We start from the raw sequence: 72,089 nt of genomic DNA on the forward strand, positions 1-72,089 counted from the left end.
CAAGGTAGGAGGATTACTTGAGCCTAGGAGTTAGAGACCAGCCTGGGCAACATGGAGAAAACCCATCTCTACAAAAAAACGCAACTATTAGTCAGGTCTGGTGGCATGCATGTGTGGTCCCAGCTACCCGAGAGACTGAGGTGGGAGAATTGCTTGAGCCTGGGAGTTCGAGGCTGTAGTGAGCTGTGATTGTGCCACTGCACTACACCTCTGGGTAACAGAGCAAGGCCCGATCTCAAAACAAACAAACAAACAAAACACAAACATTAAACGTAGGATTAACCATACCGTCATGACTATGGTGTATTATTAAATATGTGCATTTTTTTTTTTTTTTTGAGACGGAGTCTCGCTCTGTAGCCCAGGCTGGAGTGCAGTGGCCGGATCTCAGCTCACTGCAAGCTCCGCCTCCCGGGTTTACGCCATTCTCCTGCCTCAGCCTCCCGAGTAGCTGGGACTACAGGCGCCCGCCACCTCGCCCGGCTAGTTTTTTTTTTTATATTTTTTAGTAGAGACGGGGTTTCACAGTGTTCGCCAGGATGGTCTCGATCTCCTGACCTCGTGATCCGCCCGTCTGGGCCTCCCAAAGTGCTGGGATTACAGGCTTGAGCCACCGCGCCCGGCCATATGTGTATATTTTATATATAAAGTCTATTCTTAATTGTCTACACTAATGGAGACAGAGTTACAAACTTAATTGGAATAGGTCTTAGAAATTATCTAGCCGGCTAATAACTATTATTATTAATGTCTATTGTTCGTTAAGCATTTACTATATCCCAGGTCTTGGGCTAAGCACTGTATATACATATTTCATTTAATGATGGAAACAACCTCATACAGTAGATAGTATTATTATTTCTGCTTTACTGATTAAAAAACATGCCCCATGATATTATATAACTTACCTTGGGTGGCAGAGATAATTTAAATATTTTTATATCTGACTTTGATTACAGTAGATTTATCTTTCCAATAAATTTCATCCAAGCTAAAACGAAAATCATTTATATGTTTAGAAAATAGAAATTGGCCGGGCGCAGTGGCTCAAGCCTGTAATCCTAGCACTTTGGGAGGCCGAGACAGGCAGATCACGAGGTCAGGAGATCGAGACCATCCTGGCTAACACGGTGAAACCCCATCTCTACTGAAATATACAAAAAAAAACTAGCCGGCCGAGGTGGCAGGCGCCTGTAGTCCCAGCTACTCGGGAGGCTGAGGCAGGAGAATGGCGTAAACCTGGGAGGCGGAGCTTGCAGTGAGCCAAGATCTGGCCACTGCACTCCAGCCTGGGCGACAGAGCGAGACTCCGTCTCAAAAAAAAAAAAGAAAAAGAAAATAGAAATTGATGATGGCAAAAAGTGGCCCAGAAGCGGTTGCAGCCAGCTGGAAGTTAAAATTAGCTTCAAGTTATGCATTTGTCCTTTTAGAGAATGCTATTGAATACTTAGCATGTGTAACACACTCTTCTGGGTTATGTGGGTGGATATGGGAGGCATGAAATTATTTAGGACAAGGTTCCTTCCCTCAAAGAACTAAACATCTAATAATGGTATTATGCCCTGATTTCAAATAATAACAATACAAGATAGAGAATGTTGGCCCATGAGGAAAAAAACAGATGAAGTGCCCAGGTTCTGATGAGGGAAATATCACTTACAGCTGGAGGAATTAGGGGCTCTTCAGAGAAAAGGGCGCTTAAGGGGCCTTGGAGTATGCAGAGTTTGGCTTGGAGGCGATAGGGGCAGGGGACGAAGGGGAGCCCTTGTGACAGGGAGAAGAACATCAGCATGTGCAAAGCCAGCCTGACACAGTCACCCAGCGCTTCAGTCACTCTCTTCCCAGCACTGCCACTTCTGACCCCACAGATAGCGTTTACCGCAGGAGTGCAAGGCCAGCTGCCACACCCGCACACTGATTTGTCTTTTCCTCCGTCTCTGATCTCTCTCTGTCTCCTGGTTCTCTCCCAGTAGCTCATACACATGTTCAGATTTTCTCCATCTTAAAAAAAAAAAAAAAAATTCTGCCATAATTTTGTATCTCTTTATGGATATTTGTTTTTTTCTATTACAGTCTTCAAAAGCAAGTCTGTTTGTGGTCTCCATGCTCTTACCCTGTATTCTCTCCTCATCCCAATGAAATTCAACTCTTTTACTAGGTGCCCTCACTCTACCCTACCGGGCACCCCACCTTCTACCCCGTGCACCTCAAGAGAGAGAACCACTTGCCAGGATGATCGATGAGCTCCTCATTGCCAACTCCCATGGACACGGCCTGGCTGGCAGGTGACATGGCTGCTCACATTCTTTTTAATGAAAACTTGATTTTTTCTCCCCCGCTTCTGGCCTCGAGCCTGCTGTCCTTCGCTGGCGCTTTCTATGTACAAGTTTAGAGTGGTATCTCTAACCTTGGTATTCAGCCTGTGTTTAGTCTCAGTGCATACTCAGTCCTCGAGTGAGGACTGAATTTACTGAATCTGGTGGATTCAACCACTATCTCTGTTCAGATAAGTGCAAGAGAGCTCTAACAAGGACTCCCAAATCTGTGCTTCCTGAACTCCCTTTATGCACCAGGTCTCTGGTGCCTAAATGCTCATACTCTCTCCTGAGCTACCAGACCAGACATCTCCACCTACACAGGCCAAACTTGCCATGCTCAAATGGAGCAGATCCACTGTTCCCTTATTCCTTAATCTAGATTTCTACTGAGTTCCCCATCTATATTAGTGGTACCGTTCTTCACCCATGTGTCCAGGATGAAAATCTAGTCCCTCTTCCCTATATCCCATTGGCGTCTTGTTAAAGCTATGTCTTAAAGCTCTCTGGGAGCTGTTCTTTCTTCTCCACTCTCACTGCTATCCCACCTGAGCATCTCCTACTTGGACTATCCTGAGTCTCCTATATCTTCCCATCTTCTGCATCTTTTCCTTCAAATTCATCTTCCCCTGTGCCGTAGGAGTAAATTTCACAATCATCACCAGCTATATTACTCTGCTGCTTACGATGCTCCATCACATCGGGAGCAAAGACCACAACCCTTAAAAGGACATTTAAGGCCCTGGGTGCTGGCTCAGCCTCCCCTCCCTTCATTCACCCATAGCCACCCACATTCTAGTCATACCCGACTACTTACAGTTCCCCTCTCAAGCCTTTTGCATGCCCTTTTTGTGGTTCTTTCTGGCTGGGATGTCCTTGACTCCTGCTCACCTGAAAAACTAATACTCCCCTTGAAAACTAAGACATTCCTGACACCTCCAAGAAGAGCTGGGGATCTCAGACTGTGAGGAGCCCCTAGGGGGTCAGACTCAGACTCATTTTTTAATAGCCAGGGTTGGTACAGAGAGGCCTTAGTAGATACTGTTTTAGTTGGAACTGCTATGACAAATTACCATAGACTGGGAGGCTGAAACAGCAAACACATGTTTCTCACTCTACAATTTTAGAGGCTTGGAATGACCTGAATATGGATCCTTCCCAGCCTCAAGAGGTCCAAGATCAAGGGACAGACAGATCTGGTGTCTGGTGAGGGCTGCTTCATGGTTTGCAGATGGCTATTTCTCTTTGTATCCTCACATGGTAGAGAGGAGAGAATGAGAGACAAAGGAAAAGAGAGAGAGAGGACCCTCTTGTGTCTCTTCTTAGAAGAGCACTAATCCCGTTCATGAGGGCGCTAACCTAATCACCTCCCACAGATCCCACCTCCTAATACCATTGCATTGGGAGTTAAGATTTCAACCTATGAATCTTATGGACACACACAATCAGTCCATAACAGATGCTACAGGAAAAATGAAGAGTTAACAATCTCAAACTTCTACCTAATGCTTTAAGGATTTAAGCAGCAAGGCTCCATGAGGAGTTTTGTTTTGTTGTGTTTTGTTTTTAATTAATTCAAAGAATCATCTGATAAAATACATGATCAGTGATAGTAAAGTGTGGTTTTCACAGGATCTTAAACTTACTTTTTCTCTTGTTAGGTTTCTTACTGGAGCTTGGCATAAGGGAAGTGAATTCACTCTGGGTGGGAACAAGAAAGCCATTTAGGAGCCCTGCCATCCCCCGTGCAGCCTCTCTGATCTCTGATAGCAGCTCAAGGAGTTGGCTCCCCGCAACTCTCCCCTCTACCCCCTAATATTAGAAATGAAGCTGAGATGGAAATTATTTCCTTTTTTGAAATCTCACTTCTGTAGGTGATCTGCCACCTTGCAAAGAGATCTCTATTGTTACACAACATCATTAATGATAGTAGCCTTGTGGAGGATTAAATTGTTATCGATCTTTCATTTTTAAAAACGCTTTAGATTTGCAACATAGAATAGTAAATTTGTGACATTATAGAAACCAAATAAAAGATTAGTGTGATTAAATGAAAACCACCACCAATTAATTTAATCTAGACTAAAAACTGCAAAATGGTTACTAATACTTATCATAATTACAATATCATTAAGGCGCCTTTTTGGGTTGTTTTTGTTTCTTTGTAAATGGGATTTAAGTAACATACCCTATGAAATAATAAATCTAACTGCGTGACTACCAGGTGCAAGAATTCTATTTGTGTGGCATGAACAGGGCTGCTAATCCCTCACTCGTTCTTTTCTGTTTGGCAGCTAAACATTTCCTGGTGTGCCCTGTAATAACAGGCAGCTGTCCTGTCAGCTCCACTGAAAAATGAGATAATAAGGCAGGCGAATGATGTCCTTTATGTCCCGAATCTACTACTTCCTGCAGTTTTCTTCTCAAATGCTTTAAGTAACAAGGATCTGTGCAATTTTCACACTGTTTCTTCTTCTCAAAAAGTTTGTCCAAATTCTTGGTGAATGTCATTTCCCTTTGGGACATTTGGTGGAAAAAAAGGCAGCCTGCTTCATTGCACCAGGACAGAAGGCTTCCAAAAAGCCTCTGAATGGGGTTTGTAAATGAAAATCCCTCCTCAAAAGCAACTGAGGTGATCGGAACTGTAGCTAGGGCCTGGAGGGATGGGTTTGGCTCTCATAGAAGACAACTGTTGTGGACCTTTCTGTTGTGCCACTGGAATAACTGGCCGTTTTTTCAGAAGCTGCAGTAAGAGCAACAATATCCGGCAAGTGTTGAAAAAGGGCTGCCTGGCTGGGAAAATGGCGCCAGGTGGGAAGGATCTGCTCAACCCGGAGAGCTTGGGGCAATGTACAATGTGTTTAAGTTTGAGGGATCTTGAAGGTCACCTGTGTCTCTGCCACATTTTACCAAAAAAGGAAGTTGAGGCTCACGCTGGGGGGCAATCTTGGCTTGAACCCAGGCATCCCAATGGCCAGTCTAGTGTTGATGCCTTTGCTTAAGAAAGGGGTGCATTTTACAATCTGTGCTGACCCAAGACTGATAACACAGTGGATCCCCCTGCTCTAAATCCTGTTCCTAATGTTAAAGATACTTGGTGTTCAGAGAACATACATGATAGAAATGGATTTTCAAGGACTCATTCAAAAATCATTCGTGAATCACTCAGTAGGCAGGGGTTAGAGAGACAAATAAGTCAATTGATTTTGCTGTTCAAAGTAGTCTCTCAGGAGGTGGCAATAACCAGAGAGACACGTTCCAGACAGCCTAGACACGGGGGCGGTGTGTTTGTGTAGCAGGAGGGGCTTGCAGTCTGAATCAGTAAACTCCTCTTAAACAACCCAAGAGAAAAATACTTGCTTCACTTCATCAACTTAGTCTAACTATACAGACTCCACTTTTCCTCGGGAAGGAGGATCCTGTTTCTGTGACAAAGTTAGATTCTTTTTTCTTACCCTTTGCTGGGATTAGCCTTAAAAACAGCTGCAGGACAGGGACTGCCCCGGGGGCTGGAGACACTGTGCCTGCTGTTTGCCACAGGCTCTGGGAGGCCTGTGCAGCCACCTGGGCTTAGAGGGTGAAGACAGTGGCTGTCCCGAGCGGGGCTTTGTCTGGCCTGGCCCCGGGCAGGATTCAGGCAGGTCTGCAGGGGAGGCGCCCTGCAGAGCCGCTCACAACCCCATCATAATTTAATAAAGAGCTGAAGAGAAAAGAGGAATTTAATAAAGAGCTGAAGAAATTCACTTTCCAGGCAATACTTTGCCTCCCCCAACTTTGTAAGACTGCAGTCAAGGTAAGATCTATATAATATTGAGAGGCTATTGTAGTTTGGTAGCACTCTGCCCTACCTTTACCATGGGAATAAAGCACCCTTTTATTCACTCACTACTTCCTTTCTCCATCCTTCTCCCCTTCCCGACCCAAAGTTTTCTTTCCTCTCCATTCCTGTTCTCAGGAAATAATTCTTTTTTTTTTTTTTTTTTTTTTGAGACAGAGTCTTGCTCTGTTGCCCAGGCTGGAGTGCAGTGGCATGATCTCGGCTCACTGCAAGCTCCGCCTCCCGGGTTCACACCATTCTCCTGCCTCAGCCTCTTCCCAAGTAGCTGGGACTACAGGTGCCCACCACCACACCTGGCTAATTTTTTTGCATTTTTAGTAGAGACGGGGTTTCACCATGTTGGCCAGGATGGTCTCGATCTCCTGACCTCGTGATCCGCCCGCCTCAGCCTCCCAAAGTGCTGGGATTACAGGCATGAGCCACCACACCCGGCCCACTCAGGAAAGAATTCTATACCTAGTATTTGTTAAGCTCTAATGGCATGTTCAAGCACTGGTTCAATTGCTCTACAAGTATTAACTCATTGAATCCTTATAACAACCCAATAAAGTGTTTCTATTGCTATCCAAAGTCACACAACTGGCAAGTAGAAGGAATTAGGGTTCAAATCCAGGAAATCTGGCTTCAAAGTTTCTTTCTATAACTCTTTTGGGAGTAGATGATCGATTCGTCCAAAAAATATGCTGTCCAATACAGTAGTCACTAGTCACATGCAGCTATTGAAAGTCGCATCTAAATTAATTAAAATTAAGCAAATTGTACAGTCAGCTGCTCAGTCACACTGATTACATTTCAATAATCCAGCAGCCACAAGTGGCTGCCAGCTACTGTATTGGACAGCACAGGTAAAGAACATCTCCAGCATCGCACAAGGCCTGAATGGACAACACTGCCCTAGACAATCCCCTACTTCCTATAATTTTATTCTGTTTAATAAAGGCCAAGAATGATAACAAAAACAAACAATAAAAACTCATGATCTTTTAAAAGTATAGTAATGAAATGTAACTTTTGAAGATTTTTAAAGTAATATAGATAGACTGAAAAAAAAGTTCTTCCTGGAAAGATGTTTCTAATGTTTCCAATGGGGGGAAAAAACCCCAAAGACCACAGCAGTATGTGATGTGGAATGTCATTTTTGTTAAAAACAACAACAACAACACACAGACACACACACACACACATGCACACACAGAGAAACATCTAGAAGGATAACCACACATTGTTAACCATGGTTATACTTCTCGTGAAGTAGATGCCAGGGAAATGATGTGTAGCTTTAGGAGTAGATTTCCTTTTATATTTGTTTAAATTTTTAAATAACATTTATGACTTGCTTTGATAATAGAAAAAAAATCTAAAAAGTAAAATTCATCCAATGAAAAAAGATAGGAAATGTGCTTTGTAAAATATTCTGATTTGGTGTTTGGATGATAAGATCTCCGTAGTCATAATTTTTAAAGTGCTATCCCATCCTGAGGACATTTGCATTTTTCGAGAAGACAAATTCTTTTAAGTTTAAGTCACAAGACAGAAGTTGTGAGGAGAGAATTTCAGGTGGCAGGAACCCGAGCAGGACCCGGAAGAGAACTGGGAACCTTCCTCATGCCTGAGATGCCACCACAGAGCCTGCCGCTTTGTCCTCCCTGATCCAGCCACACCTGTGTGTCCCTATGACATCCGGGACAGCTGTCAGAGGCTCCTTCAGCTTGTACTGGGAAATGCAAGGTACAGAGAGCTGGGAGAGTGACAGGCAGATTGGGGTACAGTCAGTACAGCGGCGGGGTGTGGGGTGAAGTCCCGGGCTTGGGACTTCAGATCCAGCAACACAGAGCTCATGGCTCCTGCTCAGGCCCTCACTGCTCTTAGCCACCCTTTCTTGTCGTCCCTTCACATCCTGAGCCAATCAAGACAGCAGGAGGACTGAGTCTTGGAGGTCAACCATTGCCCTCACTTCCCTAGCTGAGTACCTGGCCTCTTCTTTGTCTCTATTTACCCTCCTGCATTTTCTTCAGGTTTGTTTTTTTTTTTTTTTTTTTTTTTTTTTTCATAAAGAAAATCCCAGTTGGGTGCAGTGGCTCATGCCTGTAATCCCAGCACTTTGGGAGGCCGAGGCAGGCGGATCACTTGAGGCCAGGAGTTCAAGAATGGCCCAGCCAACATGGTGAAACCCTGTCTCCACTAAAAATACAAAAATTAGCCGAGTGTAGTGACACGTGCCTGCAATCCCAGCTAGGAGGTGGCAGTGAGCCGAGAGCACGCCACTGTGCCACTGCACTCCAGCCTGGGAGACAGAGTGAGACTCTGTCTCAAAGAAAAAAAAAATTAAAAAAAAAGAAAATCCCAATACACACACACACACACACACACACACATTTTAACACTTGCTAAAAATATTTGCAAAAACAATTTTTAAAAAGAAGAAGAAGAAAATCTGCCCTGTGATATGTTCCAACATTCCAAATTCATCTATACCAGCTGACTTTGGGGGCAAGCACAAGTGGGTGTTCTCCGGTTCATTCGTCCCTCCAGAGCTGGGCTGGTTCTCCTGTTCTCCCACATAGAGCAGTGGCTGGGTTTTTCTGCCTCACAGCAATGGGGCAAATGTGACTTCTCAGACAGAACTGTTAAGAGGATGTGTTAAAAAGGCAGGTCATCTGTAAACAAGTGGAGAATGGGAGAATGGTGCACATGTCTGGGGCCGGGGGGAGGGGCTGAGAAAAGGCCTGCTAGAGACCACCCGCCAGAGCTGATGTGGTCCTGATGGCCCCCTGGGGGCAGACGACGCTTTCCCCCTCTTCTTTCCCCACCAGAATGGGCAGACTGCCCGAGCAGTCAGCTGAGGAAGACAAGAGAGTGCTGTCGGCACATACGACAGGCGGGGGCGTTTAGGGGGCAGAAAGCAGAAGAGAGTGCCGGTCACTTGCACGTCCTTTCAACATGAAGCACATTTGTGGTTTATAGCTTCTGTCGAGGGATTGAAAGGCCTGAGGTTCAAACCCTCATGTCTCAAGGGGAAAGAAAAGGACTCTTATTAAGAAAACGTTTCTAGCAGCTCATCTTGAAGGATGCACTGGTGAGGCCCTAACTCTTGACCCCTGTGTGAGAAAGCGTGTCAGTAAGTAGAAAACCGGAAGGCAGATGACCCCAGTCCCCAGCTACAAATTCCTCCCTGGGCTCAGCCACACAAACCGCTGTGCTTGGAGCTGCAGAGGCACTGGGAAGGCCCCGAGGGAGGCTGGGCTGAGAGCGCCCCTCAGCAGGGGGAGGCCTCACTGAGAGGCCTTTCAGCTCTTTTCTGTGAGAAACGTGTGTCTGAGATGCGGTGTTCAGAATATGTGGCATTTACGAGTCTGGGGAGCAGTGAATGATGCAGAGGGAGCCTTCTTTTTATCCCATGAATTTAAATGCAAAGAAAAGAAATTCGCAACACTTAGCTGAAAAGAAAAATACAGGAGAAAGGGACTCTGTGTCACGGTGAAATGCTTTCCTTTCAGAAAAGCAAAACTTTTAGCTGACCTTTGCGCTAACAATTTTAAGACGCGACCTATCTGGTACTACTGCTTAAAAATAAACACAGGATTCCTGTTGTAGGCTGTGTCTCCTAAGGATGACGAAGAAGATTTACCAGGCTTCTATAGGAGCAGTTGTGTCCGGGTGTCATTGGATTGATTCTTGCCAGGCCATTGTCAGGTTGCAATTCCAGTCAGAATAGTTTTTCAAGGGATAGAAACAGTTCATACTAAGTGCCAAAGAAAGGTTTCCCTCTGTTGGTGACCAAATTAAACTCTCTTGACCAGGCACGGTGGCTCACGCCTGTAATCCCAGCACTTTGGGAGGCCGAGGCTGGTGGATCACTTGAGGTCAGGAGTTTGAGACCAGCCTGGGCAACATGGCGAAACCCTGTCTCTACTAAAAACACAAAAATTAGCTGGGCGTGGTGGTGGGTGCCCATAATCCCAGCTACTCAGGAGGCTGAGGCAGGAGAATCGCTTGAACCCAGGAGGTGGAGGTTGCAGTGAGCCCAGATCGCGCCAATGCACTCCAGCCTGGGCGACAGAGCGAGACTCTGTCTCAAAATAAATAAATCAATAAACCCCCTCCAGTTTGCCAGAGTGGGATGAACAGCGCCCTCTGGAAACCTCCATCAACGCATTTCTGCCCTGAGCCAAACCTCCTGCTCAGGATTCCACCTGGGAAGTCTAAGTGGAAACATTTTAGTGAAATTAGTCCTTACTTAGGTGCCTCTTTTAAGTGTGTTGCATTCACATCCGGAATCTGTTGAAGAGGACAGAAAACACAGTTCAGACAGAAAAAGCAGTTCAGACAGAATTACTACAGAGCTGCTTTTATCTCTGCTACCGGAACAGCACATCCAATCCTAAACGGGCCATCCCATTGGTGGCTTGTCAGTGAGAATTTTGGACCATGCCTTCTAAAAAGGTTAAGAAGTAAAGATTTTAAAAAATGTTGCCAAGTATTTTCATTGTAATTCTTTGCAGCAGTCATGCAAGGGGCCCCTGTGAGCATTTCTTAAGAATGGTGTTAGGCTGAGCAAGTCACTGGGTGGAGATCCAGCACAGTCTGTTCTTGTTATTCAGGTAGTTAGGTTCTGTAGAGTCTCTGCGAATGCTGAATTAGAAAGTAGGGAACTATTACTTCTGGGAAAATACAGGGTTAGGTTCTTCAAGCCTCTGGTCAAACATTTTCATCAATGGATCAATACGTAATCTTGTTTTGTGTGTGTTTCTGTTTGGAGACACTTTTATTTATTTATTTATTTATTTATTTTTGAAACAGAGTTTCGCTCTCGTACCCCAGGCTGGAGTGCAATGGCGTGATCTTGGCTCACTGCAACCTCCGCTTCCTGGGTTCAAGTGATTCTCCTGCATGAGTCTCCTGAGTAGCTGGGATTATAGGTGCCCGCCACCATGCCTGGCTAATTTTTGTATTTTTAGTAGAGACTAAAAATACATTTTGGCCAGGCTGGTCATGAACTCCTGACCTCAGGTGATCCAACCCCCTCGGCCTTCCAAAGTGCTGGGATTACAAGCATGAGCCACTGCACCCAGCCCACCTTATTTAATATATATTGTTGATTCATTAATGTTGAACTCATGGTCAATAGCACTATAACTCATGCTTGACTTAAGCTTCTCTAACACACATACTTTGTATTTCCTACATAGGCCAGACAGCATTGCAGCCACACACTGTAGTGGGGGCCATTTTATACAGTGAAATTAACAAGAAGCACAAATATGGGAAAAATGTGACACTATGTAGACCTAGAAAAGGACACTTGTTAGAATAGGAGCTGAAACAAGAAGGCAGAGTGTTGCCTTGTTCAACCTCATCTTGGAACATTCCTATTGGGCAACTCACTTTTTTTTCACAGTGCACGTCCAGGAATGATGGAAAAATCCCTGCCAAGTATTGGTTTTGCAGTTACCAATACATCTGAGCAAGTAGGCGAATTCACAAATATGAAATCTATGAATAATGAAGATTGACTATGTATCCCTCAGAGTTAAGGGTCTATCAGCCCTGTTCCTGTTCCATAATATTTCCCTGACAGTTCTAAATTCATCATTGTTACCTTGCCTATAAAAAGGCAACAACCTCTAGGAAGGGAAACAAATTATGTTATTTTAATCATTGGTATCTTATTATGGATTTACTTATCAGCCTCTTTGCTGAGAAGGCCTTCTAGATCTAAATCTTTCTAAAGGGTATATAGAAAGATATACCCTTTCTGTATCTGAAGGCTGATATAGAAAACGGTAGTGTTTGGAGTTGTGGCCTAGAGTTGGTAGAGAACTAACTGTACACATGAAGATGGGAAACTAAGAAGGCATTATTATATTAGAATGTATCTTCATTCCCCCTGAAAGATGGTGGGACACTAAAGACCACCTTCCTATGGCCAGAACACCCACCACCCCATCCAGTTCCCTTCCTCCCCTCCTCCACCCCCAGGCAATTGCCAGAATTCGATTGCACTTCAGTATCTTGTCCTCAGTCAGCCAGACATTCTAGCTAAATGCCACTGGTTTGCTCACTTCTGAAAACACTTCCTGCTTATCCTGGGGGCTGAAAACATCTATTCTGAGACCAGGTTTACTCCGTGTAATGATCCCTGAGATGTTAACTCATTCAAGTCAATTTGATGCAACGTCCTTTCACACTAGGCAAAAACCTAAGGCCCCAGTGCTGAGTCAGTTGGATCTGAGTGGACAGGGAGAGAGTGGATGAGGGACCTCATCTTACCTGGTAACCTGTACTCTGAATTCTGTGTCCTCACTAGTGAGGCCTGAGTGCCTGTCTACATCCCTGTCTCCATGTTTGACCAGAATTTTATGAACTGTAGATTCCTTGGCCTTAGGCTAGACTTCCTGACTTCTATCGCTGACTTGTGACTGACCTCTGCCCCCAGAATTCTCCGTGGTCCGGTCCTCATTTTCCAGTTTCCTGACCTCTTGCTTGGGTTGATCTGTAGTGGCCACAGGCTTTGTAACTCTCAGCTTGCCTGCTCAGTGACTTCCTAATGATGCTAAGTCCTGCTGGTGTCATACCCTGCCCCCCAGGGTGATGCCGCAGTGGTTCAAGTCTCTACCTGGGAAGGGATCTGGATTCTACGCCCACCACAGGGCATTCTGCCAGATATGTTAAATCAAGGAAGAGCCAAGACTTGGGAAATAGCCTTGCTTCCTATTTTCAGTCTGTCATTGGCTTACTAGGAACTGCTGAGCAGGAAATCTGCATCGAGGGTGTTACATTTTCTTCTGTGTCAATGATAATCATACATTGTTAATGCCAGAAAAGACAATTTCTTCATGTCAGAGACAGAAAACTGAGTCCCAGAAGGGTGAAGAAATTTGCCCAAAGTCATGCAGCTATTAAATAATGATTGGGACTAAGAAGCCAGCACACCTGATCCAATTCTAAACACGGGTCCATTATATTATGTGGTGGGTCATTTTAGCTGAATGGGGCACATAAGAAAAGAAAGATTGCACATCTTATAATTATCTGAGTTCAAGTGCAGATAATAGAAACCACTTTAGATACTTCAGGCAGAAAGGGATTTCAGAAGGGTTCTAGGTGCCTACAACATTGCTGGAAGGGCTGGAAAAACAGACCATAGGTGGGCCTCTGTGAATGGCTTCTAGAAAGACACGATAGAATTGGCCTGTGTAGGGGACTGCCTTCTCCATCTTATTCTGAGGACTCAGAGAGCTGCTATTCCAGCCACTGGGTCCAGGTCCCCTGCCTTGACTGTGATCTGGAGATTAGAAAGCCATTCCCAGAACTGTAGGCCCTAGAACTGCACTACAACAATCTGCAAAGCAGAGTCTTGTGTGTCACTTCTCTCTGCCTACATCTGTCTCAAAATCAAGTCTCTGGCCAATGAAGCTTATTGATGCAACCTAAATCATATCAGGAATGCTATCTACACAAAAGCCTGGGATATCTGGACTTGAGTTTTTCAGGTAATCCAACACAGAAAGGAAACACACCAGGAGGCTGGAATGGACTTTTGAGTGAGCGAATCTACAGCGTTCTTGCCCCACAATACCTCAGTTTCCTTGTCTCTAATGGAAAAACTGATTTTACCTACTTCATAGAGTTGTTATAAACAATTAGTAGTTTATATTGTAAGTAAAACACTGTTCCTGGGACATCATGAATACTCAATAGGTAGTAGTTATTATTTTTAAACCTTCAGCCATGAACTTTATGCAGGTTTCACAGTCCACTTATATTGAACTTGTTTTCAGTTCATTTTTCTGTGTAATAAACCTAAGCTTTCAATCTTTTTTTTTTAGACAGGATTTCACTGTCGCTCACACTAGAGTGCAGTGGCGCAATCTTAGCTCGCTGCAATCTCCACCTCTCAGGCTCAAGCTCAGGTGATCCTCCCCACTCATCTTCCTGAGTAGCTGGGACTACAGGCGCATGCCACCATAGCTAATTTTTGTATTTTTGGTAGAGATGGGGTTTCATCATGTTGCTCAGGCTGGTCTTGAACTCCTGAGCTCAAGTGATCCACCTGCCTCTGCCTCCCAGAATTCTGGGATTACAGACATGAGCCACAGCACCTGACCACTTTCAATCTTCTTTAGCCTTGTGAATTTACTAGGTGTGGCTGATTTTGTAAAATTGTTTGACTAAAACAAATAAGTTTTTCTTAAAATAGGGTTTGGATTCTTACCCAATTGAAATAAATTTTTAGTAATTATCTTAACTCTTCATTTTACTAGGAGGAAACTGAGACCCAGAGAGGTGAGAGGACTTGATCAAAATAAAATCATTAACTTATTTTACAGCCAGGATTAGGAATAGCCTAACACTCCTTCTAATATGATTAACCAAAGATACTAATGTTGAGTGTTGAATCTTCAATTTTACAAATACTACTGAAAATCGTAGTGAGTTCCAATTTTCAAAAATCACTCTGTTTTTGCAAATATATACAGATTGGGAAAAATATTCATTATGCTAAAAGAAAAAACACAATAAAGATTGTCTTAAGCAACAGTCGACATTCTATGTAAGTATTAAATGTTAGAGGAACTCCTTTTAACATAAAAAATGAGACGAGGACATCTTCTATCATCATTGTAATTTGTTGTTGTAGAAGTCCAAGCTAATTCATAGAGATAAGAAAAAGAAATTACGTGTGACTGTCAGTAGGAAGCAAACCAAATTATCATGGTTTGCACATCTTTAGTGTTATACATAATGTGTAATTGTCTACCAAGAAAATCCAAAAGAATCAATTGAAAAATTATAGTATTAGATACACGTAGTAAGAATCCAGTTATATGGCCAGTTACAAAATAAACATTTAAAGTTAACTGCTTTCTTTTATCTCAGTAATGATGAGTTAGAAATTATAATACAAAAATAAGATCCTATCCTCAGTATCAACACAAATCATAAAATATCTAGAAGTAAGTTAGCAATGAACACTGGGCCCTGGAAACAAACAGACAAAAAAAGATATAGCTTAGCAAGAAATGTACTCGACCTACAATAAGAAAATAACAGTGTTTTACAAAGGGACAGAGTGGAGGCTTGAATAAATGAAAAACATACTTTAGCCCTTAGAGAAAAAAACTAATAATGTAAAGATGTCAATTCTCCCTAAAGTAATATATTCCTTTAATGCTTCTCCAATAAAAATCCAAAAGAAGAGTCTACAGGGATTTTGGCATGATTCTAAAATTCATCTAGAAGATTATTTATGTAACTGAAAACTCACAAAACAATACAACATTTTATTTATGGACAGATATATATGAAGTTAAAGTTTTAACACATGGCCTGGAAGCTTCCATGCCAAGTTCATGTTGGTGGTTACTTCCAGGGTGGGAGGAAGGGGAGTGAGTGAGAAAACCAAGCCTAAGGGACTTTGAATCAATCTGTTATATTTTATTTCTTTTCTAAGAAACATTTCTGAAGCAACTATGTTAAAATATTAACATTTAACAATATGCAGTAGGTGGTATCAAAGTATTCTCTGTGATTTTCTGTTTTTATTTTATTCTTTTCAAAAAGAAGACTGAAGGGGATGAGATGACTACACTGCAGATATTTTGACTACTCCATGATGAATATAGTAGTTTTTGCATGCAAATAAGTGTATGACACTAAGAAACAAACAAACGAAACAAACTAGAAACAGATAGAGGGGGAGGAGTTATTTTAAATCAGTGAGGGAATGAACAAAGGTCCCTACTGATGTTCACATCATCATACATCAATTTTTTTTCCAGAGAGGTTTTAAAAAAAGGAAATAAAATTGAGCAAGAAGGAAATATCATTGTACATTTATCAGATTTCAGGTGGAGAAGGTCAAAATCTCTGAACCCAAATATAAAGTTACTCTTTATAAAACAGGATATCAAATCCTTGAAGTAGGACAAGAAACAGGTACATTTGAACTTTGTGAGCAAGAATGAATTTTGTATAATCTTTTGGGGGAATTAATATTTTAATATCTTTAATGTTAATATGCCTTGGCCTAATAATTCCATTAGTAATTTATCTTAAAGTAGTAATCAGAGATGTACACAAAATGTTATGTGTAAGATCTTTGTTTGTATATAACTTAAAATACAGAGTTATATACAATAACAAATACTGGAAAAACAATCTAACTGTCCAATACTAAGAAATTGGCTAAACAAATTATGGCATTTAGGTTATACTATTTTGTGCCTTAAAAATTCATGTTGTAAGGTCATACGTGGTGACTCACACCTATAATCCCAATATTTGGGAGGCCAAAGCGGGCAGATCACTTGAGCCCAGAAGTTTGAGACCAGCCTGGGAAACATGGTGAAAATTACAAAAATTAGCCGGGGGTGGTGGCACACACCTGTAGTCCCAGATACTCAGGAGGCTGAGGTGGGAGGATCACTTGAGCCTGGAAGGTTGAGGCTGCAGTGAGATGTGATTTTGTCACAGCACTCCAGCCTGGGCATAGGGGATTCTATCTAAAATAATTAATTAGTTAATTAAAAGTCATATTGTAGAACAATTTGCAAAAACAGTATTGCAAACATGTTCATGACATTGATATAATTAAAATACAGATTACAAATTTGTTTTTCTGTGTGATCACAATTTTGTTTTTAAAGTGTTTATAGTATTTTTAGTCTGATAAGCTACATGACATAATATTAATAGTAATTGTTTCTAGTTGGTGGGGTTATGGATTATTTTTAAATGTTCTTCTAAATGATTTTATGAATTTTTTACATTTTCTGTCATAAAAATGTGTGTGTGTTTTTTTTTCTTAAGTAGATCATATCCAATCTCATACAAGTGTTAATTAACTAAAAAATTTCTTAGACTTCAGGCTACAATTGCAAATGCTAATTAATAAACTTAGTTCACCTCTTTGGGGTTATGGCCATGGTTGAGAAAACTCCTTTGGGATTCTTTGATATATTCAGACTCCTCTAACGTGTCTGTAGCCTCCTGCCTCCCACTCTTCATTCCTGATTTTCAGACCTACAGCACTTTGCAAAAGGCATTCTTCACCAAAGTGTGTCTTCTTGCCATCCAACACATCGATGATTCACTGCCTTCATGGAGAATTATTGCACTCACACAGCAAACAGAGCAAGTTCTCTTAGATTTTTCAGCAGCGCCCGAACAGCACCTGCACTTAGCAGTTTATGTGCAGTAACTCCTGGAATCCTAAAAACACTCATGCAAGGTAAGTTTTCTTTATTTTACAGATGAGGAACCTGAGGGTTAGCAAAGCAAGAACTGTAATCTCAGAGTAACCAGGATGTTGAGCTTTGCAACCATAACTGTCTGACTTCAACATCTGTGTTGCTTCCTTTTCATCACGTGGCATCCAGGGGACCATTTATGTGGTACCATGGCAGCTGGTCAAATGATTGTTGCTCCAGAATCTATCAATTTAGTGAATAGGCTGGGGAATTAGACCAATAAACTGACAAAATGAGTGACATGTAGACAAAGCAAGTGACTGAATAACAAAGGTTTTCCCTTTCGACAATGTTGTCCAATGTGCTTCCTATGTTAATGCATGGCCTTACCATGCATTCGGTTGTGCAAACCAGGGATCTAGGAGACGATCTCATCACCTCCCATCCCTCAGCCTGCATGTCCGGTCTATCACCCACCAATTTTACCTGCTAGATATCTCTCACATCATCCACATCACCAAAGAAGTTCAAATTGCCATCATCTCAGCTGGGCATGATGGCTCACGCCTGTAATCCCAACACTTTGGGAGGCTGAGATGGGTGAATCACTTGAGGTCAGGAGTTCGAGAACAGCCTGGCCAACATGGTGAAATGCTGTCTCTACTAAAACTACAAAAATTAGCTGGACATTATGCTTGTGTGTTGTCTCCTCAGGGTTTTCATCTTTCTGGCCAATGCACTCAGAAATACGGTTCTGAGAATGAAGTAATGTGAAGTCATAGTCACATATTCATGCTAGAGTATATAAAAGAGCAAATGACTGATGTGCATGAACAGGCAGCCCCTCTAAAGGAGATGGCTGAGGGAAGTCTCAGATGGGCGCACAGCTGTCTGAGCAGGGCTGCCTTGTTGGAAGGATGAGAGGGAAGAACACTTACTTCAAGCCCACAAGGAGGAAAAGGTGAGGTTTTTCTCTGAGTTGCACAGTTACCCAGCAAAATCAGTGTTTCCACCCCACTGGGTCTCAGGTCCCGGGATGGCCCAGGAGGTAAGCCTATGGGGTCTTGAACCCAGATGCCCACCAAACATTGCTTCTGGTTGAATAAATGCTCTGTCTCACAGATATGCTCTCCTGCTACATTTTTATTTTTTAAAGACAGTCTCTCACTCTGTTGCTCAGGCTGGAGTCCAGTGGCACAATCACAGCTGATGGCAACTGATATGGTTTGGCTGTGTCCCCACCCAAATCTCATCTGAATTGTAACTCCCGTAATTTCCATGTGTCATGGGAGGAATCCGGTGGGAGGTAATTGAATCATGGGGGCAGACCTTTCCTGTGCTGTTCTCACGGTAGAGAATTAAGTCTCACCAGATCTGATGGCTTTAAAAATGGGAGTTTCTCTGCACATGCTCTCTTTTCCTGCAACCATCCACGTAAGATGTGACTTGCTCCTCTTTGCTTTCTGCCATGATTGTGAGGCATCCCCAGTCATGTGGAACTATAAGTGCAATAAACCTCTTTCTTTTGTAAATTGCCCAGTCTCAGGTATGTCTTTATTAGCAGTGTGAAAGCGGACTAATACAGCAACCTTAAACTCCAGGGCTAAAGCGATCCTCCCACCTCAGCCTCCAGAGAAGCTAGGACTACAGGCACCTTCCACCATACCTGGTAATTTTTTTAAAAAACTTTTTATAGAGATAGGGTCTTCCTACTTTGCCCAGGCTGGTCGAGAACTCCTAGCCTCAAACAATCCTTCTGCCCTGACCTCCCAAAACACTGAGGTTATAGGCATTGAGCCACTGTGCCCATCCCGTCCTGCTAATTTTAAGACAGATGTCAATGCTGTTAAGACCAATAAAATACATTTAAAGTATTATTGAATTTAGAGAGTTTTTTGGTCTTATATGTATTTCAATTAAAGTTTTAAAAATACATAATTATTATCATGTTGGAGGGATCTAACAATTCCTTGAAGTAATGAAGGACTATTTACTGTCACCAGAAAGTGCAAGGAGTCATTGATCTAGATGTCATGATTCAAAGATTAAAGCTTCTTTCTCAATATCTGTCCTAATTAATTGATCAGAGGCAATTTCACCCTGCAGAAAAATGACACCAAGCAGTCTTCAGGTGTAATAACAAACAATAGCAACTTTTTATTGAATGCTTACCATGTACTGAGCACTGTGCTTTATATAAACTATCCTATTTAATCTTCATGATAGTGCTGTGAGGTATTATCATTCATTTTGCAGATGAAGACACTGAAGCTGAAGTTACTTGCCCAAGGTCAAGCTGTTAGAGTCATTAATGGAGCTAGGATATAATAAGCCTAAATCTCATATTTCGTTTTCCTTTTTTTGTTTCTTTGAGATGAAGTCTCACTCTGTTGCCCAGGCTGGAGTGCAGTGGCACAATCTTGGCTTACTGCAAACTCTGCCTCCCAGGATCAAGTGATTCTCCTGCCTCAGCCCCCCAAGCAGCTGTGAATACAGACGTGCACCACCACACCTGCCTAATTTTTGTATTTTTAGTACGGATGGGGTTTCACCATGTTGGCCAGGCTGGTCTTGAACTCCTGACCTCAAGTGATCCACTCACCTCGGCCTCCGAAAGTGCTGGAATTATAGGTGTGAGCTATCGTGCACAGTCCTAAATTTCACATTTCTAACTGCCGTGTTTTATCCAGTCAACCAGGCACTGTGCTGGGGTGAGTAGTTCAGGTCTCTGTCTTGATAGAACTGACAAATGAGTGGGAAAAACAGTCAGTTAATGAGCACGCAAATAAATATGTGCAAATTATGATCAATGTTGGGAAGGAAGGAAGTTGGGTGCTAAGATAGAACATGATGAGAGTTCCTATGTTACACAGGGTTACACAGGCAATTCTTTCCTGAGGAGGTGACCTCCATGCCTCTTGAAGGAATTGCACTTTAAAATATTTTTGGAAAAGAGTAAACATATCACATCTTTTTCTTTGACCAAAGGTACTCACTTGGAAGTTAAGGGAATGGTGTGAAACCATACCCTATGGGGAAGCAAACTGGTTTTGAATCTCAACCTCATTATCTCATTAAACATAACTCACACTCTTCCTACTTACAGACTCTTGGATCCAACCATACTGGTTTGTTCACTGTCCTCCAAATGCTCTGAGTCTGCCTCCTCTTAGCTGTCCATGATTTCTTTCCTCTACCTCCCACTCCTCAATGTTCTCCTCCTTCTCTCATGTCCTTCTTCAAGTTCAAGTCCTTCTTCCACAGGGAAGCTTTCCCTGATGACCCTGAACCACAAAGATATCCTCCTTCATGACCTCATATTTATCCATCCACACACCAACCCACCTACCCATCAACCCACCTACCCATCAACTCATCCATCCATCATCCATCCATCCATCCATCCATCCATCCATCCATCCATCCACCCACCCACTCATCTGTTAGTCAGTGTTCTCCAAAGAAACAGAACATATATTTTATGTTCTAAGCCTATATAAACCTATTGAGCCCTTACATAAACATATGAATATCAAGCCCTAAAATCTAGAAACAAGCTGTGAAAATGCTTTGTGATGAGCTGTTTCATATCACAAAATGGGACCTGAGTTTTGATTCAACAGATTCCAAACCCTTTTTTTGTAGAATATAAAAAGTGACATTTCTGAGCCTATTGAGCCTTTACATATATATACACACACACACGTGTGTATAAATTATAATAAACATCCTCATAAATCTCTTTATATTAAATAATATAATTTAGTATGTAATATTATATATTATATATGAGAGAGAGAGAGGGAGATTATAAGGAATTGGCTCAGGTGGTTATGGAGGCAGGCAAGTCCCAAGACCTGCTGAGTGAGTTGACAGCCTTGAGAACCAGGAAGAGCAAATAGCTCAGTTTGAGTCTGAGGACAGTAAAAATGGTGACGTCCCAATTTGAAGGCAGTCAGGCTGAAGAATTCTCTCTCAGCCTTTCTGTTCTATTCAGGACTTCAACTGAATGGATAAGGCCCACCCACATTAGAGAGAGTAATCTACATAGTCTACCGATTTAAATGTTAATCTCATCCAAAACACCTTCACAGACACACCCAGGGCAATATTTGACCAAGTATCTGGGCACTCCATGGCCCAGTCAAATTGACACATAAGATTAACCATCACACCATCCATCCATCTAATGTATTTGTATTCAATACTAGGTACAAAGTGCTGCTACTTCACTACACTTACTGTCTTTGTTAGTCTAAGTCCTCTAGAGGCAGACACCAAGATGGAATTAAACATGCAAGATTTTATTAGGGAACATGCTCATGTAACAGAAAGTGAGGAGGGATCTGGAAAAGGCGGAGAAAGCCATTGACTGCAATGCAAATCCAATCTTCCAGTGAAGGAGAGAGGGTGGGCAGAAGCATTCTAGACCCCTGTCCAGTCTAAGGGCAGTTTGGCAAGGTCCCTGGAGGGCCTTTGAGCCCAATTTGCTGTCAGAGGAGCCCTGCATTTTCCAGGAAAGGATCTGCCTTAGCACATCAATTTCAGGGAGGAGCTGCTGGGGCCCTTAATCAATGATATTCTCTGAGGTTGGAGGTTTGTGAGGAGCTTTCTCATGGTCACCACGGTCCACTCCTTTGCTACACAGACGTACTTCTCCATGTAGATTTTGGGAGCAACTCTTCCATGATTCCCTTTGACTGAGGGGACAGTCCTTACCAATGACGAATGAGGATTGCAGTATATACACCTGGCAGCCTCACCCTTCTGGTAGGATACCGCCATCCACCCAGCAGTTATCAGTTGCCAGTAAGCCTGTACTCCAGCTGCCCACAATGGTCTCCTTCTCATGAATGCACCCTGTATTGGACTTATGCTCTTTCCTGGCTCACTGTCCCATTCCCCTCCCTGACTCCCTGGGATCACTTCCTGAATCAATCACTTGTACTCATTCTGTCTTGGGATGTGCTTCTGGGGGAACCCAGGCTAATATAATAAGGAAACCTCTAATAATATGGTTTGGAAATAGTTGCTCTTCTCTAAGGATATACTTAGGCTTTAATTTCACTATTCACTGAGGATCGTTCTTAATACCAAGTACCACACAGAATACTTAATAGGCCATTTGAGAGGCTCCTTAAATTATACAAGTTCTTTTGTATTCACCGTCCTCAGTTACTTGGGGGAAACTCTTCAAACTGTGTTTTTCCTCTGCTCTCACACCACCACCAACAACAACAACACAGAAGAAAGCTTCTGTGACCAAAGGCATGGGGGTTTTCCCCACACACCAAGTGGCAGACATTGATGCTGGAAGTAGCATCAGATCTCACAGAGTGAGAGCTCAGTCCCCAAAACTGCCCCTACTCTGCCACCTCCAGACACCAGTCGCAAGTCCAGGCCTCCAGAACTTCTGACTGACTGACTTCAAGTTGAGGTTCTCACGATTCCCTCTTTGGGTTTGATTAATTTGCTGGAGTGGCTCACAGAACCCAGGGAAACATGTTTACTGCTTTATTATAAAGAATATTACAAAGGATACAGATGAAGAGATGCATAGGGTAAGGTATGGGGAAAGGGCCACAGAGCTGTTATCCTGTACTAGAGCCCCCCACCCTCCAGGAACCTCCCTGAGTTCAGCTATCCTGAAGCTTTCCAATTCCTCCTGGCTCTTTATGGAGACTTCATTACATAGGCATGATTGACAACCATGTAGAAATGTGATTGGACAAAAAGCACATTATCTAAATCCAGCAAGGCCTGTGTGTTCAGGCTTTGCTTGGCCTCTCTGTGCAGCCTTCCTTCCTCTAGGGTATGGGGCAGGAGCCCTCCGGAATGAGGGGTTTCTGACCTACAGTCACTTTCGAGTCCTGCCTTAGGCAGATGAAAGGAGGACGGGGAAGGTCGGAGAGAGAGATGCTGTTCCCTGAGACCGGCTGCTGAGGCCTACAGCACCCCAACATTATAACCAAAGACTATGGGGGTTATGATCCAGAAACCATGGATGAAAGCATATATATATATATATATCATGGCTATGTAGAAAATTGTTACAGGCTGGGCACAGTGGCTCACGCCTGTAATCCCAGCATTTTAGGAGGCCGAGGTAGGCGGATCACTTGAAGTTGGGAGTTTGAGACCAACGTGGCCAACATGGTGAAACCTAGTCTCTACTAAAAATACAAATCAGCTGGGTATGGTGGCGTGCACCTGCAATCCCAGCTACTCAGGAGTCTGAGGCAGGAGAATTTCCTGAAACCCGGAGACCAAGGTTGCAGTGAACTGAGATCACACTACTGTACTCCAGCCTGGGCAACAGAGTAAGACTCATCTCAAAAAAAAAAAAAAAAAAAAATTGTTACATTTAAATCATGTGATCTCAGTCTTTGAAAAGCAGGCAATACTTTGTACAGTAATTCAGTCCTTATACAGTTTTTTTTTAAACTGCCAAGAAATTTTATGTTAAATAGCATAGATTCAACGTCAGCTTTGGATTTGTATAGATGAAGGGGAAGGGTTGTTTATGATCCACATGCGTCTGAGTTTTAATGATACTGATAATTCATAAATACCCTGGTAATTTTCAAGTATATAACCAGATTGACATGAATTAAAGTTACAGATCACATGGTGTTAACAAGTCCTGGGATGACTGATTCCTTGAAGAGGATGGACCATGGGAATGTCCGGCTTTCAGGAAAGAAGTAAGACTGCCTGGATGTCTGTGATCACAGTGAAAAGGTGAGACTGGGAAAGTAGAGGTTTCTCTTTCATTGCATTGACAATGCAAGAGGCACTTTTGAACTTTTAGACTTGTAATGAAACCTTCATTTTGATATCACATTAGTACCTGCTAGGACTGATCACTAGATATGCTATTTCTGCCTTTTGAGTACACAGTAAAATTGTAATTCTTGGCCCTGTCCCACTTCTTGGGTTGGGGTCATGGGACCAGTTCAAGATCAAGCTGTTAATGACTGATTTGAGACAGTCCAGAGCTCTTTTTGCCCACTGTCATCATTCCAGATAGTGGGTGCTTGATCATCCTGGCTTTCAAGATAACCCATGACAGACATACAGCCCTGCAATGGATGTGTAGCACAAGCAAGAAACAAACCTTTATCACTTTAAGCCACTAAAATTTGGGATTTGTTATTCCAAAATAGCATTGACTATCTTGATTGAGATACTCTTTGGGGAGGCTACTGAGGAGACTGCTGTCCAGTAAGTCCCCTACCCCCTCTAGGAATTCTCTATAAGGCACGATGCTTACTTTCCACATCGTTTTCTGAGAGTACTTATGGAGAGAGTCTTCCTCACTCTTACTGTTTTTAAGATGGTCAATTCAAAATTAGGATTTGGTAAAGCAAGCTTCAAACCACATCCAGTTTTAATGACCAAGTTCCATGAAACATTTAAGATTGTTCTAGAAAATTCAACCTCATTTAGTCCGGAATGACATTTACTAACATGGCTGCTGCACTAGTTACAAAAAAAAAAAAGAAAAAATTAAATCATGAAACATTGCTGAACAGTTATTAAATAGTACCTAGTCCCTAATGGCAAATTCATTTTCATTTAATAACAAGTTATTGTGGCATGTAATGAAAAATAGAGTGGCATGCAAAATAAGCTGGCCTCTGTTTTCATTGACATTGTGCCAGTTTCTTGGGCGCAGAATTACAATACTATCCATCTTCATAAAGCACTCTTTAGAAGGCATTATTAAACAGCAGGAAGGAATGGCAGATGACAGCTTCATTAGTCATGACTAGGTAATCCTGGCCAATTTCTCCTGGGAATTATTAACACATTCCTAAACACCCTTTGGTTGATGGCATCCAGAAGAGAAGAGGAGGAGATTAGTTGTAAAGTCTTGGACATTATCCAAATCTGGCTACAACTTTCTTTAAGTCACAGAGCAGTCACTCTTCCCCAAGGCTCTCTGTCATGCTTCTGGGGAATGGGGCCTTCTGAGCAACTATGGACCAAGGCCTCAAAATTCTTGCCCATTGCTGAATACCCAATGAAAAGAAAAAAATCTACACCGCATCTGCCTGGTACAAATTTAGGCTATTCTATTTGATAAATGGATTAGTCCCAAACTCATTCTTGTCTGGTTAGTGAATAGGAGCTCCAGGAGAGTGTCTTTGGGAGCCCAGTAAGTGTGTAATAAACACACTGGAATCTGACATATTCCTGTGAATCCCTGTAGCCAGGTGTCCTAAGTTAGCTAAGGATTTACGAAATCCCCCAGAGCTTGGGCACAGCCTGTGAGATTTAAAAAGATAGTTGCTGTCAACCAAGATTTTCCTAGAGTTTTTGTAACCTTCTCTCTTTTTTTTTTTCTTTCTTTTTTTTGAGATGGAGTCTCTCTCTGTTGTCCAGGCTGGAGTGCAGTGGTGCGATCTCAGCTCACTGTAAGGGAGGAGACCACCCCTCATATTGTCTTATGCCCAATTTCTGCCTCCAAAGAAAGAAAAAGTAAAAACTAAAAGGCAGAAATGAAATCCACAGGCAGACAGCCCGGCACCGCACCCTGGGCCTGGTAGTTAAAGATCGACCCCTGACCTAACCGGTTATGTTATCTATAGATTACAGACATTGTATAGAAAAGCACTGTGAAAATCCCTATCCTGTTTTGTTCTGATCTAACTACCGGTGCATGTAGCCCCCAGTCACGTACCTGCTGCTTGCTCAATCGATCACTCTCTCACACGCACCCCCTTAGAGTTGTGAGCCCTTAAAAGGGACAGGAATTGCTCACTCGGGGAGCTCGGCTCTTGAGACAGGAGTCTTGCCGATGCCCCTGACCGAATAAACCCCTTCCTTCTTTAACTCGGTGTCTGAGGAGTTTCGTCTGCAGCTCATACTGCTACAACTGCAACCTCTGCCTCCTGGGTTCTAGTGATTTTCCTGCCTCAGCCTCCTGTGTAGCTGGGATTATGGGAACATGCCACCACGCCTGGCTAACTTTTGTGTTTTTAGGAGAGATGGGGTTTCACCATGTTGGCCAGGGTGGTCTCAAACTCCTGACCTCAGGTGATCCACGCACCTTGGTCTCCCAAACTGCTGGGATTATAGACATGAGCCACTGTGCCCAACCTCTGTGACTTTCTTTAATGACACTACCTTTCTGTTTCTTAGTAAGTCAGCTGGATGGGGTATTGAAGATGGCTGGCAGAGAAATGGTTTACTCTGCACATCAACAGTTTTAATTGTGGGTTAAAAACAGTGAGTAACTGTTTTTGAAACGCTTTGGGTGCTTCATGGTGTAGCAAAAGGGCTTAAGAATTAGAATGAGACTCGAGCTCAAATCATTGCCCTGCAACTTACTGGCTGTGGAGCTGTGGGCAAATTAATTAAGGCCTCCCAGACTTAGTTTCCTCATCTGCAAATTAGGGATAATGATATCTATCTCATTGAATTTTTGGAGGATTAATTAATATAATCAAGTAAAGCACTTGGCAGAGTGCTTCAATAAATATTTCTTCTTTTGTATGTTCTGTGTAAGCTATGTCCTGCTTAAAAAACAAAAGCAAAAATAATCAGATTTATAGAAGAGACATTAGTATGAGTTGTCCATATTATCCTGCCCACCTCCCCCAACTAAATTGTAAGTTCCTGTTTTTATTTACTTTAAAAAGAAAAGCAGTGATGGCTAAATAATAATGAGCAACACTTATGTACCGCCAGATGCTGGTTTAATTCTCACATCAACTATATTATTATCCCCATATTCCAGTTGAGAAAACTGAGGCACAGAGAAGTAAGTTGCCCAACGTTACAGAAATAGTCAATTTTGGAACTGAGATTGAAAACCAGTCTGCCTCCAGAGTTGGTGTTCTTTCATGTTTAACTTTTATTTTAGGTTCAGAGGTACATGTGTAGGTTTGTTACATACGTAAACTTGTGTTACGGGGTTTGGTGCCAGATGATTTTGTCACTCAGGTACTAAAACTAGTACCCAATATTTTTTCTGCTTCTCTACCTTCTCCCACCCTCCACCCTCCAGTAGGCCCCAGTGTGCATTGTTCCCCTCTATGTGTCCATGTGTTCCCATCATTTAGCTCCCGCTTATAAGTGAGAACATGCAGCATTTGGTTTGCTGTTTGTGCGTTAGTTTGCTAAGGATAATGGCCTCCAGCTCCATCCATGTTGCTGCTTAGGACGTGATCTCATTGTTTATTGTGGCTGCATAGTATTCCATGGTGTATATGTACCACATTTTCTTTATTCAGTCTACTGTTGATGGGCATGTCTTTATTATTATGAATAGTGCTGCAATGACCATATGGGTGCATGTGTCTTTATGGTAGAAAGATTTGTATCCCATGGCTATATATTCAGTAATTGGATTGCTAGATCAGATGGCAGTTCTGTTTTTAGGTTTTTGAGGAATCACCACACCGTCTTCCACAATGGTTTAACTAATTTACACTGCCACTAACAGTGTATAAGCATTCCCTTTTCCCTACAACCTTGCCAGCATTTTTTGACTTTAATAATAGCCACTCTGACTGGTCTGAGATGGTATCTCACTGTGATTTTGATTTGCAGTTCTCTAATGAGCAGTGATACTGAGCTTTTTTTCATATGCTTTTTGGCTGCATGTATGTCTTTTTTTTTTTTTTTTTTTCGAGACAGAGTTTGCTCTGTTACCCAGGCTGTGATCTTGGCTCACTGCAACCTCCACCTCCCAGGTTCAAGCAATTATTATGCCTCAGCATAATAGCTGGGATTACAGATGTGTGCCACCACACCCTGCTACTTTTTGTATTTTTAGTAGAGATGGGGTTTTGCCATCTTGGCCAAGCTGGTCTTGAACTCCTGGGCTCAAGTGCTGTGCCCTGCTTGGCCTCCCAAAGTGCTGGGATTACAGGTTTGAGCCACCACGCCCAGCTATGTCTTTTTTTGAAAAGTGTTTGTTCATGTCCTTTGCCCACTTTTTAATTTTTTTTCCCCACATACATTTGTTTAAGTTCCTTATAGTTGCTGGATATTAGACCTTTGTCAGATGCATAGTTTGCAAAAATTTTCTTCTGTTTTGTATATTGCCCGTTTACTCTGTTGGTAGATTCTTTTGCTGTGTAGAAGCTCTTAACTTTAGTTAGATCCCTATTGTCAACTTTCGCTTTTGTTGCGATTGCTTTTGGTATCTTTGTCATGAAATCTTTGCCAGTCTCTATGTCCAGAATGGTATTGCCTAGGTTGTCTGGTTTGGGTTTTACATTTAAGTCTTTAATCCATCTTGAGTTGATTTTTGTATCTGGTATAAGGAAGGGGTCTAGTTTCAATCTTCTGCATATGGCTAGCCAGTAATTCCAGCACCATTTATTCAATAAAGAGTCCTTTACCATTGCTTTCTGTCAGCTTTGCTGAAGATCAGATGGTTGTGTTGTAGATGTGGCCTTATTTCTGTGCTCTCTATTCTGTTCCATTGGTCTCTGGGTCTGGTTTTTTACCAGTATCATACCGTTTTGGTTACTGTAGCTCTGTAGTATAGTTTGAAGTCCGGTAACTTGATACCGTCAGGTTTGTTCTTTTTGCTTAGAATTGCCTTGGCTATTTGGGCTCTTTTTTGGTTCCATATGAATTTTTAAATAGTTTTTTCTTTTTTAAATTATATTTTAAGTTCTGGGATACATGTGCAGAACGTGTAGGTTTGTTACATAGGTATACACGTGCCATGGTGGTTTGCTGCACCCATCAACCTGTCATCTACATTAAGTATTTCTCCTAATGCTATCCCTCCCCTATCCCCCACTCCCCACAGGCCCTGGTGTGTGACGTTCCCCTCCCTGTGTCCATGTGTTCTCATTGTTCAACTCCCACTTATGAGTAAGAACAGGTGGTGTTTGGTTTTCTGTTCCTGTGTTAGTGTGCTGAGAATGATGGTTTCCAGCTTCATCCATGTCCCTGCAAAGGACATGAACTCATCCTTTTTTTATGGCTGCATAGTATTCCATGGCATAGATGTGCCACATTTTCTTTATCCAGTCTATCATCAATGGGCCTTTGGGTTGGTTCCAAGTCTTTGCTATTGTGAACAGTCCTTCCATAAACATACATGTGCATGTGTCTTTATTACAGAATGATTTATAATCCTCTGGGCATATACCCAGTAATGGGATTGCTGGGTCAAATGGTATTTCTGGTTCGAGATCCTTGAGGAATCACCACACTGTCTTCCACAATGGTTGAACTAATTTACACTACCACCAACAGTGTAAAAGCATTCTTATTTCTCCACATCCTCTCCAGCATCTGTTGTTTCCTGACTTTTTAATAACTGCCATTCTAACTGGCATGAGATGGTATCTCATTGTGGTTTTGACTTGCATTTCTCTAATGACCAGTGATGATGTGTTTTTTTCATATGTTTATTGGCTGCATAAATGTCTTCTTTTGAGAAGTGTCTGTTCATATCCTTCGCCCACTTTCTGATGGGGTTGTTTTTTTCTTGTAAATTTGTTTAAATTCCTTGTAGATTCTGGATATTAGCCCTTTGTCAGACAGATAGATTGCAAAAATTTTCTCCCATTTTGTAGGTTGCCTGTTCACTCTGATGATAGTTTCTTTTGCTGTGCAGAAACTCTTTAGTTTCATTAGATCCTGTTTGTCAATTTTGACTTTTGTTGTCATTGCTTTTGGTGTTTTAGTCATGAAGTCATTGCCCATGCCTATGTCCTGAATGGTATTGCCTAGGTTTTCTTCTAGGGTTTTTATGGTTTTAGATCTTACATTTAAGTCTTTAATCCATCTTGAGTTAATTTTTGTATAAGGTGTAAGGAAGGGGTCCACTTTCAGTTTTCTGCATATGGCTAGCCAGTTTTCCAATTCATTAAATAGGGATTCTTTCCCTATTGCTTGTTTTTGTCAGGGTTGTCAAAGATCAGATGGTTGTAGGTGTGTGGCACTATTTCTGAGGCCTCTATTCTGTTCCATTGGTCTATATATCTGTTTTGGTACCAGTACCATGCTGTTTTGGTTATTGTAGCTTTGTAGCATAGTTTGAAGGCAGGTAGCATGATACCTCTAGCTTTGTTCTTTTTGCTTAGGATCACTTGGCTATATGGGCTCTTTTTTGGTTCCATATGAATTTTAAAGTAGTTTTTTCTAATTCTGTGAAGAAAGTCAATGGTAGCTTGATGGCGACAGCATTGAATCCATAAATTACTTTGGGCAATATGGCCATTTTCACGATTTTGATTCTTCCTGTCCATGAGCATAGAATGTTTTTCCATTTGTTTGTGTCCTCTTGTTTCCTTGAGCAGTGGTTTGTAGTTCTCCTTGAAGAGGTCCTTCACATCCCTTGTAGGTTGTATTCCTAGGTATTTTATTCTCTTTGTAGCAGTTGTGAATGGGAGTTCAGTCAGGATTTGGCTCTCTGTTTGAGACAGAGTTTCACTCTTGTTGCCCAAGCAGGAGTGCAATGGCACGATCTCGACTTACTGTAACCTCTGCCACCCAGGTTCAAGTGATTCTCCTGCCTCAGCCTCCCAAGTAGCTGGGATTGCAGGCTCCCACCACCACGCCCAACTAATTTTTATATTTTTAGTAGAGATGAGTTTTCACCATGTTTGCCAGGCTGGTCTTGAACTCCTGACCTCAGGTGATTCACCCACCTTGGCCTCCTAAAGTGCTGGGATAACAGGTGTGAGCCACCTGCCCCGCCTAAAATAGTTTTTTGTAGAGAGGCAATGTTCTTTTTTTTTTTTTTTTTTTTTTTGAGACGGAGTCTCGCTCTGTCGCCCAGGCTGGAGTGCAGTGGCCGGATCTCAGCTCACTGCAAGCTCCACCTCCCGGGTTCGGGCCATTCTCCTGTCTCAGCCTCCTGAGTAGCTGGGACTACAGGCGCCCGCCACCTCGCCCGGCTAGTTTTTTGTATTTTTTAGTAGAGACGGGGTTTCACCGTGTTAGCCAGGATGGTCTCGATCTCCTGACCTAGTGATCCGAGAGGCAATGTTCTTAACCATCACTGCTATATTCATGATTTTTTGTTTAACTGAATTAAATCTGGTAGACAAGGCCTGTTTAAACAGTAAGTTTCCTAAAGGCATGGATGTTTACAAACTGCTGTTCTAGCTTAGCATGTCTCCCCCTCTGCATTCTGCAAAACTAAAGCCTATTCACACTGGAGTTCTGGCTCCTTCAGGAAGCCTCCGTGGCTTCGTTTGCTCTGCTCTCTCAGCAGTCCTGGCCTCATCTTTTCCACTGCCCACTCAGAGCATTGGAGTCAGTCATTAATGGCTCCCGAGAAGATGAGAAAAGAGTGACAACTGAGGAGGAGGAGAGAGACACTGGCAGGGAGCACGGCAAGAGAGTAAGCAGGAGAAAGAGTAGGGGAGAAGAAAGGAAGTGACGAGGTGGGAAAGAACTGAGGCATGGTTGCAGTCTCAAGGGAGACTTTGTTTCTTTTTTAAGTGTTCTATATCAGAAAGTCTGTTTATTGTCTGATGTTTCCCCCGCTCTGACTTTTGTGAAAAAGAGTGAGTGTGTTTTTGCTTTAGCCAGGATGAAATAATCTTGTTTTTAGTGATTCCTAATAGCAATTGAGTTTGTAGCAATGACAATTGTGAATTTTTTCATAGTTTTTGTTTTTTCTTTGAAATCAAAGTAAGAGTATCCTTTTGTTGTTGTTTGCCAGTATTTAGAAGCTATTCCGATTACATATTTTCTGCTAAAAAAATATGCTAAAATTTTTTATTCTACCTGGAGTTTAGTACCAGTTATGATGAATTTAGGATGTATTTCTTCAGAGCTTATTACATGCCTGGCCCTTTGCCAAGCCCCATGATACAAAAATGAATGATACAAGGCTCTTCTCTGCTTTGGAGGAGCCTGTAATGTCGTAGGGGCTTCTCAGACTTGGGGGCATCCAGGGAACCTGTGAGAATTCCCCCACCTGGGGTTGGCCACAGTGTCTCACACCTGTAATACCAGCACATTGGGAGGCCAAGGCAGGTGGATCACTTGAGGTCAGGAGTTCAAGACCAGCCTGGTCAACATGGTGAAACTCCACCTCTACTAAAAATACAAAAATTAGCCAGGTATGGTGGTGCACCTGTAATCCCAGTTGCTCAGTAGGCTGAGGCAGGAGAATCACTTGAACCCAAGAGGCAGAGGTTGCAGTGAGCCAAGATCTTGCCACTACACTCCAGCCTGGGTGACAGAGCAAGGCTCTGTCTCAAAAACAACAACAAAAAAAAGTCCCCGACTTGGGCTCCACTTGAGGTCAGTCTAATTAAATAGATGGTTCTACTGCATCTCAATGTTTGAGACACACTGCTTGCGGCAAGCACCATTTGTACCCTTTCTCCAATCACAAACTAGCCTTAAAGAAAGTTATCCAGGATTTCAGACGTCCCAGAGATCCCTCAGTTACCTTCAGTTTGTATTCAGCTTCTCAAAGTGTAGGCAGGTTTCACTCTCAAGGAGGCAGCATAGATGGCTCAAGCTAGAAATAGACTGGTTTATGTCAGAGTCGACAAAGGGTCCGCTATTTTTGTGAAAAAGTCTAGAGGCCCAGAATTAAAATGGATCATTGGGAATCATCTTAATTTTAGAGTTTTTTTTTTAATCAGAAAAGTTTGATTAGAAAAGACTGAGTTTTGGGGGCTTTTCTTGGCTCCCAACCCACATAAGGATGGGAGAAGCCTTGTCCTCTTAAGTTAAACTTTCACATCTGTGGAAATGCCAAATATAATAAGTTCATAAGTGAGCTTATTATACAGAATATATTTTTGTGCTTCTAAACTCATAAATTTAGAATGAAAAACATTTAAATTTTAAAAATTTAAAAAATTTTAACTTTAATTTTAAAAAAAGATCAATCGTGGTGGCAGGTGCCTGTAATCCCAGCACTTTGGGAGGCTGAGGCCGGTGGATCACCTGAGGCCAGGAGTTTGAGACCAGCCTGGCCAACATGGTGAAACCCCATCTCTACTAAAAATGCAAAAATTAGCCGGGTCTGGTGGTGCATATCTGTAGTCCCAGCTACTCAGAAGATTGAGGCAGGACAATCACCTGGGAGATGGAGGTTGCAGTCAGCCGAGATTGCACCACTGCACTCCAGCCTGGGCGACAGAGCAAGACTCTGTTCTCAACAAAACAAAACAAAACAAAACAAAAAATCTCTAAATTCCAGTTGGTCTCCCCTTCATGGCTTTAAATTTCTGGAAACTTTATCTGACGATATTTACACTCCCACCTTATTTTTCCCCCCAAAAATAAAATAAAACCAATGACTCAGATGGCCAGCTTTTCATTTCCAGGTAACTTGAGTGAGGTCAACAGGTTGAATTTTGCTTCACACAGTTTTAATCGAGTCAATCTGAAAAAATACAAGCAGGATTGTGCAACAGTAGAGATACGTGTGTGTGTGTGCACGTGTGTGTGTGTGTTGGGAAAGTTGGAAACATTTTTGTAGAGCGGTGAGTAATTCATAGAGAAGCTGGTTGGTAATATGCTTACATTGTATTTGAACTTATTTCAACAAGCCATTTTGAATACTGACTGTGACCATGCCCCTTATTTCAGGGCCATAAACATAGTTTCCCTATGTAAAATGCAAGTTCCTCAACTTGTTCTTATCTTCCAGAAAAGGGCAAGGGAGTGGGTAAGTGGGGATAGGGAAGCAGGTGGAATTTAGAAGAAATTATCCAACTCTGCAAGTTAAAGCCATGTGACTTTGGCACAATAAAGATGAAGTCCAGTGAGACTGGCTAGAGAGCTGGACATGGAAGTATATGTACACAATAATTCAATATGGATTATGTAAGCATTGCAAAGGGAAGGCAAGAATTACTCAATCAATGGTTTTGTCTGTCTGCAAAGATTGAAATTAGGGAAAAAAGCACTTTAGATTCCTACTTTAACTATATTCTGAAATGAGTTTAACCTGGCACTTGTTAATGGTTCCTTAACCATCTCTCTTTCCATCTTCCCGTGTTCAGGACCCCACTCACACCCCATACTGAGTGAGTCAGTCAGTGCTAGGATGCTTCATTACAAGTGAGTAATCACCACCACCACCCAGCTGAGGATGACCTGGGAACTAACTCAGCTGAGTTCTAGAGTTGATGGGGAATGTGGGTAAAAGAAATTATAAGCTTATGAAACATAAACTTACGGGAAACCAAAAGAGGGTAATCACATTTATGATCTGCAAAGAAAGGAGGAGTTGGGGGAACCCTAAGCTACTCCATCACCCTAATTTCTAAGAGCACACCTGGCGTACGGTAGGTGCTAAACAAATGGTGGTGGACTCAGTGACATTTGTGTCTGTGCTTTCCTGGCTAGACCACGGTGCTGATGGGTTTGGGTGTGGCTCTTGTTGCCTGACCCTGGCCTGACCTGGGAGCTCCTTAAAGTAGCCTATAAAGAGTGTTCACATTCAAAGTCCTCCTGGGAGCATTTCTCTGATATTTCAAAATAGAATTCAGGAGCAAGAGGAGCAAAGCTGAGGCTTAATGCAGCATGTTAAAGACACAGGCAGAAGGACATGGCCAAAATCAACTCAGAGGCTTCCAAATGAGGGGATAGCTGCTGCCTCTGGCAAGAAACATTCCTTCCCTTCCCCCCTTTCCTCCAGGTAATGGCACAAAAGATATTCAAGCGAAAGAGGGGTGAGAACTGGGCATGAATCTTCCTTTCTCAAACTGGTTGGACAGGCATTCACCAGGCTTTGCTTCCTGCATCTACCCAGAAGACTTAGTCTCAGGCCGGTCTCTCCTTTGCCTGGGGTGTAAATCCAGGGTTTTTGGATCTCAGGTTGGAAGAGGTGGATGGGGAACACATGTGTGCCAAACGCCTGCAGCTCTGGTTGATCTTGGCTAGGGAGTGATTATTTGCTGATGGTGATGGGGAGAGGGGACCGGGAAGAAAGCTCACTTCTCATTCTTTAGTGATGTGTAAATGTATTGCCATTGGCTCTCATTAGGTAGCTCTAAGCCAGTGACGGAAAAATGTTTTCACTGGCAGGAAAACACATTTTACATCCACGTACATGCATATCTACTTTTTGGCAGATGCAGAAACTTTGTGGCTTAGACTCTCTTCCTATTTCTCTGTTTGTTGGATCCCACCAATGACTTAAGGCCTCACTCAGTGCCTGTCTCCTACAATAAGTTTTTCTTGACAACTCCAGTCCACACTGCTTTCTCCGTGAGCGTGGCTCTTGTTGCAATGATCATCTTCACCACAATCAGAGTAGATTTTCTGGAAAGGAGCTTAAGCTTTAGGACCTGCTAGTTATAAGAATGACTTCCAAGATCCCAGAAGCACCTTTCCATGGGTTCACATGGTCACATGCTTTTGGTAAAAATGTAAAAGTAAGATTTTAACTGTCATAAGCTAAGGATACTATTGACACTGATTGCCCTTGCATCACTTTTCCCTTGAGGAGTTGTGTGGGGATGGAGAGACCATCAGCATTTTGGGGAATCCAGCTAAGGAGAAGTTGAGTTGGAGATTTATTTGTTTTGGGTCGAGTGGAATCTACATATATGGTTCACACGTCCATGTAGAGTCAAGACATTGTTGGTTGTTCTAGGGTATTCTAGGCTTCCAGGAACCCTCTTGCTCAGTGCATGCTCAGTGGCATCATGGGTCTTTTATGATTTAAATATTTCCTATGATGCCTGACACTAGAAGCATGTGGGAGTGAAGAAGCAAGAGTTGAAATGTGCAGAATGAGAAGCTGGTCTGTGGAATGTTCTTTCAATCATCAACTGTACACAATTATGAGTGAAATGTTTGGTTCTCATAGATATCTAGTCAATACAGAAATTATCTTCAGGAAAATACTCAGAAATGTGGTATATACAATTATAAAGTGCCATACTATCATACTTTTAAAGTAGGAATCAATGCAAAATAGAATTGATTAGAATTCTCGTGTTTGTAGAGCACAAAGCTGTAGCAATACTATAAACTGTGAAGTATCATTTTTATGTATGCCAAACTGCATTTTATGTCTACCAACATATTGAATCAGTCTTAGCATATCTGATATAACTTGTCCTGATGAAACCTGGCAACACCAGACAAAAAGACATTCAAATGCACTAAAATCGCAGCAAAGCACCCTAAGTGTTCCTGTCACAAAGCTCCCAAGCTTATTCATCCATAAGTTATTGTACACAGCATAGGGGGAATTCAATTAAACAATTATGTAGCTCTATCCAATATAATGGCATTTTAAAATGCATTTGAATTGCTTTGTCTTCTTTCCTTGAAAATGATATTACACAGTTGTTATGTGAAGAGATGATCATGTGAAAAGTATGCAGCCAAAGAATAGGAAAAAATATTGTAGAGGTTATGTCACTTTTCAGGATTTTGTTATATTTGTGGTATTTATCACTTTTCAAAAATGTGTGGCAGGGCACGGTGGCTCACGCCTGTAATCTCAGCCCTTATGGAGGCGGAGGTGGGTGTATCGCTTCAGCTCAGGAGTTTGAGACCAGCCTGGGCAACATGGCAAAACCCTGCCTCTACAAAAAATACAAAAATCAGCCAGTTGCAGTAGTGGGCACCTGTCGTCCCAGCTACTTGGGAGGCTAAGGTGGGAAGATCACTTGAGCCTGGGAAGTGGAGGTTGCAGTGAGCCATGATAGTGCCACTGTGCTCCAGCCTGGGTGGCAGAGTGAGATCCTTTCTCAAAAAAAAAAAAAAAAAAAAAAGGAGCAAAAATGTGTAATTTGATATGATTTCATATATCAATATAAATAAACTTTCACTCTTTTTTTGAGATAGGGTCTCCCCTTGTAGCCCAGGCTGGAAAGCAGTGTTGCGATCATAGCCCACTGTAGCCTCCAACACCTGGGCTCAAGTGATCCTCCCATCTCAGCCTCCCAGCTAGCTAGACTATCCCACACCCAGCTAATTTTTCTAACTTTTTTGTAGAGATGGGGTATCACTATGTTGCACGGCTGGTCTTAAACTCCTGAGCTCAAGTAAGCCTCCAGAATCGGCCTCCCAAAGTGCTGGGATTACAGGTGTGAACCACTGCACCTGGCCATAAATATTTGCTTTTATATGTAATTTTGTACTTCTATTTTGAATTCTTATCCTTAGAGTCTCCTTCCTCCATAAACAACCTTCAAAACCCACCATTCCTGAATTAGCCTTTGACCACAGTTGTGTAGTGTTTTATGCTCTGATATTATTCTTATGAAAAATATTGAATTTTAAAGCATGATAGTTTATGCCTGGGGACAGAATTTTCAACAATACAGAGCTTTGTGTGGAAAGTAAATAGTGTAGTCTCCAAGCACGACTGACTCCCCGGGTGTCACCACTGTTGGTCTGATGTCATTCTATTCTCCTTTTTCTTGAGCCAGTTCATTGTGATTAAGTGTGACTTTGGAGCGAGCTACCTGAGTTGACTTCTGCCTCTGCCCCTGTGGCCTTGGGAAAACTACTAAATCTATTAGTGCCTCCTCTTAAAGGAAGGATGTAATTGTCCTGATGAAAACCTTGTACTGTCTCGTGGGGGTGCTAGGAGGACAGTTTAGGGCTTAGAAGAGCATCCAACTTGCTGTACTCATTTTATGTTAGTTTCATTTGGAAAATGCATACATTAGCATTTCTTTGCGGATACTTCATGTGCCTAAGTATACTGGTCCTCCTCTCTCAAGACTGTAAACTGGAGGTTTGGAACTAATGGAAAACATCTTGAACATCGCCACCTAATTCCTCAGAAATGTGTGGATGTGAGCGCCATCTAGCTGCATTATCGGTGGTTCTACTATGACCACCAGGCACCATTCAGCTAACGTGGCTGTTCTGGCTCAGCAGTTGTTGGATTTGTCAGGAACTGGAGGATGATAGTGGTGTGACCAGCATATCACGAGGCGCTCAGGAGAAGTTAGCGATCCAGTGAAATGAAGAGTATCTCTGAAATGAGATGAGATGGAAGGCCATATCCACGGAACATAGAATAGTTTGAGATTTATACAAAACTGGAAGCAGCACAAAGCAAAAGCTGTCTCCGTGTCCCACTGTAAAGGCACTCAGGGCCAGGCGTGGTGTCTCATGTCTGTAATCCCAGTACTTTGGGAGGCCAAAGCAGGAGGATCACTTGAGGCCAGGAGTTTGAGACCGACCTGACCAACCTAGTGAGACCCTGTCTCTACAAAAAAATAGAAAAATTAGCCAGGCACGGTTGGTGTGTGCCTGTAGTCCCAGCTACTTGGGAGGCTGAGGAAAGAGTATCACTTGAGCCCAGGAGTCTGAGGCTTCAGTGAGCTCTGGTTGTACCACTGCATTCCAGCCTGGGTGACAGAGCAAGACCCTGTCTCAAAAAAAAAAAAAAAAAAAAAAGAAAAGAAAAGAAAGAAAAAGAAGAAGAAGAAGAAGAAAAAAAGAGAGAAGAAAAAAAATCACTCAGAAGTGTCACTAAAATGTGGTTTTCAAGAAAGGCATGGTAAAAATGAGAAAAGGGAGTGGGTAGACATGAAACCTTTCCAAGATAACACAGCTCAACAGTTATGTACAGAAGCAGCTAAAACAGAATAAGTGTAGATGATCAAAGGTCAAAGGATGAAGAGATTTTAGAAAGAAGGTTGTTCGGTATATACCTTATCATCTTAAAAGACTTTCTCTAGGAAACAAATACTGCTAGATTTCAATCATAGACTGTGTAATGGAGTATGCAATAGTTACTCAGTCCTCCCACAAATTCACAATCTGATATTCAGTGAAAAAAGACGATTCCTGATGAATATGAACCCAATTTTGTTTAAAAAACATACGTAAGTACACAAGACTAGAAAAAAGACTGGAAAGAAAAATAGTAAAATATAAACTGTGGCTATTCAGAGGAATGCAATTATGGGGGAAATTTTTGTCACTTGTGCTGTTATGTAGTCCCCCCTTGATTGATTGATTGATTGAGACAGGATCTTGCTCTGTCACCCAGGCTGGAGTGCAGTGGTGCCATCATAGTTCATGATTGATTGATTGATTGAGACAGGATCTTGCTCTGTCACCCAGGCTGGAGTGCAGTGGTGCAATCATTGTTCACTACAAGTTTGAACTCCTGGGAGCAAGCAATCCTCCTGCCTCAGCTTACTAAGCAACTGGGACTATAGGCCTGTGACACCACACTTGGCTAATTTTAAAATTTTTTATAGACACCAGATCTCGCTCTGTTGCCCAGGCTGGTCTCAATCTCCTGGGCTCAAGTGATCCAACCTCTTGCCTCAGCCTCCCAAAGTGTTGGGATTACAGGTGTGAGCCACCATCCCTGACCAAACCCCTGTTATAATAAATATGCATTACTTCTGTAATTAGAAAAAAAAATGCCTATTTAAAAAGGATTAGATATTCACTTTTAATCAAATGTAGTTCTTATTTCTATAATACTTTTTTTTTTTTCATTATTTGGCCTACGGTTAAATTATAATTACAGAGTTTAAAAATAGCTTGCCTGATAAAGGTATTCATGTATCCACCAAAACTCAGCATGATGGTCCACACACGCTAGAATCAATTTCCAGTTGCCCGCCTGGCCCTTCAGCCTTGTTAGTAATGGCAAAGTAGCCCAGAGGACAGCAAGAAATAGCATGACATTCCTCCTTCTTGCCACCAACAACATCCCATGTGTCTGCTGGAGAGCAGGACAGCTTTCCACTGGCTGGCTGATGTCACAGTATTTTAGCCACTGAACTTCAGTGAAGGTGTGGTGAGCAGTGGCCTCATCCACCCTGATCTCATACTCCCCCATTGTCCAGCTGAACTACCTGTCCTCTGAGAGTCCAGATCCTCTGCCTGCTCTCTTTCCTGTTTCAAAATGACAGTTACCACCTGTTTCTTCTGTGTGTGACATGGGGGTCTAACTAAAATCTCTCCTTCCTAATAAATGTCACCACTCTGAAAAAAATTTTTTTAAACTTCTATTCACTAGAGGATACCATAAAGAAGATTGAAAGATATTGAAGTTGGAGAAAAATATTTGCACTATACACAACAAAGCCTCCCAAAGTGCTGGGATTACAGGGTGAGCCACCATGCCCAGCTGGTAATTTAAACTCTTAACAGTAGATATTGCAGAGGATGAGAGACAATACCAGGCAGTAATATTTTCTGTTTTACACACTTCTGTGTTATTCAAATTTTTCGCAAGTGTGTGCTAGTGTAACCAGGGGAGGAAGAAAACACTTTTACATTGATACATTGAGAAAGAACTCCAGCATTAGGCCCTGCAAAGCATTCCTATCAGCCTCCTTTCCCATCAAAATGTCCATCTAATTACAGCAAATGTCTTTAAGTGCCTTACTGAAGTTGATTTTCCTTTTCCTGGTCTGTTTCAGCTTGGACTGACTTGGATTAGAATCTGGCTTCATCAGTTTCAGTGGCTGGGAGAACCTGAAGATGATGGACTTCTCCCAGCTGTCCCTCTCAAGGAGAAACACGATCTTGATTCCTACCTCACAACTGCCAAACACAAGTGTCTGCCACATTCTCTTTCCCTTCATCTCCCTCCTCTCTGGGGTAAAGCAAAGATCCAAGTCCCAGCTCCCATCCTCAAAGCCCTCATAGTCCAGTGTAATGGGCTGACCTGAGCAAGGATGGCGTTTGATGACCTTCATGGGATTTTCGAATGGAGATGGCTTCGAGCCGGGGGTCCTGGTGGTGCTGGGAAATTGCTGAAGAGTACTCAGTGGAGGCGCATGGGGTGGTGAGTTCTGAGAGGGGTGGTGTGTCTAGATAGGTGGGACCATGGTAAGGCCAAGGCAAGCAGGGACGTGGTTGTGACCCGTTTTGCCACCCCTCACCTATGCCGCGGGCCTCAGGGGTTCCCTGCTTGGCCTGGACCTTGGTCTCATCTCAGGGGATGGGGAATCAGCAAAGGCTGTCCTCGCTGTCCTCACCACCCACGAAGGCATGTAATTATCATGTTTTCCTTTCCCATTGATTCCTTTTTGTCGTGACTTTCTGTACCTAACTCAGGTACCTTAGTTTGTGTTTTTCAAGCTGATTGTTGGTTAATTTATTCAGTTGGTGTTTCTTAGAAAAGGCCTATTGGAGACTTATAAAAACCAGCACGCCTCTAAAATAACAAATGAACTTCTAGTCAATGCCTAACGACCTCCAGTGCGTGTTCCTAACACTGGGTCTTGGACAAACCAGGTAACTGCTCTGCGTCTCGTTTCCTCCTGTCTGATGATAGTGATGGTGACAGTGGTTGTCTCAACCAAGCTCCCTACAGACAGAGCCTGAGATGGGAATTGAGTGAGGTGCCCTCAGGGGTCGGGAAGTGAGGCAGCAGGACAGGGAAGGGCGAAGGGATGCTGGGTTGGAGACTAGCTTCAGCCTGCTGCAACGAGGGCCTTGGGAACACAACTCGCCCTAAGAAGTTGGTGCTACTTTAAGGCAGCCTTTTGTACTCCAGGTCATCAAGTCCATACAGGGGGCCAGTCTTTTGTACCCCAGGTCATCAATTTGATGCAGGGAGGGCAGCCTTTTGTACCATGGGTCATCAGGCATTGACCATGAGCTGCATAGAGTAACCCTTTAGGTGAGGCTGCTTCCTTTGACTGAGAGTAATTCTCCAAAGAAAGGGTGCAGGGAGAGCCATCAGCAGCCAACCCTCACAGCAGTGGGGATGGGGACAGAGGTGGGGTGAGTCAGATGTATCTCTGGACATGTGCACACTGGGTAATAGACGCTGACATTTACTGAGTGCTTACTATTTGACAGGTACTTGTCTAAGTAGTTTACCTACACTAACAGTTTATGCTCATGCCACCCTATATAGTAGATATATCCTTCTACTATTAGCTGCATTTTACAGGTGAAGAAATGGAGGCACACAGAGGTTAAGTAACTTGCCCAAGGCCACACAGCAAGTGAAGGGGAGAACCAGGTTGGGAAAAGTGATCTCTAAGTAACTTTTGTTAGGAATTTCAGACTGGTGTCGTTTATTTAGTCAGTTATCAATTCATTCCGCATTTATTGAGAGCCTCTCATGTCCTAGAAATGACACAGATAAATCAAGCATGTCTCCAGCCTTCCAGGAGCTCAAACTCTACTGGGAGAAGCACTGTGTGCACTGCTTAATACTGGACTGTGTCCTGAGCACTCGGAGAGGGAAGTGCAAAAGTGTGCTACTTCTGCCCTGGGGCATTCGGAGAGATGGCTGGGAGAAGATAAGGCTGCAGTTTGGTCTGGAAGGATATGCAGATATTAAGGGTTAAAGGATGAGAAGGACATTTTTGTCAGAGGGAATGGGGCATGGTGGGACAAGGACACTGAAAGATGGAGGTGTGGGGCAGGGTGGAGGGAATGAGACTGCTTAGAGACAGTCTGGGATGGCTGCAGACTGTGAGAGGCTTGTGGGGTTCGGCCAGTGTAGGGAGACCCAGGTTCTCAGTCAGTCCAAGTTCAGTCTCCACCTGGAACAGACTGGCTCAGTGGAGGTGACAAAGGATGATGGCTGTCTCAGTCCCCCAGCCCCCTCTCAAGTGGAAAAGCACCAGCAGAGCTGCTGCCTGCCTGCCCTCCATTCAGCCTGACTCTGACTCCCTCTGAGCCACAGGCAGACTCTGACTCCCTCCTGAGCAAGGCCCCCAGGCAGGGAGGGGTTATATTCTGGAGCATCACAGAGGGACCTCTGCAATTGACTCAATAAGAAAACAGAATTTTAGAATAAAAAAAGGAGAGGTTTTTTTTTTGTTTTTTGTTTTTTTTGACACAAAAACAAGGAGTACAATTCATTGCTCTTATCTTTCTACCCTATCCTGTTAAAATCCAAGTGGGATCCTCTGCAAGTCTAGTGCACACTCCTACCTTTATCAAAACCCACCTTTATGATATCAGTTATCCTGCTGCTAGATAACTGCTGCTGGAGGTGGGAGTGGTCGCTAAACCAGATGAAGTTCCCAGTTCTCTTCCCAGGTGACTGTCTGGGTATAGTCGTGATTCAACTGTTAATGATGTAACCAGAGCCCAGGGGAAACATTGCCAAGAACTAGGACACCTTTTGCAAAAGTTTAAAAAAAAAAAAAGAGGATGAGAGATAAAAGACTACAAATTAGGTACAGTGTGCACTGCTCAGGTGATGGGTGCACCAAAATCTCCTCAGAAATCACCACAAAAAAACTTATCTATGTAACCAAACACTGCCTGTTCCCCAAAAACTGTGGAAATAAAAATTTAAAAAAAGATTTCTTGTAATAGTTTGTCTCCTTAGGATAAATATGTTAGAAGTATAGTAATTAAAAAAGAAAAGAAAAGAAAAGAAATGATAACCAAAAGAAAAAGAAAAGGAAAGTTCAAAACAATCAAATTTTCCTAAAATGGCCTAGCATCAGGAGGGATATTCCTCTAACTCACCATTGCATTTCCAGTGCCTTGCAGAATGCCTGGCAAATAGTAGGTGTCTAATAAATATTTGTTTTTTGCTTATTTTGAAAACATGAACTTTTGTTTTTTCCTCTGTCTCTTTCTTTCTGAAGGTTATATGCAGACTTTGGATGAATCCCAGCATCTCAAGATCACTTAAGATTTCAGGTCTAACCTAACCCTAAGTCACACTAGTTCCTATTTCTCAAGTGCCTCTGATGTGCCAGGCACTGTACTAAACATTTTAATAATAATAAAATTATAGCTAACACTCACATAGCTAACTTTTATGTAAAGTACCATTGTAAGTGCTTTGCATATAATGGCGTATTTAATTCTCCACATGAACTCTAGGAAGTAGGTATTACCATCTGTATTTTACCAAAGAGAAATATGAGGCTCTGCAGGTTGTGTGACTTGCCCAGAGTGACTTAACCCAGGACTTTAACCCATCATGCCACAGCTGCAGAGCTGAAGAAAAATGTTCAGGCCTGTCCCGAACCCATCTCAGTCCCTGGAGGCAGAGTCCCAAGGGTTCCTGGAGCATAGCTTTGTACCTGACTTCCTTGCCACCTTCCTGGCTGACATGGATGTAGGAATACTTGGCTATCCTGGTGCCATTGGAATGAATAGTCTGGGCCAGGAAGGCAGAATTGCACCTTTAATCATTTCCTAGGATGTCCTGTCTAAAAGCTTCCAGCCTGTTTGTGTTTCCTTGTGGGGGGTGGCAGCTGAAAAACTTCTCTGGATTTCTGGGAGCAGCTAAGCCTAATGGAAGAGGGGTAGGAGCAAAAGCTGTGTCTCTGAAGCACTTGGCTTGCCTTAGTGCTGTGCCCTTTGTGGTCCCATAGTGGATTCTCTGTAGATTTGAACAACCTTTGGGAGAAGCGAAGGCTTTCTGAGAGGTCAGTGGGCAGCCTGTGCTCAACTGGACTTAATTTCTGGGAGTTTGTTTAAATTATCTCTCTTTTCCTCTCTATATATTCTGATATGTACAGACTCTAAGGATCCAAGCAGGTACCAATATTCCCCCAGCACGGGTAGACACGGAGTTCACGAGAAATGTGTATGGATTGACCCCAGTCTTGTGTTTCCATTGACTGGCTTTCTTTTTACTTTAGGCCATTAAAAATTAGTTTTAACTTTAAACATTTTTTTTTGTTTTTGAGACAGGGTCTCACTCTGTCACCAGGCTGGGGTGCAGTGGAATGATCTCAGCTCACTGCAACCTCCACCTCCTGGGTTCAAGCGATTCTCCTGCCTCAGCCTCCCGAGTAGCTGGGACTACAGGCATGCACCACCATGCCCAGCTAATTTTTGTACTTTTAGTAGAGATAGGGTTTCACCATGTTGGCCAGGATGGTCTCTATCTCTTGACCTCATGATCTGCCTGCCTCGGCCTCCCTAAGTGCTGGGATTACAGTCGTGAGCCATCACACCCAGCTTAAACTTTTCTGTATTTTAGTGTGTGTGTTTTCTTTTTGAGACGGAGTCTCACTTTGTCTCCCAGGCTGGAGTGCAGTGGCACTATCTTGACTCACTGCGACCTCCACCCCCCCAGGTTCAAGCAATTCTCCTGCCTCAGCCTCCCAAGTAGCTGGGATTACAGGCATGCACCACCACGCCCAGCTAATTTGTATTTTTAGTAGAGACAGGGTTTCACCATGTTGGCCAGGCTGGTCACGAACTCCTGACCTGAAGTAATCTGCCCATCTTGGCCTCCCAAAGTGCTGGGATTACAGGTGTGAGCCACCACGCCCAGCCTATTTTAGTGTTTTAGCAAACTCTTTTGAACACTATCAAATAAACTACCTATTGGTACTTAACTGTATTTGCATGAAACTTTACAAGGTTCCAGTGAAGCTGATATGGACGTTGGGCATTTGGAGGTCTCTCAATAAACATTTGTCGATTAAATGAATAAGTAGATATTGTAATGAGTTAGCTGAACCATCATGTTGGAGAAGGGGAACATGAGTCAAATATCATTGAATTAAACTATTTTTCTTTCTTTTTTTTTTTTTTTTTGGAGACGGATGCTCACTCTGTCACCCAGACTGGAGTGCAATGGCACGCAATTCTCCTGCCTCAGTCTCCCAAGTAGCTGGAATTATAGGCGTGCACCACCACGCCCAGCTAATTTTTGTATTTTTAGTAGAGACAGAGTTTCACCATGTTGGTCAGGCTGGTCTCAAACTCCTGACCTCAGGTGATCTGCCCACCTCAGCCTCCCAAAGTGTTGGGATTATAGGCGTGAGTCACTGCGCCTGGCTAAACTCTTTTTCTTTAATAGTGACAGTTAGAGATTAAATGTTAAAAAAAGGGATGAGTGAAAGGGACAAATTAGGCAAACTCTTCGATTTGGGGCCTGAGAAACTTTGAGTCATGGTGACTTGTATTGAGAAAACAAAAACTTGAGTAAGAATGGATTTGGGGCACAGAAATCACGAGTTCTGTTTTCAGGGTTTCTCAGTCTAAGCTCTATCGACATTTTGGGCCAGATAATTCTTTGGGAGACTGTCCTGTGCTCTGCAGGATGTGCAGCAGCTTCCCTGGTCTCTACCCATTAGATGCCTGTAGCACACTTCCCCCCTACCCCCAGGTGGCTCCAAACATATCTCCAGACATGGCTGAATGTCCTTGGTGGCGCCAAACTCTCCAGGTTGACAACCAGGTGAAGACCCTGTGAGATCGCCAATGGGGAGAGAGAGAGTAGGGGTGGGGGTGGGGAAAGGGAGTGTCCAGTATGCAGGAGAGAGGCCTGAGGGAGACACAAATTGCAGCAGATGAACATCATAGTTGATATCAAGAGCTTTCTGGCAAATAGTAAAATTCTGAAATGCATTGCTTTTGGTCTCAGAAGTTATAGGGACAAGGACCAAGAGCTAGTTGGATACCCTGTGAACTGAAGGGAGCCAGATGGACCTGGCCAGGAGCCCTGGTTCCGACACTTAGCATCACTTAACAACTCTGGGCCCATTTCCTCATCTGTCAAATGTGGCTAATAGCATCTGCCTCCTGGAGCTGATAAGATTAGAGATATGCATAGAGATTAGAGATATGTATATAAGCTATTGAGACTGGTGCCTGCCATGAAGCAGGGCACTAGAAAATATTAGTAATTGCTGCTACTATTCCTAGTATCATGCTTTACGTTGACACTTTCCTGCTGGGAGCTCAGGAAGTAACAGTAGGCCACCTAGAAAGCCTTTTTGGGTCTATCATCCTAACTGAAATCTATGCAAGCCTTCCTGTGGTAGTATTTGAACAAAAAATGCAATTGTCTAGAAAGCAATTGACATTTAAACTGTCACAGAAACAGTCAGAATAATACTGTAGATATTTTTATATTTCAGCCCAAATGTATTCAGAGTGGTATCCGATTCCTGGCAGGGAACACTCAATATGTATTTAACAGCTGAAAGAAAGGATCCACCTAGGCAGATATTTTACTTCTTCAGGGGGGAAAAGCAACCTTTCTGTATAAAAATGCTTCAGTTATTATTTTTTATATATTTAAAACAATGAAAATGTCATGGAGCAGCCCTTGGTTGGCTGTGTCCCAGACCAGCCACTGTTTCATGTGCATCGTGTCCATACAGCCTTCAGAACGACCAGTTGAGGCCAGGCGTGGTGGCTCATGCCTGTAATCCCAGCATTTTGGGAGGCCAAGGTGGGCGGATCACTTGAGGTCAGGAGTTAGAGACAAGCCTGGCCAACGTGGTGAAACCCCGTCTCTACTAAAAAATACAAAGCCGGGTGTGGTGACATGTACCTTTAATCCCATTTACTTGGGAGGCTGACGCAGGAGAATCGCTTGAACCCAGGAGTCAGAGGTTGCAGTGAGCCAAGATTGCAGCACTGCACTCCAGCCTGGGCAACATAGCAAGTCTCCGTCTCAAAAACAAAACAAAACAAAAAACCAGTTGAGTGCATAGTTGTTGTTTTCTCTTTTCACCAAGGAGGAAAATGAGGCACAGAGAGGTTGGGTACTTGCCCAAAGTCACACAGCTAAGTGGCAGAGTAGGAATTTGAACCTAAACATTCTGCCCCTAAAGCCTGAACTTTTAACCACTGCACTGTATGTAGCTCACAGGAAGATTGAAGGGAAAACTTCTGGAGACACTAACAACATCCAGACAGGCACTTCCCCATTTATTATTCACTTGTCTGCATTCCCCATCTTATTTTCTTTCACACACATCTGTTGGTATTCCCTTTAATTTCAATTCTTTTTATCTTTTTTTTTCAAGAAATATTTTACCGTTATATTTTAATACTATATATAAAACATCAGGCATAAGAGAGCCCTTCAAAAGAAAAAGCAGAGCATGCCTGAAGAAAATGCTTCTACAGTGGTCTTTATCTCATACAGCTGAATATAATTTTCCCCCAGATGTTACTCTAGTCACTTATTAAATTAATCTTTCTGTTTTAATACCTATAGAAACTGCACCAAGATCTGAGCTGTTCAAAGGGACCTGCAAACCAGGTAGCTGATACATTTGTCAATATTCCCTTTGACCTGTTTGATCTTCATTCACAACCACACTAATTGAGCTGATTGAGGGCAATGTCATTGGGTCTTTTGCTTATTCAAATTTTCCAGCCTTCTCTTTCTGGATGTGAATGAGGTTCAGAAGAATGGGTGGGAGAGGCCCAACTGACTCACCCAGAAATTCCGGGTTGGCCCTTTCCCGGGGCAAGCAGTGAGGACAGCACCGAGTGGCTTCAATGAGTGTTTATCCCAGCTGCCGCCCACCCCAGCCAGGAAGGAAGTCCTTACCGTCTGGGCACAGTTGCTTTGGACTACTTGGAGTGTGGAAGGAGGCACTCTGCTTCCTTGAAAGCCCTTTAACAACGTTGTGGACCAAAGCTTCATGATTTTTCAAGAGGAAAAGTCCTTGACAGGTTCCCAGGACTCAAATCTTCTATTCCTCAGAGACCTATCACTGGCGGTGGGGGGCTCAGCCCCCTGGAGCCAGTTCTCCTCCCTATGCTAAGGTGGCCAAAGTCTCCCAAATAGAACAGAGGTGCTAATAAGCTTTGGGGAAGAAACAAACAGAAGAAGACCAAAAAGTGCAGAAACTGTCGAAGTGGATATTTTAGAAGCCTCCCACTGGAACTCGTCTCCTGTGTTCACTCGGAGCTGTGAAACTTTTAAAATGTTGGAATCATTAGCCCTGTTATTGTGTTAGTCTGCCACATTCACTTGCATCTTTCCATTTCTATCCACCCAGCAGCCATCCCGCCTCTCCCAGCAAGCTGAATTACACCACATTCAAATCTTCTGCGATGAAATTCCCTAAAATATGCTCTTCTTTCAAAATATGTTTACATTCAAGTCACTCAAGTGCTGCATTGCTGAGTCAAAGACTTTAGACATTTTAAAGAAGGATAGAGAAATAGGAGATTAAGACCTGTGTTCTAGTGTTCTGTAGTATTCTAACTCTTTATTCTCCTATCCCAGTCCCCAATCTCACTCCTTATCTATGGTCTTTGGCTGTTCTTTTTTTTTTTTTTTTTTTTTTGAGTTTTGTGCTTGTTGCCTAGACTAGAGTGCAATGGCATGATCTTGGCTTACTGCAACCTCTGCCTCCTGGGTTCAAGTGATTGTTCTCCTCAGCCTCCCAAGTGGCTGGGATTACAGGACTGTGCCTCCATGCCTGGCTAAGTTTGTATCTTTAGTAGAGATGAAGTTTCACCATGTTGGTCAGGCTGGTCTCGAACTCCTGACCTCAGGTGATTCATCCACCTCGGCCCCCGAAAGTGTTGGGATTATAGGTATGCGCCATGATGCCCGACCGTCTTTGACTGTTCTTTGATATAAGGAGGCAAGAGCCTGGGTTGGTGGTGCATGCCTTTAGTCCTAGCTACTTGGGAGGCTGAGACAGGAGGATTGCTTGAGCCCAGACATTTGAAGCTGCAGTGAGTTGTGATGGTGCCACTGCACTCCATCTTGGATGAAAGAGCAAGATGTTGTCTCAAGAAAATAGAAAAAAGAAAGAAAGGAAGAAAAACGGAGTCAAGAGGAACAAAGATCAAGCCTGGGTAGCTCAGTCATACCATGTGAACAAAGTACCAGGGGCCACAAAGTTGAAACACTGAGTTTTGCTGATGCTAAGTTGGAACCCCAAAGAGACCTCAAAGCCTTTCCCCTTTGACCCTTCTTCTTCTCTCCTGAGCACCATCTGCAGACACCCTTGGTTCTCCTGAGGTCATGCCCAGCTCTGAGAGGATCAGTGGCTGCTGGCTCAGAAGGGCCAAGGCTTCGGAGCCAACCTGAACTTGGCTTCAAGTCTAGCACCTGTGGGACCTTGGCCAGGTCCTTTCCAGCTCTGGGCTCAGTTTTCTCATGGGAATAATGGTAGCAATATCTAACTTACAGGGTTTATGTAAGGATTACTTGACAAATGATGCATGTGCATTAAAAAAAAATTGAAATGAAATTCACATAGTATAAAATTAACCACTTTAAAGTGAACAATTAGGTGGTACTAAGTCCATTTGCAATGTTGTGCAATCACCATTTCTATCTATTTTCCTCACTCCAAAATAAAAACCCATCAGTACTCATTAAGTAGCCACTCTCCACTCTTCCTCCCCGCCATCCTCGCAACCAGCAATCTGCATTCTGTCTCTGCAGATTTACTTACTCTGGACGTTTCCTGTAAGTAGAATCATATGACATTTGTCCTGTGTCTGGCTTCTTTCACTTGGCATGCTGTTTTGAGGCTCATCCATGTTGTAGTATGTATCATTACTTCATTCTGCTTTACTGGCTGAATGAATATTCCATTGTGTGTATGTACTACAGTTTGTTTACTCATTCATCTTTTGATGGGCATTTGGGTTGTTTTTACCTTTGGGCTGTTGTGAATAGTGCTGCTATGAATATTCAAGTGTGTGTGCCTTTCTTAAAGGCTGTAGTGCTTAATAAATATCAAAGAGGCAAGCCAAGATCCAGGGTCCTGTGCTGATGACTAGAAGAGTCCTTGCCTCTGCAGGATCCCACACAAAGGTTACTCACAGCTTTATTTATGGCAAGGCTTTTCAAATCTGTGCTAATCTAAGATCTAATCCCCACACACTGACACATCATGAGTGGGTGTGAGTAAGAGAAACATGCTGGGTCTTGCTCACCTATACTTGTTTGGCTGGATGACCTACCCAGGTCCATGCAAGGTTAGTTTTTTGAAGGTGCTAGAAAAATTATAACGTCACTAAGCCTCACTGAGCCTCAGAATTTCATTAAGCCTCAGTTTTCTCAACTGTGAAATGGAGAGATAGGAGGAGTGACCAACTGTCTTAGTTTACCTGGGAAACGAGTCATCAAGACAGCAAAGAACTTCAGACATGAATTTCCTCTTTCTTACTTCCTATTAAAAACAAATCAATATTTGAACAATGGTTTTCATATGAAAGAAAGATAACATAATGCATTTCAATTAATTTAACATATTTATTGAGCACCTACTACATGCTAGGCACCATTCTCGGCTGTGGGAATACAGCAGCGAACAAAGCAAACAAAAATCCCTGCCTTCCTGAAGTTTATATTCAAGTGGGAGGAAGCAGAGATTTTGTAACTAGAAAGGTGTGAGTGAATTACAATGTGGTAAATACTTTGAAGAAAAATAAATCCAGTGAGAGAGACAGGGGATATTAGAGAGAGGAAGGGTAGAGTTTTGCTGTTTTTTCAAAGAGTGATGTGGCCAGGTGGTTTTCTTGAGAAGGTGACATTTAGACAAAGATTGAAGGAGGTGATGGGAGAGCCAGGTGGGTATCTGGGTATCTGGAAGATGCAAAGGCCCTGCTGAGACAGCAAGGGACACACCCCAGAGCAGGGACCACCAGAGAGCAAGGAGTCCCATGGGCAGTGGGCAGAGAGGCAGTGGGGACCATACTGTGTAGGGTCACACAGCCAGAGAGAAGGACTTGCTTGGGCTGTTAACTGGAGATTGCTGGGAGACCCAGGTAGGTGTGGCAAAGGCCTCTAGAAGTTCTCCAGCTCCTTGGAAGGAAAGTCAATATCCTCACAATGGCTACCCACAACTTCCATTACATAGAAATCCGAACTCTTGACCCAAACTCCACTTCAAAAACACCCCTGTATTCCCATCTTCTTCATTCTGGGAAATGGGATCACTGACCACCCAGCTGTTCAGGCCAGATGCTTGGCTTAGATTTTGATTCTTCTCATAAATTGTTCATTTAATCAACAAGTTTTACAAACCCTGCCTCCCCAGTGGATTCCAAATCTGACTGCTTCTCTGTTCTTTGCTCAAGCAGGTTAAGTGACTCAGCCAGCAACACACAATGAGTGAGGCGCAGTCCTGGAACTTGAAACCAGGCCTTCTGATCCCATGCCGGAGAGAGAACCATCTGTCCCATGGACAGTAGCTCAGTTCAGCAACAGGAAGACATGGCTGTTGAAACATTCCAGTGTCCACTGAGCACCAACTGTGTGACAAGACTCGCTGGGGGACTTTGGTTAGATGTATTGTTTCTCTGGACCTGGAGCTTCTGGGGAAGGCCAGTCTCATGCCCAAGTCTTGGTGAGACAGCAGGTTCCACCCCTCCTGGGAACGGAGCAGCAATCAAACAAGGCATGAAACTGGCTCTGCTGGGGCTGCATGGGCAGGAGGCAGGAGCTGAAGTTTTTTAACTGTTGGGCTTGTTCATGTAATTCAATCATTTATCGGACATTTCCTGAACTCCTGCCATGTGCCAGGCCCTGGAGATATAGCAGTGAACAACAGTGAAGGTTCTCTGCCTTCGTGAAACTTACATTCTAATGGGAGGAGAAAGGGTAAAATCAATATATATTATAAGTAGTATAGTATGCTAAATGGTGATGAGTGCTGTGGAGATTATGAAGCAGGGGTGGGGAATATGGCCATATTTCCCAGGGGGAGAGGTATTGCAATTTGAAATATGGAGGTAGATGAAAACCTCACTTGAAGATGGTATTCAAACAGAGAAGGAAATGAGGTGATAGGGAGCAAGACAGAGACTGTCTATGGGATGAAGCTTCCAGACAGAGGGGATGATAAAGTGCAAAGGAACCCAGGCAGAAGCATGCATGGGCTGTTCAAAGAACTCAATTGCAGCTGGATCAGAGAGGGTGAGGAGAAGAGTAAGAAGAGATGAAGTGAGAGAGGAAGTGGCCAGGCAGCCTAGCATTGCGAAGATCTGTTCACTGCACTGTGATGCCTGAGCTCACCAAGCTTTGTGCCTTGATGCAGGATTGTGTCTGCCTGGAGGAAGAAACATGTTTTTGGGCTAACAACAAGCTCTGTCTCTCTCGCTCTCACTCTCTCTTTGAGACCATCTAGCTCCATTGCCCACGCTGGAGTGTCGTGGCACAATCTCAGCTCACTGCAACCTCCACCTCCTGGACTCAATCAATCCTCCCACTTCAGCCTCCAGAGCAGCTGGACTATAGGCACACACCACCATGCCTGGCTAATTTTTTTTTTTTTTTTGTATTTTTTTGTAGAGCTGGGGTTTCACCATGTTGTCCAGGCTGATCTTGAACTCTTGGGCTCAAGTTATTTGCCTGTCTCAGCCTCCCAAATTGCTGGGATTACAGGCATCAGCCATTGCACCTGGCCAATCTCTCTTTTTAATACCAATGGACTATTCTGCAAGAAAAAGATGTCCACTGGGAGACTTGAGGCAGAGGAATGGCATATCTGATTTACTTATTCTTTGGATACTGTGTTAAGATTAGACAATAGAGGGCAAAGATGAAATCAGAGAGACAAAGTAGAAGTTTTTGCATAAGACGGTGACTTGGCTACTTGATGACATTAGTAGCTTGATAGCATTTCCAATCTAGAGGTTGACAGCTTGGTCCAGTGCTTAATGGCTGCAAACCTGGCTTAGACTTTTCTGGAAGCCTATTGTAACAGATGGCAGCCCCTTTCAGAAGCACAATCTAGGTGGGATTGGCCTATGTGGGCACCCCCTTCCCCTGTCCGTGGAGAAGAACATGTCTTTGCCCTATTATAACATTGTAAGTCACCACTTACTCAACACCCGCTATGTAGCAAGCTCAGTGCCAAGCATTTTGCATACCATTTTCTTGACATCTCGCCCACGTGCATGAGGAATATCATAAGGAAGCTGAGAAAGAGCTCAGGAAGTTGTGTGAGACTGTACCATTGGTAAATGGCAGGGCTGTGAGGCAAAAATCACATTATTCTTACCAAGACCTGTCTCTTCACTGCCTTGCTGTATTAGGTTGGTATAAAAGTAATTGCAGCCATTAAAAGCAATGGCATACAAAATATACATTGCCTGGGTCTTCTCAGCTCTGTTCTGGGCTGTTAGTCAAATTACAAAGAGCTAACCTCCCCTCTGTTTGATATGAATCTCTCCCAGGCCTTTGCTCTCTTGTCTTCTAGATAAGTTAGCCAGACAGGCAGCTGACTAAGAAGCTATCCTATTTTTAAAGAGAAGAACATTTCATAATTTCCTTTGGTAATTCAGTTACGTCTAGTAAACAATGACTTGACTAACTACACTGTCACCCAGGGGGGTGGGACTGTGTCTTTGCATCTAGTACCTAGGAGGACGCTGACTCAATTAGTATTTGCTAAACAGATAAATGGAAGTAATGAGGTTATCAGAGAATCTGATCCAAGATGAGGGAGACCCACCGAATGGACTAGCTGAGGAATGAGAGAGTAAGCAGTCAACCTTAGATTGATCCCAATACACAACTTTATTTGTTTGGTTTTTTCCCACAATGTAACCTTTAATCTTTTGAGGGGAGGAAGAACGAAGGGAGAGGAATGGTAAGACACAGGTAGCTCTGATGAAGAAATTCTCTATAAAAGAGGGAATGAAAGAGACTTTCATTTTGCTTTCTTTTAATCAAATTTTGTGTGATCCTGGTTATCAAGAGAGTTCTTAGTTTAAGCTCTAGCACTGTCATTTATTTTTGTTTTTGAACTCTTATTTTAGGTTCAGGGATACCTGTGCAGGCTTGTTACATAGGTAAGCCTGTGTCACGGGGGTTTGGTGCACAGATTATTTCATCACCAAGGTACTGAGCCTAGTACCCAACAGTTATTTTTTCTGATCCTCTCCCTCCTCCCATCCTCCACCCTCAAGTAGGCCCCAGTGTCTGTTGTTCCCCTCTTTGTGCCCATGAGTTCTCATCATTTAGCTTCCACTTATAAGTAAGAACATGTGGTATTTGGTTTTCTGTTCCCATGTTACTTTGCTAAGGATGATGGTCTCCAGCCTCATCCATGTTTCTGCAAAGGACATGATATTGTTCTTTTTTTGTAGCTGCACAGTATTCCATGGTGTATATATACTACATTTTCTTTATCCAGTCTATCATTGATGGCCATTTAGGTTGATTCCAGGTCTTTGCTATTGTGAATAGTGCCACAATGAACATGTATGTTCATGTGTCTTTAGGGTAGAATGATTTATATTTTTGGGGGTATATACTCAGTCATGGGATTGCTGGTTTGATTGGTAGTTCTGTTTTTAGTTCTTTGAGGAATCACAACACTGCTTTCCAGAATAGCTGAACTAATTTACACTCGTACCAACAGTGTATAAGTATTCCCTTTTCTCTGAAACCTTGCTAGCATCTGTTATTTCTTGACTTTTAGTAATAGTCATTCTGACTGGTGTGAGATGGTATCTCATTGTGGTTTTGATACACATTTCTCTGATGATTAATGACATTGAGCATTTTTTCATATAGCACTGTCATTTAAGGCATGTGACTTGGAGGCAGTTGTCTCAACTTTTGAGGCTCAGTTTTCTCATTGGAAGAGTGCGGGCTACAATGCACTTGAAAGTACTTGCTGTGTGTCAGGCACTGTTCTAGGAGCTTTCACAGATATATTATTTAAGCTCTGCAGTAACTCACATGAGATAGATGCTCTTATTATCCCCATTTTGCAGAGGAGGCAACTGAGGCACAGAGAGAATGAGTAACTGTCCAGATACACAGCTAGTGAGTCATAGTGCTCCAGTTCGAACCCACTCAGTCTGTGCTCTTAACTACCTCATTATTTTCCCATAGACTTATTGTACAGATCAAAGAAAATACTGTTCACAAAAGTATTAGGTTGGTGCAAAAGTAATTGTGTTTTTTGTCATTTAAAAGTAATGAATACTTAAAGTATAAGACTTTATAACCAAAGACCCAGAATGATGCCATGTAGCATGATTCTGTAAATGCTTAATAAGAAGTCATGATTATGAGGATTGTCTGACTCTTTCCCGGAGGCTGAGAGAATAAAGAGCCAAGAAGGATGTCTTCATCTTGTCCTGAAGTGGAGGAGAGAAGGACCCGGCACTGTGTGGAGTTTGGAACCTCCTTGATGTAGTGCCCTGGTTTGGGTCTGAAATGCTTGTCCTCCAGCTAAAGGGCAGGACCAGTATTCCTGAATGCCCCAATGTGTTATGGATAAAGAGAAACATCTCCAAGAGAGCAAAGCTCTGAATAAGAATTATGGTTGGGGGGCATGGTGCACCCCAGGGAAGGAGTCAAGGGGGAGACATTCATTTTGGGGCCAGAAGGGATTCCAGGAAGACCACCACAAGGAACTCTAGGCTCTTTGTTAAGCAACTACTTTGTGCCAAGACCTGTGCAAAGCAATTTCATATACATTACCTTTGGTAATACAGTAACTTTGGACAGAACATTCTATTATTTTCTTGTAGAGATGTGGAAATTGTGTCTCAGAGAAGGGAAGCAATGTATTCATGCTCATATACCTAATAAGGGGCACCTTTGGATTTAAACCTGATTCCAGGTCTTTTCAATATACCATACTGCCGCCTAATGTCCTATCTTCCTTCCGGTAACATTGCTTTCATTTCTCCCAAGAACGAAGTAGTAAGTCTGTCCAAAATGTTGGAATATACCTTACTTTTTAATTTTTACTTTTGTTTTGTGAGATGGATTCCTGCTCTGTCTACCAGGCTGGGGTGCTGTGGTGTGATCTCAGCTCACTGCAACCTCTATCTCCCGGGTTCAAGTGATTCTCCTGCCTCAGCCTCCCAAATAGGTGGGACTACAGGCATATGCCACCATGCCTGGCTAATTTTTTGTATTTTTAGTAGAAACAAGGTTTCACCATGCTGGCCAGGCTGGTCTTGAACTTCTGACCTCATGACCCACCTGCCTTGGCCTCCCCAAAGTGCTGGGATTACAGGTGTGAGCTACCGTGCCCTGCCGTATTTTACTTTTTAAATGAAGGTTTGCCTAGAAAGCTGTTTTAATTGATTGTATATAAGCCAGGTCATGTTTTAAAAAATGTCTTCAGGGCCCTTTTAGTGGGATTCAATGATAAAGCATTTTCTATAGGAATTATCCATTTGTAAAGCAAATAAGAATTCTCTTTCTCTCCCTCTGGGACTAATTCAGGTTTCATGGCAATCCTTGCTTTTTTTTTTTTTTTTTTTTTTTTGAGACAGGGTCTCACTCTGTCACCCAGTCTGGAGTGCAGTGGTGCGATCTTGGCTCACTGCAACCTCTGCCTCCCAGGTTCAAGCGATTCTCCTGTTTCAGCCTCCCGAGTAGCTGGGACTACAGGTATGTGCTAACACACCCAGCTAATTTTTGTATTTTTACTGGAGATGGGATTTAATAATGTGGCCCAGGCTGGTCTCAAACTCCTGACCTCAAGTGATCCACCTGCCTCAGACTCCCAAAGTGCTGGGATCACAGCCATGAGCTACCACACCTGGCCCAATGCTTGTTTTTATTTTGGGCATTTAAAAGCCATTGTATATCAGTATCAAGACAAGTGGAAACCAAACAAGATCCAAGAAAACCACATTCCTAAACCAACAGCACAGCACCTGGAAGAGAGATGGCAAATGGTGTTAGACTGTGATTTGGGATGTCAAGATGGGCTTCCAGAATGATGGTCTTCAAGCATGATGGTCTTCAAGCATCAGCCAGGTATACCTTGATTTGGAATGTGACCTTCTTCTAACCTTTCTGTGAGCACCAGTCCTGGTTTTCAGCAATTCCTTGGACATCTCCCCATCTATATTTTGTAGAAGTATCCAAGTCAACACACTCAAGGCCGAACTCCTGAGTTTCTTACCCCACCCAGCATCTCAGCCTTCCCTTTGTGCTTTTATGAATGACTTTTTCAGTCTCCCCTCGCTCTACCTTTGCTTTTCAAGATTCACTTTGTTGACAAAACACTTTGAAACACTGTGCATCTTACACTTGTACCTGTCTTTCCTTTTGGGTTGTGTCTACCACAAAACTTCGTTACATCTGTTTAAGCATTAACAGCGCCTTCCCTGGCCTCCTCATTTCTGCTTTCCCCTTGAATTTGCTCCACATCTTCGTGGCAGACCAATTTTCCTAAAATTAACTCCCATCATGTTCCTGCTTGCCACAAAAACCTCTGATGCTTTCCTATTGTTGCCTTGGGAATCAAGTCCACTGGTCTGATGTTGAAGCTCTCTGCAGACTTTCACTGGCATTTCCAGCCTTTTATTTCTTCTCTTCCCTTTGCGAGTGTAAGCACGCAAAGCTCACTGGGCCCACACCCTCCTACGTCTTTGCCTTTGTTCAGCTTCACCATCTCGCTGCCTCTGAAAACCCACCTTTTTTTTTTTTTTTGAGACAGAGTTTTGCTCTTGTTGCCCAGGCTGGAGTGCAATGGCACAGTCTTGGCTCACCACAACCTCCGCCTCCTGGGTTTAAGGGATTCTCTTGCCTCAGCCTCCTGAGTAGCTGGGATTACAGGCATGCGCCACTACCCCCAACTAATTTTGTATTTTTAGTAGAGACGGGATTTCTCTATGCTGGTCAGGCTGGTCTCGAACTCCCGACCTCAGGTGACTCCCCCTAGAGCTCCCAAAGTGCTGGGATTACAGGCGAGAGCCACCGCACCCCACTAGAAACCCACCTATTCTATGAACCCAACTCCACAGCTTGCTCTTTCGTGAGGTTTCCCTCAGTTCTCCACTCCTGATGAATACAATCTCTTCTTTCGCAATTTATAATTTTCTTCTAAGCCAACCTCGATCGTGCCTTGTATTTTGGTTGTTGATGTATTACGGTTACTGACAAGGTTCTGCTTTGTCTGATTCTTATTTGATCCTTAGTTTATTAAAAGCTAGAACTGTGTCCTTTTCACTTTTGCATGTTTAACAACAGAGCCTTATATATCCCAGGAGCTCAAAAATATGTATAGGACAACGGGAATTACAAAGGAATTAAAGAGTCTTTCACTATTAAAAGATGACACTAGATATCTATAACTAAGAATAGATAGATACCTGGGAAAAATGTGTGCCTTTTGAGTGCTGAGGCTGCAATCCTTTATTGGGTACAATGACAAGTCCACATAAGCTTTTCCCAAAGAATGTGGGTCAAGTTTGACCCAATATGATGGCATCCAGGGAAGGGGATAAGACTCCCTTGCTAGGACCTACATTTTTTTTGTGTACAGGGCGTACATGGATTCTATTTTGAAATGACTAAAAATTCTCTAACTATCTCCAAGAGGGAAGTGTGTCTTCCCCTCTCCGCATACTGATGATATCTGAGCACAAGGAGAAGCCACTGGCAAATGTAGAAAGCTGGTCCTCATCTGCAAAAATGAGTGCTTTGAACTAAATAAACCTTATAACTGGTTATAGTCTGAGATATATTACATATTCCATTATTTTCCTGGAGCGGTTTAGCCGATCATACTGAAAAACAAAAACTAAACCCAAAAACTCACCAATGGTTAAGCTTTTGTCTAGGGAAAAAAGTGACTTTTACAAACGCACTGCTTATTTTGTGGTGACTGCAGAGCCCAATATCTAATCTGCTTCCCCACTTCCTGTGTTATGAAATGCTGGACATAGTTTTCTCTTGGCTCAGTTGCAATTTGATAAAGCGCGAAGAGCTGAGATGAAAGACATAGTGAACACTGCCCTCTTTTGTCCACCCTGGGTTTCTGCCACTTCTCTTCCATAAGAGTGTATCAGGCAGACAAGAGTTAAAGTCGTGCTAGTTAAGTAAACCTTGGTGTGTAATTCCATTTCAGTTGTTCTCTGCATGACTCCCGGGTTTCAGCAGTGTGGAACATCTTTATTTTGGTGTCATAAACATTTCAGCTTACCCAAGCCTGCCACTTTGCGCCAGAAACCATTTAATGATGGTTGTTCGGTGCTGACCCCAAAAAAGTGGGTGTAAAGCAGAAAAGAGGCTCTATTGTCTGAGGTTTTCCTGCTCCATTTGGATTACCAGGGAGTTAAAGATAAAACCCCAGGCAGAAAGCTACATGTCAGCAGTAAGGGGAACAAGATTACCTCTCACGTTTACTCATTTAGAAGAGAAGGCTTTTTGTCTTAGTACTTTGAGAAATTCTTCTTAAATAATCTGGTTATGACTCTCTTGTGTGTTGTGTGAGATACGCAGGAAGGACCTTTATAAAGGAAATATAGCGCCACATTGCTTAAATTTATTGAAGCAACCCTAGCAAGAGAAGTGCATTTCTGTTTGTGGAACAACTTCAATTTTTCATAGGTATAAATAGAAATTAAAAATTAATATGGGCTGGGTGCAGTGGCTCATGCCTGTAATCCTAGCACTTTGGGAGGGCAAGGCGGTTGATCATCTAAGGTCAGGAGTTTGAGACCAGCCTGGCGAACATGGTGAAATCCCATCTCTACTGAAAATACAAAAATTAGCCAGACATGGTGGCAGGTGCCTGTAATCCAGCTATGCAGGAGGCTGAGGCAGGAGAATCAGTTGAACCTGGGAGGTGGAGGTTGCAGTGAGCCGAGATCACGCCACTGCACACCAACCTGGGAAACAGAACAAGAAAAATTAAGAAGAATTAATTTAAGAAAATAGTTTGGGGTCTGCTTCCTATAATTTTGTTCTTAAACTTTAGCCCAATGGCAGCAACTTTATGTCCTTTCTCTTCCAGGACAGTTCTAGGGACGAATGTTCAGCTCCACTGTGCCTACCAGGGAATTGTACTTTACAGAACGTGTATTTTGATTGGCAGCTTGAAAAACATGGTTAAAGTCGTGATCAGCACGAATGGAACAGTCAGGAAAGGGGTCCCAGGGAACTTTTCCATTCCCACTACTCTTTGAAAAACCCTGCAAAGATGCTATTGCAAATTTCTATCTCATCAAACCAGGGATATTACCTTTATAAAAAGAATGCAAGGACACGTAATTCATGATCTCCTCTCACCAACGACAGATGTCTAAGTTATCTAAAGTATATTTAAGAGTAAGAAAATATCTGTCAAAGAAGAAAGTCAAGAAACGAATCTGTTTAGTTGTTTTCTTCCTGCTAAGAGCCTCTGGTGGAGCATTTACAGTGGCTTATGCTCATGTGTGTAGGATCGGCCAAATACAAGTGGAAAATTATTAGCCAGGCAGTAGTCAGAATGCTCATCCATTCAAGAGCTTCCATTCAGATATATGGAGCTGAAATCTGAAACTGAGGGCTCTGTCCTAACTTTAGCGACTTAATTGCATACAGCTCCATAGTGGCCTGATTAGGAATGGTTGGTGTCTTGAAATATTTTGAAAATACTGATACCAAAAGATTTTATTCTGAAAAATTATTATCCAATGAGGAAAACAAAAAGGAAACAATTACAGGAAAGTCTACAGTCTCTGAGGATTGATGCTAGAGCACATCATTGAAATGACTGCTATTTCAGAGAAAAGCAGTGCTGAGTTTACATGCTTTCCTTATAACATATGAAATTTTAGTCCTTTGTCCAACACCGGGAAGTTAGAGGGAAGGAAACGTCTCTTTACTAACGAGAAAATGCGCATTTGCTTCAAAACTATGGGGATGTTCTTTTTTTTTTTAAAATGGTATCCTCATAAGTTTCTTTATTTGAAATGTGCATGAAATACCACATATGAATTTCTTGGATTTATGTAGTACTTGACTTGTCAAATATCTTTCTCATGGTTAAGATTATTGGCAGTAAAGATAAGCTTTGGGTGTAAGGCCAGGGGAACGTCAGTTGATGGTGTTAATTTATGAAGCAGACTGGAAACAGAAACTAAAGGCTTATTTTCTCTAATTTGAGCAACAGGCTGGTGTTTGGCTAACTGTCCTGGGGGATATTTAGGTGAAGGGCAGGCGTTGTGATTGAAGACTTATCTCCCTTCTTTTCATCTGCACACTTCTTCTCTGACCACAGTTTGAGCACTTTTCAATCACCAGCAGTCTCAGCAGGGCAAGGCTGCCACACGCTTGCTAATGGTATCCCAAACGCTGCATTTCTGGGGCTCATCCAGGAAGCACTGTGGTAGACAAGCGAGTTACCGTATTTCCTCTGAAACTGCCTCCCTAAACATCAAATCAATCAGCAGGGTTGGGCTGCAGGCCACCACTATGTGCTGGCACTAACTATACCATGCTTCCAGGTCCTGCTTGATACTTCCAAAACAACGAAGGACACACAGGCATGCCTATAAAGCGTAATGACTGTTTAGTTGGCCTTTCCGTGGGAATATATAATCTGCCAAACATAACAACTGATTTAGAGTTCGTCTAGGAATTCCTCCTAGCCCTGAGGTCTCAGTGTTTAGAGATATTTTCCATAGACTGGCTTAAGCCACTGTAGCATTGAATAAATAAATGCAAAGCACAAAGCTGCCAGTGTCTCTCTGCAAGAGCGGATTCTGTGCAGGGGGGTAACACAATGAGCTGTGCATGGAGCGTCTCTCAGAACCGTGAGGAGCGAACTTCCATCTGATAAAACAGATTTTCTAGTGTGACTTTGAAATTAGTCACCAAAGATAGAAAAAGTGTGGAAAGTGTAGTCATTTAAAAAGAAGGACCTGGTGACTATTTTGCTAACTGCAGAAGGCTCTTTACAAGAGTGTCAGCAGTTTATTTTTCGGAGCATTTCCGCAAGACAATGCGTAAATGCATATGAAAGCATTTTGTAATCAGTGGAGCACTTAAATGGCAATGACCATGTGGATACATTTCCAAGCTCCTCAAAGTGAAAATGTGTTAGAACATCAGGTAAGAGTGAACAGAAGCACAAAAGAGGCATTGCACATCCCTTACAGGCACACGAGATAGTGTGTTCCATTTTGAGAGATCGTATTAAGGAGAGTGAAGAGGCTGGGATAATTTTGAATACAATTTCTACCCCGGCAGAGGCAGATGCCGAATTAAAGAAGATAAAGCAGGAGACTTTGGTGTTTTAGACATTCTTCCATACAGTTCTCATTACCGTATACATCCTCTCTTCCTTTAGTCAGAACAACAGCTCTTTGAAATAAGGAAAAAAATAGTCTTGCCCAGCTGAGAGGAACATGGAAGCTCCCCTTGGGTGTTACTGCCCAGGCAAACCTGATGTTCTGTAGTGTGTTCACTAGGGTTCTGTAGTGTGTTCACTAAGCTGGTCAAGGAAGGATGAAGCATCACTGTTTTGGGGGGAGCCAAACTGTGGCGTCCATGGCTGTTCCCTTATGCATCAATCATTCAGCTTGCCACCAGCTGCTGACATCTAAAGCCGAAAGGAGGGATGTTACGGTATAATAAAATGTACAAGCCAATAAACCTTTATTTGGTGATTGGTCATGCTCTTCTGTATCCTGCCTGGCCATAGCCTATTTTTATCACCAGACTGAAGGAGGGCCTTCACTCACAGAGCTTGTCCACAATAAAGGCTCATTCGTTCCAGGCATAAGCATTGCCCCTAGAGCAGCCTCTACCTTCTCTTAAACAAGAAGACCAAGGGAAACCCAACAACAATAGCAACAATAATAACAAAACAATTGAGGACTGGACACTCATGAGCAACACCAGTGGCTGGGAGACCTGGTCCGGGATAGGTTGGGTGATGGTTCCCAGGAAGGCGTACTTTTCACTGGTGTCTCAGTTGCTGGACAAACAATGCTGAAGGTTCTCTTTGGTGGCCATGTTATGTTTTTTTGTCTATGGAAACTCAAGCCCCATGTGGAGGGAGTGCAGAACTTTGAAAGAGCAGTTCAGTAGACACACTAGCCAGGTCCCAGCTTTTTTATAGAAGAATCCTCATTCCTGGCTCAGAGAGATGCTGCCTTGATCTGAGTCTTTATTACTGAGAGAGAAGAAACTGTGCTGTGATATCAGCTATTGTGGTCAAGTTCATAGAAAACTTCTACCCAGTCCTCCAAACCTGCTCTTAAGGTGGGTGTTTCCCTCATGACCCCACAAATGTGACTTTATATCATAGAGCTTTGATTTTTGTTCCAGCCCTGACACTTTATAGACATGAGCAATCTTGAGCAAAACGAGTTTCGAGAAGGTTACGTGATTTGCTTCTTCCAGGTAGAAGAGACAGCAGGTGCAAAGGTCCTGAGGTAGGAATGGAATGGGCATGACCTGTTGGACTCTGTTCTAAGAATGAATGAATGAGTGAAAGTGCCTTGAAATAATCTCTTCACAAGGTTGTTTCCTTTTCTTTATTTATGTATTCTTAGCAAGGATTTCTCTAACACCTATCACATCTCTACTCCGTTCTCCTGATTTCGTTTCTTCAGAACACTTATCTCTTTCAGAAATTATTGTATTTGCTTCCTTGTTATTGCTTTGTTAGCTGAAAAGTCAATACCAAGACAGCAAAGGCCTTGATAATTTTATTCAACTACAGTATTCTCAGCACCTCAATGCCCAATACAAGCAGATACACATCCCAGACACCTTATCTGAAATCCGTGGGGGCCAAATGTTTTGGCAGTTCAGAATTTAGGAATCTCATATGCTGAGTATCACTAAGTTATATAACACCCCCACAGAGTTTGGGGCAGCATCCCATAATCAAACACATTTGCTTATCTGCTGTGAAACATGCAAAATGTATGAATACAGTAGTGCCCTCTTATCTGTGGGAGATCCAGTCCAAGACCACCAGTGGATTCCTGCAAGCTTGGGCAGGACTAAATCCTATGTAAACTCTTCCTTCCTTCCTTCCCTCCCTCCCTCCCTCCCTCCCTCGCTCCCTCCCTCCCTCCCTCCCTCCCTCCCTCCCTCCCTCCCTCCCTTCCTTCCTTCCTTCCTTCCTTCCTTCCTTCCTTCCTTCCTTCCTTCCTTCCTTCCTTCCTTCCTTCTCTCTTTCTTTTTCTTTCTTTCTTCCTTCCTTCTCTCTTTCTTTTTCTTTCTTTCTTTCTTTCTCTTTCTCTTTCCTTCTTTTTTTCTCTCTTTCTCTTCTTTCTCTCTTTCTCTCTCTCTCTCTCCCTCCCTCCCCTCCCCTCTCCTCCCTCTCTCCCTCCCTCCCTCCTTCCCCCCTTCCCCCCTTCCCCTTTCCCCCTTTACCTCTTCCCCCCTCCTCTCTTCCTTTCTTACTTCCTTCCTTTTTCCTTCCTTCCTTCCTTCCTTCCTTCCTTCCTTCCTTCCTTCCTTCCTTCCTTCCTTCCTTCCTTCCTCCCTCCCTCCCTCCCTTCCTTCGTTCTGTTTAAGACAGAGTCTCGCTCTGTTACCCAGGTTGGAGTACAGTGGCACTATCTCAACTCACTGTAACCTCAACCTCCTGGACTCAAGCGATCCTCCCACTTCAGCCTTCTGAGTAGCTGAGACTACAAGTGTGTACTGCCACATCAGGCTAATTTTGTTAATTTTTTGTAGAGACAGGATCTTCATATGTTGCCCAGGCTGGTCTTGAATTTCTGGACTTAAGCAATCTTCCTGCCTTAGCCTCCCAAAGTGCTGGATTACAGGTGTGAGCCACTATACCTGGCCTCACTGTGTTTTTTCTTATATAACCACACCACGTGGGGCAGGTAGCACATACAACATGGATATACTAGACAAAAGGATGATTCATTTCCCAGGTAGGACAGACTGGGACAGCGTGAGATTTCATCACACTTCTCAGAATGGCATGCAATTAAAAACTTATGAATTTTTTAGTTCTGGAATTTTCCATTTAATATTTTTGGACTGTGGTTGATCATTGGTAACAGAAGCCTCAGAAAAAGAAACTATGGATGAGGGGACAAAACTGTAGTCACATTAAGGCAGATCATAAAGACTGGGGACAGCTTTGCATCTCTTCAGGTGAGTCCAATGAGCTTGCTGCCAGCTTACAGAAAATCTTTTGGTTTTCAGAGCGTTTGGGGAGTTTGGAATGACAAAGGATTGAAGGTCTGCAATCAATTAGTTTGTATTGACTGCATAAATTAACAAAACATGCCTTCTACGTGCCCAGGCAGTGTGGTGGGACTGGCTCTAGAGGAATGAAATAAATCTGGTATGATCCTTTTCAGCTCAGATCTGCAGAGAAAACAGGCGGTTACACAATGAATTATCACGCACTGCTTCAAAAGAGAAGCCCTTGCTAAAGAGAGAGAGCCTGTGTCTTCATAATTATCAAAGAAGTTTATTAAACACCTCCCCCTCATACACACACACACACACACACACACACAGAGATCCCACCTCCACTCCAAGTCAAGTCAGTCGTGGACTTTGGAGTCTGATATTAAAGTGTATTTCTCAGTGTGGCTGAGGAACCAGAGGTGGGAGAGAGACAGGCAGTTTTCACTCAAGACTCTGGTGTTTCTCTGTTTCTTCCCTCTCCAGTAGGTCACAGTGTCAACCCACCCAGGGCCCAGTGACCACTAATGCAAGCTGGAGATGCTCATGTGCCTAGAACTGGGGCAGGTGTTGCAGAAATGCCCCCTGTCGAGGAAGGCATTTGGGGCTCCCTGGATGTCAGCAGCATCAATCACAGAGCAGGAAGCTGATTCTCTCGTTGGCCAAAGACTGTTGGTCTTTCTCTGATGATCTTCAGAGAAGCCCTCCCTTACTTTCCCTTCCCTCCCTTCCTCTTTATCTCCATTTTCCTTCTTTCCTTCCCCCTTCCTTTCACCTCCCTCCCTCAACCCTTCCCCTCCCTTCCCTTCCCTTTTCTTCCCTTCCCTTTCCTTTGTCCCTCCCTCCCTTCCTTCTTTCCTTCCTTCCTCCCTCCCTCCCTTCCTCTTTATCTCCCTTCTCCTTACACCCTTCCCCATTCCTTTCCCCTCCCTCCCTCCACCCTCCCTCCCTTTCCTTCCCTTTGTCTCTTCCTTCCTTCCTTCCTTCCTTCCTTCCTTCCTTCCTTCCTTCCTTCCTTCCTTCCCTCCTTCCTTCCTTCCCTTCTTCCTTCCCTCTCTCTCGGCCATTGTCTTCTCTCCCCTCCCCTCTTCTCTCCTCCTCTCCACTCCCCTCCTCTCCTCTCCCCTCCCCTCCTCCTCCCTCCCTCACTCCTTCCTTCCTTCTTTCCTTCCTTCCTTCCTTCCTCCCTCCCTCCCTTCCTTCCTTCCCTCTTATTCCCTCCTTCCTTTTCTCCCTTCCTCCTTTCCTTCTCTTCCTTCCTTTCTCCTAACCGACAGTTATTTACTGAACACCTGCACTGTTCCTGGCCCTGTTCTGGATATAACGATAATCTAGCTAAAATCAGAGTATGCAGACTGTAGCATGGGAACATCATTGGTTCCACTGCCCCTGCCCTTTAAAAAAACAAAACAAAAAAACCCACAAACTTTTGCTGAGTGACTTTGTCTTATGGAAATTAGAAAGACCATAAGATGCAGCAATTAAGTGACTTTGAGTCTGACAGACCTGCATCCAAATACTAGCTCTGTCTCTTACTGGAAAGTTTTTGTTGTTGTTGTTGTTATTCAACTTAAGGAAGTTAAAAGCCTCCATTTTTTTTCTTCTGTAGAATGTGGATTACAATCCAATGTCATAGGATTGTTGTGGTGATTAAATGAGATAGGTCATGAAAAATAAAGTGACTAGTATGGCACAGGCACATGTTGCTATGGACCGGTCCATTTGTTTGTTTTTGTTTTTTATTTTTGAGACACAGTTTTACTCTGTCACCCAGGCTGGAGTGCAGTGGCATCTTCTTGGCTCACTGCAATCTCTGCCTCCCAGGTTCAAGCCATTCTCCTGACTCAGCCTCTCGAGTAGCCGGGATTACAGGCAAACACCACCACACCCGGCTAAGTTTTGTATTTTTAGTAGAGATGGGGTTTCACCATGTTGGCCAGGCTGGTCTCAAACTCCTGACCTCACATGATCCACCCGCCTCAGCCTCCCAAAGTGCTGGGATTACAGGTGTGAGCCACCACACCAGGCTGACCCATCCATTTGTTGAGTGTCTATGATGTGCCAAACTCTGTGTTGGATGCCAGGGATATGAAAATGAGTAAGGCAAAAATCCTGGTCTTTCAGGACCCATGGGAACCTATGCTAACTAGGTTTTCTAGGTATTTCAAGTGGAGTTGGAAATCAGGTTGGCTGATGTTTTCTTTTTTCAAAGAAAAACTGTAATGATTATCACACATTACATCCATGCTCATTAAAGAAACACTGGAAGAAAAAGTGAAGTAGAAAAGCACATGATCGTGCAGTCATGTTACATTCACTCAGCAAATATGTGTTGCGCACCTACTCTGTGCCACCACTGGCCTAGGACCAGGGCACAACAGCGAGGGTGCCAGATGAGGGCTCTGCTCTCATCCTGCTTATGTTTTGTGAGAAGAGAGACAATAAACAAATAAAGAAGATCATTCCCAATTGTGGTAAGTGCCCTAAAGGAAGAGGGTGATTTTTTTTTTATATTTCTGAAATGCTTTTTAAAATTTTTATTTATTTATTTATTTTTTATTATACTTCAAGTTCTAGGGTATGTGTGCACAACGTGCAGGTTTGTTACATATGTATACTTGTGCCATGTTGGTGTGCTGCACCCATCAACTCGTCAGCACCCATCAACTCGTCATTTACATCAGGTATCACTCCCAGTGCAATCCCTCCCTCCTCCCCCCTCCCCATAATAGGCCCTGGTGTGTGATGTTCCCCTTCCAGAGTCCAAGTGATCTCATTGTTCATTTCCCACCTATGAGTGAGAACATGCGGTGTTTGGTTTTCTGTTCTTGCGATAGTTTGCTGAGAATGATGGTTTCCAGCTGCATCCATGTCCCTACAAAGGACACGAACTCATCCTTTTTTATGGCTGCATAGTATTCCATGGTGTATATGTGCCACATTTTCTTAATCCAGTTTGTCACTGATGGACATTTCGGTTGATTCCAAGTCTTTGCCATTATGAATAGTGCCGCAATAAACATACGTGTGCATGTGTCTTTATAGCAGCATGATTTATAATCCTTTGGGTATATATCCAGTAATGGGATGGCTACAAGAGGGCATGGGGTTGAGTGTCAGAGAAAGAGACTCTGAGGAGGTGACAATGGAGCTGAGACGAACTGCAATCACCGTGCAAAGGTCTGGGAGAAGTGTTGTTAACCAACGTGAGTTTTTCCAGCGGTTTCTTTAGCCAAACACCCAGCTGTTCCTCATCTAGTCCCAGAGGAAAATGACGTAAAGAAAGCTGTGTTTTGCCAAAGATTTATAATTTAACCTTTCTGGTTCTAGAACCAATTCTACCACTAGCAAGGAAATACTCTTAACTCTTTAGTTTCTTCTGCTTGTCAGAATTTAGTTTCCTTTAAGAGCAGATCAGATGGTTTTGGCTCTTCTACTGAAATGGAGACGATAATTTATATTAATAGGAACATAACCCAAAAGCCCCAGGAAATGATCCTTCTCTAGATGTGGCACTCGCCAGGCCCTTTTCCAAATTTTATGTCCACGGCTGGTCTCTGGAGAGACTGGGTCGCAGCCAGCAGAATGTGGCCACTCTCTCTAAAGATAAAGTTGAAAGATGTCCTCAAATAGATTGAGATTTATGAAAGAGATTGTACTGACTTCCTCCACTGAGACTGTAACAAGAGGATCTGCACTCCAAGGAGGATTTGCCCAGATGGTCGTTCTTCATCCTGGCTGTCCGGCACAGTCCTGTTAAGTTTTTCTTTTCAGTAAAAGTCATTTATTTATTACATGTATGAATAAGTGTGTTTTAACTTTTATGCCGTTTTTGCAAGTTTTCAAAAATCCTTAGTCATATAATGTATCTTCGTGTTAGAGTCTAAATTCATGGTTACTACAGTTGAATGGAACTACAGGTGAATTACACTTTTGAATTCAATACGAAAGGCAGTTATTTGATGCTGATAAGTATAAATATTTTCAAAATATAGGACAGGAAAACATACCCCTTCACCTTCATAGGGGAGATGTAGTCCTGCCTTCAACGGAGAAGACTTAGAGACGAAATTACCCACCCCAGCCCAACATTTATTTATAGCAAAAGCAACATTTAAACAAATTGCCATTCAAGGGTGGCTGAGAATACCATCATCAAATCAAAGCAATGTTTTATGTGCTGATGTTATCTTCTATCATTTATTGCTCCACGCATATTTAATATATGCACCTTTGCAGAAATATTATAGATAGAATTTTAAAACAATAACACTCAATTAGTACTACTGTGTGCCAGGCTTTTTCTTAAGCCCTTTAAAAGCATTCATTCATTTAATTTTCACAATAACCTTCTGAGACATATATTCATTTCACACATGAGGAAACTGAGGTAATGTTTTTATTATCCAGTCCATATTTTAGATTATACTATCTTTCTCAAATTTTCATTTTGCAGTCTTCTTTTCCCCTTATTTTCGTCTCCTTCCCCTCCTCATACTGTGTGTGTGTGTGTGTGTGTGTGTGTGTGTGTGTGTTTGTGTGTATACATATATATATATATATTTTTTGACAAAGTTTTGCTCTGTCACCAGGTTGGAGAGTAGTGGTGCAATCTCGGCTCACTGCAACCTCCGCCTCCTTGGTTCAAGCGTTTCTCCTGCCTCAGTCTCCCAAGCAGCTGGGACTACAGGCACACATACCACCAAGCCCAGCTGATTTTTGCATTTTTAGTAGAGACGGGGTTTCACCATAGTGGCCAGGATGATCTCAATCTCTCGACCTCCTGATCTGCCCGCCTCTGCCTCCCAAAGTGCTGGGATTACAGGCGTGAGCCACTGCGCACAGCCTACATCTTGTTTTTTCTCACCTAATAAATACATTGTGAACATTTCTTTGGCTCAATAGATGTGAATCTAACATTCTTTCTAAATTGCTTCTTAACATGCCATAGTATAGGTGTTACATGTATATTCTTATATAATAGCATTTTTATGTCTAGAAGATCAATTTCCAGAAGTGGAAATGCTGGATGAAAGATAATGCATATTTTTAATATTAAAAGATATCACCAGGTTCATTTTCAAAATGGTGCAACAATTTACATTTCTGCCAGTAACATTTGAGCGTTCATTTCCCTGCATCTTTGCCAGAAGTGTGTATTATTCGTATTTCAGAGTTTTGATATTCTGATGCGTGAAATGGTATCGAGATGACAGTTTAAATTTCCTTTTAGCTTTAAAATATTATGGTTTTTTGTATGGTTTATGTAAAATAAAAATTTTACAATTTTTATTTATTTTTAATTACAGAAGCTTAAGACTTGTCATGGTGTGATAGAGCTCCCAAGATAACAGAAATTTAAAGAGTCATTTGAAGAAGTTTTCATGGCATGTCCAGTAAGCTGAAGAGACAGAACCATTGACATTTGGCCTAGACCTCCAAAATGCTTACACAAGTGTAGAAAGATCTGAGTGAGCAGAATTCTGTTTCTCAGTGCTCATTGGCTCCTGTGGTGTAGCTCAAGGCTTTTTCCTTTATTTTGTTTTTAGAGACTTCTTTTTAGATCTTCCTATGCTTCCCAAGCTGGTCTTGAACTCCTGAGCTCAAGGGATCCTCCTGCTTCAGCCTGAGTAGCTGGGATTCCAGGTGTGCACCGCCTCCCCCCGCTGGGGTTTTCCTCCTACTGACGGGTCTTTTGCACTCTGAAATGACTCCCTAAGGTTGACGTAATTTTGTTTTTTCACTTTAATAAAATGAAATATATGATTTCTTATTTTCATTTCTTTTAACATGCTTATCTTTCTGATAACATCAACAATGCAAGGCAAAACAAAACAAAACAAAAAAAACGTTTTTAGTGAGAGGAATAGATGAACACAGTTTTTTGAGAGAAAAACTCTGTCACCAGGTTTGAGAGTAGTCAGGAAGTCAGCTGTTGTTTGAACGGTCCCCAAAGTTCATGTATTGGGATTTGGTGACAGTATGCTATCAGTTTCGACTTCTGGAAATTGATCTTCTAGACATAAAAATGCCATTATATAAAAATATATGTGTAACACCTATACTATGGCATGTTACACAGCAATTCAGAAAGAATGTTAGATCTACATCTATTGATCCAAAGAAATGTCACCATGTGATTATTAGGATATTGTTAATGATTGGAGCTTGAATAAGCTATTGAAAAAAACCCACAGAAACACAGCAGTTCCTTGCATGGGCCTTCCACCTATATTACGTCTTGGAAAGATGGATGGATATTAGTGAACCATTGATGTGTTCCCTGTAAAATATTTAATTTAATAGTGGGGTGA

The 72,089-nt window shown here is 42.8% G+C and overlaps 1 long non-coding RNA gene across 3 annotated transcripts; it reads left to right on the forward strand.

Annotated features, from left to right (window-relative positions):
- Positions 1-1,255: 1,255 nt before the first annotated feature.
- On the forward strand, positions 1,256-58,845 carry LOC102140910 (uncharacterized). 3 transcript variants are annotated; one of them, XR_001490828.4, is made up of 4 exons: positions 1,256-19,014; positions 23,962-24,086; positions 40,667-41,034; positions 51,993-58,845. It is a non-coding gene; the product is annotated as an uncharacterized lncRNA (long non-coding RNA). The 3 variants fall into 3 exon arrangements; XR_010586882.2 differs by lacking the exon at positions 51,993-58,845 and having other exon boundaries at positions 1,256-17,386; positions 18,060-19,014; positions 40,667-43,623; XR_001490829.4 differs by lacking the exon at positions 51,993-58,845 and having other exon boundaries at positions 40,667-43,623.
- Positions 58,846-72,089: the final 13,244 nt, after the last annotated feature.

This window comes from Macaca fascicularis, chromosome 5 (genome assembly GCF_037993035.2).
Source record: "Macaca fascicularis isolate 582-1 chromosome 5, T2T-MFA8v1.1".
NCBI lineage: Eukaryota > Metazoa > Chordata > Mammalia > Primates > Cercopithecidae > Macaca > Macaca fascicularis.